Source organism: Wolffia australiana, chromosome 11 (assembly GCF_029677425.1).
Source record: "Wolffia australiana isolate 7733 chromosome 11, ASM2967742v1".
Lineage (NCBI taxonomy): Eukaryota > Viridiplantae > Streptophyta > Magnoliopsida > Alismatales > Araceae > Wolffia > Wolffia australiana.
The window spans coordinates 5,886,613-5,958,701 of record NC_135845.1 but is presented as its reverse complement, the minus strand read 5'-3'; the positions used below and the strand labels follow the sequence as shown (position 1 = coordinate 5,958,701).

At 38.5% G+C, this 72,089-nt stretch overlaps 4 protein-coding genes across 5 annotated transcripts; 2 read left to right on the top strand and 2 right to left on the bottom strand.

Annotated features, from left to right (window-relative positions):
* The first annotated feature begins 37 nt into the window (after positions 1–37).
* Positions 38–6,407, top strand: DCP1 (decapping 1). Its single transcript, XM_078583413.1, has 8 exons — positions 38–288; positions 367–407; positions 1,013–1,062; positions 1,451–1,595; positions 3,057–3,113; positions 3,650–3,773; positions 3,871–4,338; positions 6,050–6,407. The coding sequence occupies exons 1-8, from the start codon at positions 106–108 to the stop codon at positions 6,104–6,106; spliced, it is 1,125 nt and encodes a 374-aa protein (XP_078439539.1). The 5' UTR covers positions 38–105; the 3' UTR covers positions 6,107–6,407.
* A 6,356-nt stretch (positions 6,408–12,763) lies between these two features.
* LOC144709717 (cytochrome P450 704C1-like) lies at positions 12,764–16,700 on the top strand. 2 transcript variants are annotated; one of them, XM_078583339.1, is made up of 7 exons: positions 12,764–13,497; positions 13,575–13,682; positions 14,330–14,545; positions 15,351–15,629; positions 15,696–16,031; positions 16,111–16,313; positions 16,406–16,700. In XM_078583339.1, exons 1-7 carry the CDS (start codon positions 13,201–13,203, stop codon positions 16,452–16,454), a joined length of 1,488 nt encoding a protein of 495 aa, XP_078439465.1. In that variant the 5' UTR covers positions 12,764–13,200; the 3' UTR covers positions 16,455–16,700. The 2 variants fall into 2 exon arrangements, with proteins under 2 accessions (XP_078439465.1, XP_078439466.1); XM_078583340.1 differs by lacking the exon at positions 13,575–13,682.
* Positions 16,701–39,138: 22,438 nt separating this feature from the next.
* LOC144709609 (uncharacterized) lies at positions 39,139–51,442 on the bottom strand. Its single transcript, XM_078583182.1, has 2 exons — positions 51,272–51,442; positions 39,139–40,923 (listed from the first exon to the last, which is right to left on the bottom strand). The coding sequence occupies exons 1-2, from the start codon at positions 51,440–51,442 to the stop codon at positions 39,328–39,330; spliced, it is 1,767 nt and encodes a 588-aa protein (XP_078439308.1). The 3' UTR covers positions 39,139–39,327.
* Positions 51,443–56,476: 5,034 nt separating this feature from the next.
* On the bottom strand, positions 56,477–61,103 carry LOC144709598 (ASC1-like protein). The gene is made up of 7 exons (XM_078583172.1): positions 61,017–61,103; positions 60,711–60,895; positions 60,115–60,332; positions 58,913–59,068; positions 57,644–57,829; positions 56,741–56,922; positions 56,477–56,658 (listed from the first exon to the last, which is right to left on the bottom strand). Exons 1-7 carry the CDS (start codon positions 61,021–61,023, stop codon positions 56,630–56,632), a joined length of 963 nt encoding a protein of 320 aa, XP_078439298.1. The 5' UTR covers positions 61,024–61,103; the 3' UTR covers positions 56,477–56,629.
* Between the last annotated feature and the right edge of the window lie 10,986 nt (positions 61,104–72,089).

Here is a 72,089-nt window from a genome sequence, read left to right as displayed (position 1 = left end):
TAAGCTTTGTAAAGCAAGGAGAAGACATATCTTTGCTCTCTTTCTCTCTCCTCTTCGCTCTCTTTCTCTCTCTTCTGGAACTCTACTTGCGTGAAGAGAGAGGCCATGTCCCGGCAGGGCAACGGGGTGGGCAACGGGGGAGGCAAGCTGACGCCGAATCTGGACAAGAACAGCACCAAAGCGCTCAATCTCACTGTTCTTCAGCGGATCGATCCGTTCGTGGAAGAGATCCTCATCACTGCCGCCCATGTCACCTTGTACGAGTTCAACATCGAACTCAACCAGTGGGTATGTGATTTTGATGAATTCTTGCGATTTTTTTTCATTTTCGGAGTCGCTGAGATTAGGTCTTTTTGATTTCTGCAGAGCCGGAAGGATGTCGAGGGATCCCTTTTTGTCGTCAAGAGGTAGGCTTTTCCTTTTTTTTGCTGTTTATCATTTTTGTTAATGATGGAAATCATCAGATGTATTGCTCGTTGCTATTTGACGCACGTCTCACTCTTTTTTTTTTTTTTTAATTTCCGCCGATTTTTCCTGTTATTTATTTTAAAGAATGAACATATTTTTGTGGTCAATTGGTGAGTTCTTTCTTGGGCTTGACTGACTGTGTGATTTATGCCATTATTTTGTTGCTTTTCTTAGGGATGCTCGGTGATGAAATGATGATAAATCATTGCTCTTTTTCTTAGTGAGGCAAACCCACATGTTATCATTTGGGTTCTAACCATGCTTTTTGCGTTCCGCTTCGTTCGTTTCTTATACGGTAAAAGCATCAATTCTATTGTTTACTGCTATTTGACTTGCATCTCATTTGTTTGTAGTGTAATTATCATGATAAATATAACCAATCTGGACCCTCTCTATGGTTTTGTTACACTGCTATTTGGCACGCATTTTTTGGAGTAGCGCCTTTTCCAATGATCGGAAGCTATTCTGTTTCCTAGATTTTTCTCGTTCTTCTTTTGTAAGAATAATCAAGACTAAAAACCTAATCCAGTGATTATCTTTGCAGGAATTCTCAGCCTAGATTTCAGTTCATTGTTATGAACCGGCGAAATACAGGTCCGTTTAATGCTGTTACTATGTTGTGTTTCCAATTCTATAGTTTTTTTTTTGTAGAAAAAATTTCCCAATCTATAGTATATCAAGAGACTCGTACAATGATAACATGCACGAAGTTTCGTGTTGACTCTAGTGTTTCTGTGCCAGTATATGTTAGATTAGATAGGAATCTATCCTTTCAGATGTTCTCTACTTTTTTTTTTCTTTATAAAATCATGAAGTCTATTATAAAAATTTCAGTGTGTGATTATTCTTGTACTACTCTTAATTGGAAAAATGGGCATTTATATTCAAAACACGTAAGATGTTAATCTTTTAGCATTTACCATTGACTGCCACTGAGGCAATATCATGTTACTGCTAGTAATATTACTGTTTTGTCGACCAGAAAATCTCATTGAAGACATCCTTGGAGACTTCGAGTTTGAAGTCCAGGTTCCATACTTATTGTACAGAAATGCAGCGCAAGAGGTCAACGGCATTTGGTTTTATAATTCCCAAGAATGTGAAGCAGTTGCTAATCTATTCAACAGGTAAGTTTTTTTTATGTTTTTTTTTCACCTCAGATAAACTTGTTCGATAGGTTAGTTTTTTTTTTCATCTATTATTGTACCATATCAAATGTTTTATAGATTTCGCCTCCTTCCGTGACACCTGAAGACATCAGTGGGTATTTATTCCCCCATGATTAAATAAAATGAAATATAGGTTCCCTGCAGTTTTCAAGAATGTCTTAATGGGCCTCTCTGATGCCTTTTTGGGCCTCGTTTTTTTTTAAATATGATTTACAGCTGTCATCTCACAAAATGGTAACCATCCAAAGGTAATGTGGAGAGCCCTAAAGCTCTACTCATATGAGATGAACCCCTCCCTTATCTGTTTACATCTCAAGGAAACCATGATGGCTCTGTGGCCGAGCCCGTCCTTGGACACCTTGTCCCCCCTAAATATTGCCTCATTATGGTGTAGTCATGCTGCCCAAAGCACTGTCATCACTGGGCCCCACTCTTCCCTCATCCTTGGGCATGTCTCTGTATGAACTCCCAGAAGATCACCTTCGACGGCTCGTTCAATTCCAGCTACATTGGGGCGGCCCAAATCGAGCTGGCAAAGGGGCACTCGAAGAATAAATGATTGTAGTCTCGTTGCCAATCTTGTGCATAAAATGCATGCCAGTCTCTTGGGCAGTAAGAGCCCATCAAAAATCTTAAAATCTTTTGTGAAACCTTTAGGCGCAAAATGGGCCGACATGCCTGGGTGGTTGATTGGGCCTCATTTCCCGCATAGGCCTCCTGAACTGAAAAGGAAGCACTGGTCCAAACCCGTTCGTCTTGTTCTCCATTGTTTGGCTGACGCTGAATCAAGGCTTGTTGCATGCCCAAGAAATCTGCTACCCTCTGGTCTGACAGGGCATCATCTACCCTTGGATTCCTGGTGTTGTCCCAGCACTCTCCCACGGTGGCATCAGGCAGCAGGCAAGCATGAAGAGCCAAGGGAAATGCCTCCTTCGGAGGGCCACCAGATGTGATCCTTCTCAAAGTGAAAGAGGGAGCCATCTCTTAGTCAGGCAGAGAAGAAGTCTCTAACTTGGGGGAAAATCTGTCTAAGGCCCTGCCAGAATGGCAACGTCTGTTTCTGTGGGGGCCGCTTCTTGGTACTCACTTGATAGGTCCATTGTGCGAGTCTTTCAGATTCTTCCTGTATGTTGATAAACTTAACATGGCTGCTCCTGAACTTGATATATTGAATGATGTACTCCAAACTATGAAGATCACTGGCGGCAAACCATAGTTGGGTGTTGCCTGAAATCCTAATGCCGTCAAAAAGAAAAACAAGATGGACTCCGCTTACACGTGGAAGACATCAATACAAGTTACAAAAAAGTTGTATACCCATGTTTTATTTATTCTTTTCCACCGCAGTCAGTGTTATTCGAATTAATGTGCATTTGTGTTTTTGGTCAGAACTTGAATTTTCTTCATCCGTAACTGTAGGATCCTGGGTGCGTTTTCAAAAGTTCCACCAAAGCCTAATGTAGCTGGATCAAAGAGGTGAATTCTATGGAGACCTTTGTTAGTTTTCTCATTTTTTTATTTATCTCTACCATGACGACTATAATGCCTATCTCCTTTTATTTAGTCTGCGAAGTCGTGCCTAAATTAGCGGTGTTGTACAATTCCAGAATGATAATAATTTCGTGTTCTTGTGATAATTGCAAAAATTACGCATTGTCTGTAATTCTTACTTATATAACTTGCGTGCAAAAGATTATGTTTGCTATAAATTATTTGGTGCCTGAAAAAAATTCTTTTTAACTTCGCTGGGTGTGGCCTTGTCCGTTTTATGATTTTAGTGTTAACGGATATGGTCAGCACTTTTGAAACTTCGATCATTACTTTTCTTTATCGATCACCTTACCTCTTTTTTTCATTCTTTTGTTGTATTTAATTATCAAGTTGTTTTTGTCCGGTTTATTAGTAATGCGTCTCTTGACGTTCTTTATATTGTTTGAAAGTTTCTCTGTTTCCATGACTTTCTTTCGTAAACCTGTGATTTGAAGCTGTGGGCTCATTCCTTGTCTTCTCAGCGAATTTGAAGAACTTGAAGCGGTGCCAAGTTTATCAGTCATAGAAGGGCCTTTGGAGCCAATGGTGTCATCATCTACCTCCGCTCCTGATGTTCCAGATGATTCCTTCCTCAATTTCTTCACTGTGCGCTCAATTTTTCTCACCTCCTCTCTTTCTCTCCATCTGTTTTTCTTCAATTCACTACTTTTTAACCTTCAGTTGCATCCTCTTCTTTCTGTAGGCTGCTGCTGCTGTTGGAAACAACGTGCCCGTCTCGGCTCAACCTCTTCAAACCTCTCCTCCTCCCGCATCAATCTCCCCTCTCACTCCAGCAGTGATCTCATCCTCCGCACAACCTGCCAACCCGTCTCTTCCTCTCTCTGCCCCATCTCTCTTTGATGCTCCCGAGCCAGCTGGTGGCTCTGCTGCCCCCATCGGCCACCTGTCAAATTTGGTAAAGCCCTCTTATTTCACGCCTCAGCCTTCGTCATCCGGGATTGTTGTGTTACCGGTAGCGGCGGGCCCTTTGGCACCAGCAGTAGCAGCACCGCCACTCCATGTGCCTTTGACGTTGCAACGCCCTTATGGGGCTCCACTTCTGCAACCCTTTCCTCCGCCAAACCCATCGGTGTCTCTCACACCGCCTGCGACCTATGGTGCGGTCATCACCAGGGACAAAGTGCGTGACGCTTTGACAAGGCTGGTGCAGGTATTCCCTCTTCGAATCTTCATGTTCTCACGAGCTTTTTAGAATAATCCTTTTCATTTCCTTATTTATTTATTTTTGGGATAATAAGCATCCACAGTATTGTGTATTTCCAAGCAGTGGCATTTGGGATCAATGTATATAAAGAGTGGACGATCAAGATGACAACACCGTCATCATCGTCACCATCCATCGGTTGACTATCAGTTGACATCATTTGTCCTTGCCCAAACATGGAAGATGATGAAGAGATTTGCAGATGATGTTGGCAAGTGGCATCAAGAAGATGATGACAAGGGTAAGATGAAGATTCATCATCCGATTTCCTAGGATCGACATCTCTATCCATCTTTATGGTCATTGACATGGATGACGATGACAAGATCCAGTATTGATGAATTCATCAGTCTTCCAGTCCTGCTGCTTGTCAAACATGAATATGGTGTTTATATGATGACAATTGACCATCAATATCGCCATCCAGCTTCTACGATGTTGTGGCTTAGTCATCCATCCTTGAATTATAAATCATCTTCATCATTCATCCAAGCCCTAACATGGATGATGATGTTGACGACACTTGTGGAATGAGCTGGTGGCTTCCTCTAATTCTGTAGTTCTAATTTTATTTTCTTTGCGGCCTTTTTCTAGAACAATTATGCAAGTTATAAATATTTCTACTCGTGCACATGACTTGTTGACTTGTTTGATTGTGTTTAACTTACCTTTAACTACGAGTGCAATATTTTTTCTAAAAAAAGTTATGCAAGTTATAAATATTTCTACTCGTCCCCATGAGTTGTTGACTTGTTTGATTGTGTTTGTGGTACCTATGATTATGAGTGCAATCTTTTTTCTAAAAAAATTATGCAAGTTATGAATATTTCTACTCGTGCCCATGAGTTGTTGACTTGCTTGTTTGGGTGTGTTAATTTTGTTTACGATTTTTTACTTAAGTTTTTGAACGTGCATATCATTCATCGACTTGTAAACGTGATGATTTGTGCGGTCTCCGAGTATTTTTTGCTTGTGGAACAGCCTTTTCATTATTTTTCTAAATATACTCGACATTCACTAAGCTGAATATGTTTATTAGATGTTGAAGGGCTGAATATATGACTTGCACTGCATGTTATTTGCTTTTAAAGACATGCACATTCATGCGGATCTTCATATTTATTAGCGCACGGTTATGACAGGCTATTGATCTTTTTGTCAGTGTAATCAACATTCTGTTTGTCCTTATTTGTTTTCAACGACTAGCAATTTCTTTTCGAATTTTATGAAACTGCCCATTAAATAAGTTGATTTTAATTCTACTATCCGCAGGATACGTGATGACTAACTCTGATTCTGCGGTCTTTATTGGTTTTTAGGAATTATTAATTTCCTTTTCTTTTTATTTCTTTCGAGGGCATCCAACATTCATAAAAATGGTTATATTTTTAAGTGCCCGTGAGCTATGTCTGCTCACGCTGATCCCGCATCTCTTTTTTTGCTTTTAGGAATGGTCAATGTCTTTTTATCCTTCAAGATATTCAACATTCACTAAGTTTTCTAATATATCTAAGACTGCGAATGAGCTGTGATGACTCCGGCCGATTTTGCATGCCTTTATTTGCTTTCAAGACGTCTGGATTTCAATTTTACTTATGTTTTTCAAGATACTCAACACTTAATGATATTGCTGATTTTGCCTGTTGCACTTGCACAGAATGATCAGTTTATTGACATGGTGTACAGAGAGATGCTGAACTCTCATAGTTTGTGAACTTCAGTGAAGATAAAGCTCACTTTCTGTCTATTTAGCACTTTTAACTACTGGGAGTAATGATTGACAAGGGGGGTTGTGGAGGTTCAGCCTTGTATAGGTTTCTTCTGAAGTCTTTGGCATGTTCTATCCTTGATTGTGCAATTCTCTATCTCTCTCTCTCTCTATGTCTCTGTACTGTGTGCCAATATTGTGAATTTGGATATTCAGAGGTGGTGTCATGAGTTGCATGTTATTAGAGTAAGTGAATCAACATTTTTTGTAAGTTTAATCAAAATGATGTTTGTGGGTTTAGTCAGTTTATCTGGAATTTGGGGCTGACTAATTGATTTAGTTTTCGAGAGATAGAAGGATTATTTATTTATTTATTTATCATTCCCTCATTTTTATACTTTTACAAGGTCAGTCTTCATTAAAATGGTGATCTCCATCTGTGGGATGATAGAGCATTAATTCAATTCCCATAACCAAAGTAAAAATGGAACTGCCATTTAGACACCTCAATGCATCCACTTTGCAAGGGTTTTTGGCACCCTGCATTTTATATTTATAGAAGAATAAAAATGTGATATGATCCTGTACATGGAAAATGACCTAACACATGCTGCATCATCTGTAGAAGTGAACCATTGAATAAACTTTTGAGAAGTGAACCACTGCCCTTTTCTTAATTGTTTGACAGCATACAGGTGTGATCACTTAATCTCTTCTTAATAACTCCTGTCACATATCTATATTTCTTGGTCCTTTATATTTTTTTCAAATTCTGATCCCATATGATTAAAAAAGAGGCATTTTCCCTGCCAACGTAGTAGATAAGTGGTACACCCAAGTTCCCTAGATTACTCTGCGGAGCTATTTACTGTCACAATTCGTACCGGTGGACTAAATATGTTAAGATGACCTTTTGATCTAGAGGTGAACATCATTTGGCTTAGGAACCACCTAGACCTGCTGATCCGAAATATTCACTGTGGTGTTGTGACAAGGATATGTTCTTCTCATGGGTCTTAGACTCTATGATTCCATAAATTAATGAATCTTAGACTGATTATGTCTATGTCAAAGATGTGTTTGATATATCCCACATCGTCAGTCCATGGAAGAGGATGAGTCCGATATAGCAGTGCTTGTTGACTATTCTATGATCCTTCTTCAAGAAAATAATAGTACTCTAATGAACTCCAAGCCATATGGAAGGAAATTGACTTATATCGTCGTTCTACAGCTGACTCTATGGATAGACAACATGTTTTCGGTGACATACTTTATAGGTTCTAAAGGAGCTTTTGCCTGAATTTGAAACCATTAAACCACAGCTGTCCAATGAGGAACATATGCTCAATTTTGAAGATACAATTCAACAGTTTAGAATGGACGAAAGTCGCCTTTGGCTTGGCACTAACCACACTATTACACCAACGATTCAGTATTCTGCATGCATGATTAAAATTCTGCAGAATGTCATTAGAGATCCATGTCCTTGTCCACCGGTAACCCACATTCGACTTCTTTCTGAACTAGGAAAGAGGAAGACTCAACCTAAAGGCACTCAAAGTGATACAAGGACAAATTATGGTGTAGCCACTACCGCAAGCATCGCCATACAAGACAATTGCTGGACGACCTGCAAGGGCAAAAAAAGAGAGCATTGGTAAGAGTAATCATGTGATGTGCCATGAAGCAGAAAGAGAGCAGCCTGAGTAGCCTACTGGGGACATAAAGGACGTTGCACGATTGGGGTAGCTACAAAAGTTTCAGAGTCAACTTCAGGCCACAAACAAAGTGGGTTCCACCTCTTTCATTCAACCAGGTAATTCACTATCTTATTCAAATATTGTTCTAAGGCCATTTATGCACTGTCCTAAAGTTTCTCATCTACATGTAGCTTATCAGATCCTTTGCTACCTGAAACAGACTATTGGCCTTAGTCTCATACTTCTGTACGGTAAGGCATTACACCCTAAGATTTATACTGATTCTGACTTTTCTAGTTCCCAAATGCTACGGACTACTGCTTCATTCTATATGGTAATCTCCTTACTTGGCGCGGTAAGCAACAATCTATTGTCTCACTCTCTCTCAAGCAATGAAGCTGAATTTTATGCCCTCACGAAGGGGTTGTATGAAGCACTCTAGATACAAGGGATCCTCAGCAAAATGGGTCTGCCTCAATCTAAACCTTTCACCTTGTTTTGTGACAAACAAATATGAGGTTAGTTTGGCCCAAGCTCCAGTACATCATGAATGGACCAAACATATGGAGATCAAACAACATTTTATCAAAGACAAGCTGGATCTCCTTGAGATCACCTACATCCCCAGGGAAGAGAAACTTGGATATTTCCTAACTAGGGGCCTCTCCCCTGAACAACAAGAATATCTAGTCTCCAAGATGGGAATAAGAGACATTTATTGATATATATATATATATGTTTACCATGGTCCTATCTGTTGTTGGTGTATCTATTTAGCCTATAAGTGTATGCCCAATAATTGTTTATATATTTAACTTTCCTAGTAATTTTCTAATGAAAACTGATGGTGTTTTATCTCTTACCATATTCTTTTTTCTTTCTCTGATTCTTCTCCTTGACAGATACACATGATGCACTACTTTATTTTTATTTCTGTGATATAATGTGAAAGAATAATGATAAATTAAAGACTTTGTGTGCCTCAGCTGATAACTCATTCAAATTGAGCAGTAAAGTGATTTTTCTCAAATTAATCAAAATTATATAATGGGGAAGGATTGTAATCTTACTAAGATTGGGAACATGGTTTAAGAAGTATATTGTGTAAGAGGGCAGATCGATGGAGAAGGCAGTTCTCCATGGAGAATTTAACGTTCACAAAAGTAAAGAAGTACTATAGAGGAAACTACGATAATATGCACTAACCTGAGATAAGTGTACTTACTTAATTAGTGCAAAAGAAGGCTCCTTGCTTGAAGTGCACCATTCTAGACTTCCATGCTTCAAGCTGATTGATACATTCCTCACACGAAAATATCAGAGAGAGCCCAAAGATAGTGAAAGTTAATTACAGACACGTGTGGGCCGACATGTGAAGACCTTTTAAAGGAGTAAGCTGAGCAAGAAATAAAAAAGGAGGTTTTTACAAGACCATGATGGTCACAGAGACTGGAGGCCGGAGCAGTCGGCGTCTCTAGCCAGAGGGGAGAAGATCGACCTGGAGGGAGATCCTTCTCCATCTATCTTCTCATCATTTTTCTTCATTTTCTCTTTGAGTGACATTGATACTATTCACTGTCATTTTGGATTCTACTATTGGTCACACCCTATAGGATTTGCAATTTAAGATTTAAAATTTCAAGGTTGTTGTACTTTGATACACTTTAACATATCACTGATATAGTTTGATTCATACTCTATTATCACTTGATTACATAAATATGTAAGATGCCTAGACTAAGACATTGAATCAGTAGATATACAAAGGACTTTAACTTTTTTTATCATTTAGGCAAGGTCAATTTTTTGGTCTCTCACAAAATGAGGGAGATGCAAAATTTATGTCACATGGGTTTTTGATACCATGATATCCCTTTGAAGGGCACTAAGTAATTATCCCAAATTATCTTTCTTTTAATGCTGGTTTTAAGATCTCAAACTCTTGCTACTTGATCCGTCTTTGAGTGCACATCTATGTTGTACCATAGATGGCTAATATTGCCCATTGATGGATCTAGATGAGGCAGTCCCATGCTATCAGGTTTTTTCCTCCGTCCACCCAATTATCAGCAAAGAAAAATGATATTTGTGTCGTGGGAAAAAATTATGGGTATGAAAAATCCCATGCATAGAACCATTTTTATGCTGAATTAGTCTCTGAATGAGCAAATGATATTAAAAAGAAGATGAGAGCATAATCTCTCACGAAGGACGCAGGTTGCATTCACAGAAAACAAGTACAATTACATAATTGCCTCCACTAATTTTAATGTGTTCATTTTGGCACTCTCCTTAAACATGGAAAATATATGTTAAGCATTTGTAACATAGCCAAAAGTTACAAATAATATGCTAATATGATTTATTTAACCCCTAAATGAGTACTTCATTTAGCCACTCCATGGATGATAGGGACTAAATATCAAATTCTATATTAAAATATATTTCGTGTAGTCACAATCCACTTAAATAAGCTTTAGGATTATATAGATAAAATATTTGTTATTTATTTTACAACAAGATCATGTGACTATGAAGCTTGAACCGAGTTAAAGCACAATACTTCACAAACATAATTTCTTATCCAGGAGTCGTGGATTCAGCGGGATGTATGAAAGAACACACAGCAAAATTATCCAGATTTGAGACCCTTCACCATTAACAAGTCTAAAAATAATTGATTTATATCTGAATAAATGTGTGCTTACTTACTGTTCAGACTTATCCAGTAATATTTGTAACTATCCCATCATTAATTTATTACCAGCTCAACAAACGTATTTATAATAAAAAGGTCAATGATATCCAACTCCACGATTCAGGAGAAATACTAACAAAAACCCAGAAAAGAAGGGGAATCAAAAGCCAGGTTATAAATGAATAATCTGCCGACAGATGAACAAGACAAAGAGCAACACTTAAAAATAAAATAAAACAGGGCACTGTAGATAGATATATCTTGCTACCGAGAAAGCCACGGTCTTGCCCCAAAGCTTCGGACAGAACCATTGACCTTGGAACGAACTACAGTTGGCTCATACCCCAAAAATGTAGTAAATATTAGACCATAGCCAACTGACAGGGAGAGAGAGAGAAGAACTAAAATAGAGAGATAGAAAGAGAAAGGGACACAAAATGAGAGACAGATGACAGAGAGAAACACAAAAAAGAGAGAGAGAAAGAAGAGAGCGAGATAAAGAAAAAGAGAAAGAAAAAAGAGAGAGACAGAAGAGAGCGATATGTATAGAGAGAAAGAGAGAGAAAAGAGAGCGAGATAGAGAGAAAGCGAGATAAAAGAGAGAGAGAGACAGAAGAGAGCGATATGTATAGAGAGAAAGAGAGAGAAAAGAGAGCGAGATAGAGAGAAAGCGAGATAAAAGAGAGAGAGAGACAGAAGAGAGCGATATGTATAGAGAGAAAGAGAGAGCAGAGAGAGAGAGAGAGAGAGAAAGCGAGATAAAAGAGAGAGAGAGACAGAAGAGAGCGATATGTATAGAGAGAAAGAGAGAGCAAAGAGAGAGAGACAGAAGAGAGCGATATGTATAGAGAGAAAGAGACAGAAAAGAGAGAGATAGAGAGAGAGACAGAAGAGAGCGATATGTATAGAGAGAAAGAGAGAGAAAAGAGAGCGAGATAGAGAGAAAGAGAGATAAGAGAGAGAGAGAGACAGAAGAGAGCGATATATGTAGAGAGAAAGAGAGAGCAAAGAGAGAGAGACAGAAGAGAGCGATATGTATAGAGAGAAAGAGACAGAAAAGAGAGAGATAGAGAGAGAGACAGAAGAGAGCGATATGAATAGAGAGAAAGAGATAGAAAAGAGAGAGATAGAGAGAGAGATAGAAGAGAGCAATATAAACATGGAGAGAAAGAGATAGAAAAGAGAGAGAGATAGAGAGAGACAAAAGAGAGCGAGATAGAGAGAGAGAGAGGCAGAAAAGAGGGACATAGAGAGAGAGAGAGAGAGAGAGAGAGAGAGAGAGAGAGAGAGAGAAGAGAGTGAGGTAGAGAGAAAGAGGCAGGAAAGAGCGAGATAGAGAAAGAGAGAGACAGAAGAGAGCGATATGTATAGAGAGAAAGAGGCAGGAAAGAGCGAGATAGAGAGAGGCATAAGAGAGCGAGATAGAGAAAGAAAGAGGCAGAAAAGGGCGAGATAGAGAGCGAGACATAAGAGAGCGAGATAGAGAGAGAAAGAGGCAAAAAGAGCGAGATAGAGAGAGAGAGGCAAAAAGAGCGAGATATAGAGAGAGAGAAAGAGACTGAAAAAAGAGAGAGATAGAGAGAGAGACAGAAGAGAGTGATATGTATTAGAGAGAAAGAGACAGAAAAGAGAGACATAGAGACAGAAGAGAACGCTATATATAGAGAGAGAAAGGGACAGAAGAGAGAGAGATAGATAGAGACAGAAGAGAGCGAGATAGAATGTGAAAGAGGCAGAAAAGAGCGAGATACAGAGAAGAGACATTAGAGAGGGAGAAGAGAGACAGAGAAAGAGACTTGAAAAGAGAGAGAGATAGAGACTGAAAATGGAGAGAAATATAGAGAGAATGAGACTGAAAAGAGAGAGAAATAGATAGAGAAAGAGACGGAAGAGAGAGAAAGAGAGAAAAGAGAGGGAGAGAGAGAGATAGAGAGAGATATAGAGAGAGAGAAAGAGACAGAAAAGAGAGAGGGAGATAGACAGATAGAGAAAGAAAGAGACAGAAAAGAGAGAGGGAGATAGATAGAGAGAGAAAGAGACAGAAAAGAGAGGGAGATAGATAGATAGAGAGAGAGAAAGAGACAGAAAAGAGAGGTGGATAGAAAGATCGTTTTCGGGACCAACACGTCACTGTCTAAATTTTGCGATCAGTCACCATCTGCTAGTTTATTTACTCTACCTGAGGGGCAGTGACGTCCAGATGCCAGTAAAGTAAAGTCAACCATCTCTTCCTCGATTGAGATATCTCCGTAGAATCTTACAACTCTTTCAACGTTTGTCTTCCCCGTTCAAGCCCAACTGGGTATCCATTCAGTGAAATTCATTCCTACCCATCTTCTCTTCTCTTCTTGTTCTTCTTGTCCTTCTTCTTGTTTTCTTGTTCTTCTTCTTGTTCTTGTTCTTCTTCTTCTTGTTCTTTTTATTTTCTTGTTCTTTTTCTTCTTGTTTTTGTTCTTGTTCTTCTTCTTCTTTTTATTTTCTTGTTCTTTTTCTTCTTGTTTTTGTTCTTGTTCTTCTTGTTCTTTTTATTTTCTTGTTCTTTTTCTTCTTGTTCTTCTTCTTCTTGTTCTTTTTATTTTCTTGTTCTTTTTCTTCTTGTTCTTCTTCTTCTTCTTTTTCTTTTTTTCTTGTTGTTGTTGTTGTTTTTGTTGTTGTTGTTGTTGTTCTTCTTCTTCTTCTTCGTCTTCTTCTCACCAGGAATGGACATGGCCCTTTTCGTTCCTGTGCTTTTCATTATTCTCCTTGGGGTGCCTCTCTTCTACGTACTGTTGCAAGGACATTGGAGAATAAGAAGAAGACGACAATACCATCCCATGGTTGGTACCTTCTTTGACCAGAGGAAGAACTTCAGCCGTCTCTATGACTATCACACCGAGATCTCTCGCCGCCATCTTTCCTTCCGCATCCTCAGTTCATCCTTCACCAGTGAAATCTACACCAACGATCCCGCCGTCATCGAGCACATTCTCTCCACTAATTTATACAATTATGGAAAGGTTAGATTGTACAAAATCTGGCTGAATTTATTGAGATTCAAGCGCTTATCAACTGTGCTAAAATCTGTTGCTGATAGCAACGTCGCCACTTTTCCCTCACAGCCCCTGCCACTGGCCTATTTATTGATTTATCGTACTGGGTGTTGCTTCTGGGATTGAATCACGATCCTGGTTTTGATACCGTGGTAAGATTCCAGCATTTATCAATTGTGCTAAAAGCTATACGTCGACATCCCCATTACCCCTGCTGCAGCACAGTTTGTTACTTAATCATATCATGTGTTGCTCCAGGGATTTAATCCTGTATCCTTGCTTTGATACCGTATTAAGACTCTAGTGTTTATCAACTGCGCTAAAAGATATAACTGAGAGCAAGAACACCACTTTTACTCTTCGACAATATGTTTTTTCTTTGACACCCCCATAACCCCTCTCGTGGGCCTATTTATTGCCAAATCACACTGTTTATTTTGAGATTTTTACCAGCATCATCCTGGCTTTCGTACCATATAAAAAATAGGCACTCATCATCCATGTAAAAGCTACAGCTGATAGCCAGGGATCCACTTTTATTTGTAGTCAGGATATTATTCTTCAACCTCCCCAACAACCCATTTGATCACCTATTTATTGCCCTTACCTACCATTATGTTGTTCTTCAACACTCCCTCACACCCCTGTCATTGGACCATTTATTGCTGCCTGAACCTGTAACAAGCTCTGATACCATATTAACATTTATGGAAGCTATGGCTGATAGCACGGGTGCCACTTTTCCTCTTAGGCAGGATGTTGTTCTTCAACTGAATCCACAGTAATACTTCGCTTGTAGGGGAGTTATACTTATGACATAATGAAGGATCTTTTCGGTGATGGCATCTTCATTGTGGACGGGGCAAAGTGGCGCCACCAAAGGAAGCTGGCAGGTTCCATGTTATCCACAAGATCCTTGAAAGAAGCCAGCACCACTGCCTTCAAGAAGAAAGCAATCATGCTAGCAAGTATATTAGGCGAGGCCGCCGACACAGACAAGGAGATAGATCTCCAGGTTAAAAAAATGTTCTTGATGACTCTATTAAGACTTGTTTAAAGGTAACATTTTTAGAACATTACAGATAGTTGGTTGTGGCCTGCATTTATAGTTATGGATTGTCCGGGACGTGGACGATGGACGGGCCTACATTTATAGTTTTGGATTGTCCGGGACGTGGACGATGGACGGGACGGGACGAAGATCGACCCGTCCGACGATCGGAATCACTGCAGGGATGCGGACGGGACGGTTTTTTCGTCTGAGACCCCGGATGGGACAGTTTTTTCGTCCGAGTGGATGAAAACTGTCCCATCCGGAGGTTTGGGGATGAATTTCCATCCTAATTTTCGTCCAACCATCCTGTCCGCGTCTCTGCTCTAGTATAGTTCCGGATCATTCGGGACATGGACGACGGATGGGATGGGACGAAGATCGTTTGGTCCAACGTCCGGAATCAGTGCAGGGACGTGGATGGGACGGTTTTTTTATCAGAGAACTCCGGATGGGACGGGTTTTTTGTCCGAGTGGACAAAAACCGTCCTGTCCTTAGATCTCAGGACGAATTTCCGTCTCCATTTTCGTCCAACCTCGTGGATGAGATGATTTTTTCTTCCTGGGATGAAAAAACCGTCTCGTTTGCGTCCCTGCACTATACCTGCATTTAAGAAGAAAGTTACAAGTCTAGCGCAATAAATGTATTCATTTCCATGATGAGTATTCATTTCCATGATGAATAATATGCATTTCGGACTTGTGGGAGTGATTCGCAATAGAAGATCCAAACTAGAATAAACAAAAATATTTCCTGAATGGACTGCAGGACATTTTTACCAAGGTCACAATGGATTCCCTATTTCAAGTATTTTTTGGGATGGATCCCAACCATCTGCAAAACACTAACGGAGAGACAAAACAATTTGTGCAAGCCTTGGACAAATCTAACGAACTCATTAACGCCCGCTTCGTCGATCCTCTGTGGAAGTTGAAGAAATTCCTAAACATTGGTTCAGCCGCCGTGCTCAAGGAGAAAATAAAAACTGTCGACGATTACTTGTTCAAACTGATTCGATCAGAGATCAATCGAATTGAAAATACAAAGGTGATAATTTCCCCCAGCTCGTTCTTGATGTATTCCAGTACTTGATGATTCTCTTACGCCAAACAGGAAGTCAGGCAAGACCTGCTAGCGAGATTTCTGGATGAGAGAAGTAGCGACCCGGAAACCCTAACCGACAAATATCTAAGGGACATAATTCTAAACTTTGTAGTCTCGGGAAAGGACACTACAGCGAGCTGTCTGGCCTGGTTTTTCTATCTTATGTGCGTCAACCCTAACATAGAACGGACGATCATTGATGAAATTACAGACTCTGTGGGTGCGCCAGGCACCGAAACTTACGAAGAATTCACCGGGAAACTAAACGAGGAATCGTTGGGAAAGATGAAGTTCTTCCATGCGGCTCTGATAGAAACACTGCGTCTTTATCCCTCGCTTCCTATGGTAAATTCTTCTTCTATAGAACGGTTTTGGCATGTATAATTATGACATATGATCTTGCTGATCTTTGAGAATTTCGCAGAATGGCAGGGTTTGCATCTCCGATGATACTTTGCCTGATGGGTGTGATATTAGAGCGGGGGAGTTTATCGTATTCCAGCCGTATTGCATGGGGAGAATGAAGAGTCTCTGGGGAGAAGATGCGGAGATTTTTCGCCCAGAAAGATGGATAGATGCAGCTGGAAACCTCATAACGGAGAACCCGTTCAAATTCACGCCTTTCAGGTTGAAGGAGAAGATTAAAAAAACCTAAAATTGTATGATTTTGCCTGTTGGGTATCGTCAAAATCGTTATAATGTTCTTCCCTTGGACGCAGGGGGGGCCCCGGATTTGCATTGGAAAGGAGTTCGCTTACCGTCAGATGAAGGTTTTTGCAGCCGTTTTTCTCCGGTTTTTTACATTCAAGCTCACAGATGAGGTTGCAGAGGTGAAGTACAAGATGACCTTCAATTTGTTAATGGATCCCGGGCTCAGTGTACGCATTCAACGCCGATGAATTGTGTGTCATGATTTGGACTACGGTATGAGAATCAACTCATGTCCACGTTGGATTTTTCCTTCATTGGATGATGTGCTAGTGTATAATGGAGTTATATTCATGGTTGACCATATGTAGAAAGAGTATAGGATCATTTGAACTAGATTTTGATAAGCCTAAAAGTGGTGTGTAATATATGTCGTCCTTTGGGCTTTTAGCCTTATGCAATAAAGTTTATAATATCCCTTAATCACTAAATACTACGTATAGAGCAATCAAGGGGTCAAACCATAGGGAGGCACTTTGAAAGAATTTTTATCCTAGTTCAAATGAATTAATTCAAGAATGAATTAATTTTTGCATTTAATGGGCATTAATTGTGTTTAATGTTGTTTAGTAATTAATCAAAATTAAGCAAAAGCTTAATAGTGATTTTAATATCTTCGGTCCAGACACTCTAGATAGGATAATTTTGATTCTTGAATCAGATTAATTCGGATTATGAAGATTTAAATCAATCTGATTTATAAACACAATTTTTTTATATATAAAATTGGGAATTTATAAGCAAGAAAGGGAATTTTGAAATTGGATGGACGAATTTTTCAATGAAATTTTGGATTTAGGTTTTTTATATGTTGAATTGAATTTTCAAACAATCAATTACTAGATCTAGAGAGAAAAAGTGGACGAATCAATCTAGAAAGAGAAAGTAAAAAATTAGGCCAAAATGAATTAAAGATGAAATCCGACCTTAATCTAAAGATCTAAGATGCGAATTGAGATGCAAATGAATGTAGAACTAAGAATTAAATGTCAGATCTTGAATCAAATTCAAATTGCAATGCTAATCACCATTAAAATCATCTCTAAGAGCATGTCCATTTCGCCCATGCCTTGGCGTTTTAGAATCGTTTAAGAAGTTCAAACATTGAAGAAGAAACTTAGAACTTTGATTCTTGGACCAAGATCTGTCGACTTCAGAAGCAACACCTGTGTCCTTCCTCGGCAATTTCTTGGGCGAGAGCTTCCTCGGGGCTTTTCCCATTCTTCCTGACCTCTTTTTCAAGATCCAACTGTTGGATCGTAGAGGGTGAAAAGACAGAGCTACCCTCAGAATTGGGGAGCAATCGAACGGCCAGATCTCAAGATATCGCTGTTTTACTGGTGATTACTCTCAACGGTTAGATCATTTTTATCTCTCCTCCACGCGAGCGCAAGTCAGGCAACAATTTCGCGTTTTGATTTTCCAGGTTGATCTCCCCATTTTCTTTGCATTCGAATCGCGTGCTGCCACGTGCTTGTGCAGAAAACAACGCATTAATTTTTGTACAACGAAAATAATAAAAAAGTACCTTTTGAACAGTTGGTAGCGTGCCACGCCGCCTGCGTTGCATCAAGGCGCATTATTTTCAGGTAAACCATTATTACAATGCAGGGATATTCTCATATCATAAATGCATGTGGAGATCGATTCTCTGCATTCGTTTATTGCACAAAAAAAGCCATGTAAAATAAAAAACAGTGTACCTTTTTCTTCGCCGCCCGCGCCATGTTGTCTTTCGAAGTAATAATTTGCTCATTATGGCATCGCGCATTGTGATGCCTTAATTAGCCAATAAGTGCTCCTTTTATGCATCCAATCATTCGCCCAAATTCATTAATAAAACCATTTATAAAATATTAAATAAATCGTAAAATATATTTTTTTAATTTTAAAATTATTTCTTGGGTATATAATGGTCAAAAAATTATAAAAAATATGGGAAAATTCCAGAAATATTTTTAAAACCATTAACAACCTATAGCCAAGTATTTTATGCCGTGCAAAAAATAATTCTTCAATGCACTAAGGTTAAATATCCTGTTAAAATTACTAAAAAATTCAAAATAATCATAACATCATAGTGCAAGCCATTTATGTCCATTCAATTATGATAACATGCAAATATATCTAGTGACACTCATATATGTAATGTAATATTCATCAAGTTAGCATTATAGTTTGCAAGTTATCATCCCCCCCCCACTTAAATCATTGCTAGTCCCTTTGCAATGTACCATTGTTACTTTGAATTATCTCTTCATCCATCAATCCTCATTCATCTGCACGAAGTGTTAGAGATATCAATAACATGCTCAAAAAGAACTCCTTTGAAAATTTGATTCCACCTTGGAAGGAATGTGGGCGCCATCCCTCTTGGTTTGGATAGAGCTAATGAAATGAGATAGAAAGATGTGCTTCTCTCTAGATTTGACACTATGATCTAAAGGTTCATCACTGCACTCTTTTAGTGGTGGGCCTCTCGCCTCTCATATCAAGGTCACTCTCTTCCAATTAGCGGCTACCTGATGTCAAAATTCTCCCACTAACTTGCCTCCTACTTTTATGATAAAAGCTATACACTTTCTACCTCCCACTTAGCACAGAATGTTGTACTGGGAGATGTGTGTGATGAGGTTTACTTCAGACAGGATGGCATGGGTAAGAGCATAAGAAAGAAAAGGAATGCTCAAAGGAAAGGAGATGGATTTGGACGGTATGGTTTTATAATGGTTATATCATTTCAAGTTCCCTTCTCCCAAGACTTAGACAAATGATATGACATAGAATAAAGAGAATGTGTGATGCCCTCACCAAATTCGATGAGAAATATCTTGTATGCAGATCGATGCACTAAAATGCCTACCACAAGGCAGTCCCCATTTTAATATGTTTTTTTTTACTCAGGATTTGCTTGAAATTGAGGACCCTTTTTATTCCTCTTTTTTTATGGGGTAAAGAACACACTAAAGAATTGTATATGAGAAGAGGGTGATAATCAACTGTAGTGAGGGCATTATGCAAAATCATGGAAGAGAAGAGGGGGTATTAAGAAGTTGAAGAGCAAAATTAGACAGAAGTGGTGATAAAGGTGAGATATAAATGATCTCGTAGAAAGGGAGATAGAATGGCTTGGGAGATGGCTATTATCCATGAAAGACTATGGGTTAGAGAAAGGTTCATGAGAATGGAATAATAGGTGTATGGCATGGTGTTAGGCCCCTAACTAGGTGGCATTCCCTGCCTAGAGGCCTGCGTGCTTATTGGGAGGGCGTATCCGTTGTATTTCGGCTCACGACATTTTAAGGACTGAGTCATAATGGGTAGAGATGCCCAATACCTGATCTTTCACGCCATTGCCACTGTCGATGGTGATTCACAATAGACTGTGTACGTGCTCGTCCGCGCCCAAGGCGGGACGGATCAGGTATGGTCCGCGCGTGCTGGGCGCGCGGGCTGAACGGTGTGTGGGCACGCGAGCCAAGCACCGCGCGCCAACACCAAGTGCCACGCGCGGGCGCCGAGCGCTGCCCGCTAGCGCCGAGCACTGCACATGGGAGCAGGAGCGGGAAGCGCTGCGTGCGGGTGCGGGACGCACAGGCCTAGCGGCGTGCCACGGTTGCAGCGCGCGGAATTGTGCGGGGTGCCACGCAGCGACCGCGCAAGCAGCGCGCGCATTGCGTGTGCAGGGCCCGGGGCTAGGAGACATCCCGCCAGGAGACTAAGGCATGTGGCGCACTGAGAGCGCCGAGACGGCATAGCGGGTGTGTAGCGCTCCTACGGGTAGTGCTGGGCGTGCAGCACCCAGCTCTGGGGCGTCGAATACGGCGGCGTCGCGCAGACTGCGTGCTAGAGTGTTGACACGGGTGCTGGTGGCGTGTGTGATCGTCAAGGCAGGGGTGGCGTGTGTGATCGCCAGGCCTGCGGGCGTGAGGCACGCGGCCCGGTGCACTTTTGTAGTGACAGAGCGGGCGCGCGTGCGCGGAGCAGAGGCCCTTAGGCGGTGTGGCGACATTACCCCGGCGCATGGCGCCTCGTCTCGTTCGTTGTACCACCCCTTGTCTTCCCCCATGTAATTATCCCCAATGATGATGTACTCTTTATGATATAAATGCAATGACCCTATTCACTAACGGTGCGTGGCACCAACATCTCCTCTAACCCCTATATGCGATCTTAAGCAATTGCAAAAGCTTCCACTACAAGAGATCAAGGCTGCTCAGTGTTCTGCTCCAAGCACTGAGGCCGGCTGATAACATGTATTTCTAGTGCCTTAGTATCATATTTATGTGTCTTTATGCATTAAATTACTCATATTTGCATGTTATCAAGCTTAAAATGATTAAATCTATTTTTAGAACAAATTTCTGAAATTTCTGCATTTTTTAGAATTTTGCTAACAATATATTCTAAAAGAATATAACTTTTGAAACAGAATATGATTTTTCTGGAATTGTTTGATGATAATTTTGGAAAGATATGATTTTTTTGAGTCAGCACATATATTTATACATATTTTTTTGGGCTTTTATTTTATTTAATATGAAATTTTAAATATTCTGGTTTTTTTATGGCATAGGGTGACGTGGCGCGCCGATGCGCCGCCACGTCAGCTTGGAGAAAGATATTTTTTTTTGTTTGTTTTTTGTCTTTTTGTCATGTACATGTGGCATGCAATGCGAAAAGCCATGGAATACGAAAAGCCACGGAATGCAAAAAGCCACGGAATACGAAAAGCCATGGAATGTGAAAAGCCACGGAATACAAAAAGCCATGGAATACAAAAAACCGCATAATACAAAAAGCCACGGAATATGAAAAGCCACAGAACACCAAGTGCTTTGACTTCTTAACTTCCAACAGCCATAACTTTTGATCTTCCCCTCCTCTTTCTATCCATACCCTCTAATCTATAAATAGAGGCCTGGATCATTGTAAAAACCATCTTGAACTTGCTTCCCACTTTTGTGGGCTGATTGAAAAAGAGTGAGTTTTGAGATCCATCAAGAGTGTTCTTGGTGTCTTGGGTGTGTGGGAAGAGACAAAAGAGAAGAGGGGGGAGCTTACCGGCAGTCACAAATCGCCGTGATCCTGGCGGAATGTAAGGTCTAAGGTAAGTGTCTTCGCCGTAATGCGGCTCGTCTGTTCATGTCCTATGTGGCTAAGTACTGGGGTCTTCCACTAGACATCATCAGCGACAGAGACACAAGGTTCACTGGTCATTTTTGGGAGTCATTGTTTAAGTACATGGGCTCCAAGCTTAAACTTTCTACGAGCTTCCAACCCCAGACAGATGGTCAGACGGAACGTGTCAAATCCATGCTCGAATAATACCTCCGGCACTACGTTTTGGTCAATCAAGAAAATTGGGTGGAGCTACTGGACGTAGCACAATTTGCACACAATATCAATTGGAGCTCAGTTACACGTCACTCGCTGTTTGAGATTGCAATGGGAAGACAGCCAATGACTCCTCCGGAAGTTGTGAAAAGGAAAGGGAATGGGCACTTCCCTGCGGCCTTCCGATTTGCTTGCGACTATAATGCTCGCATTCAGGAAGCCCGTGGAGCGTGCTGCTCAAAGAATGAAGAAGTACGCCGACCAACGCAGAAGGGACGTAGAGTTCCAAGTGGGAGACAAGGTTTTGTAGAAGACCAACGCGCAAATGTTGAAGACGAAGCAAGCAAAGTAGCGTCACAAGGGTTTGGTACCCCGCTATGATGGACCTTTCAAAGTGGTAGCAAAAATCGAACGGGTTGCCTACCGACTCAACCTTCCCCGTCTACTGGCGGTCCATCCGGTCTTCCATGTGTCGATTCTGAAGAGATATATACCAGATCCCGAAGACGTCGCGAGGAACCAGCCCTAGCGTGCGCCTTCGAATGTGTGGGCGCATTTTGATCAGGAAGCAGAAGCGGTCCTGGCCAAGCGGGAAATTGACTGGGGAGGACGTCACGGTTGCTATCACAAGATCGAATACCTAATCAAGTGGAAGAACAGACCAGAGGAATCAGCCACTTGGGAGCGCAACTCAGACTTATGGCAGTTCAAGGACCTACTGTGAGCATATGAAGTGGAGCAGGGGGCGTCGACGAAGACGTCAACAAATTCAGACGACGGGGGCGTGTTAGGCCCCTAACTAGGTGGCATTCCCTACCCAGAGGCCTGCGTGCTTATTGGGAGGGCGTGTCCGTTGTATTTTGGCTCACGACATTTTAAGGACTGAGTCATAATGGGTATTTCAGGCCATAATGGGTATTTCACCCAATACCTGATCTTTCAGGCCATTGCCATTGTCGATGGTGATTCACGGCACACTATGTACGTGCTCGTCCGCATCCAAGGCGGGACGAATTAGGTACGGTCCGTGCGTGCTGGGCGTGCGGGCTGAACGGTGTGTGCGCGCGCGGGAGTGGGAAGCGCTGCATACGGGTGCTGGACGCACAGGCCTGGCGGCGTGCCGCGGTTGCAACACGCGGAGTTATGCGGGGTGCCGCGCATCGACCGCGCGGGCAGCGCGCGCATTGCGTGTGCGGGGGCGCGGGGCTGGGAGACATCCTGCCAAGAGACTAAGACATGTGGCGCACTGAGAGCGCCGAGACGGCATAGCAAGCGCGTAGCACTCCTGCAGGTAGTGCTGGGCGTGCAGCGCCTAGCTTAGGGGCGTCGAATACGGCGGCGTCGCGCAGACTGCGCGCTAGAGTGTTGACACGGGTGCTGGTGGCGTGTGTGATCGTCAAGGCAGGGGTGGCGTGTGTGATCGCCAGGCCTGCGGGCGTGAGGCACCCGGCCCGGTGCACTTTTGTAGCGACAGAGCGGGCGCGCGTGCGCGGAGCAAAGGCCCTTAGGCGGTGTGGCGACATTACCCCAGCGCAAGGCGCCTCGTCTCATTCATTGTATCACCCCTCGTCTTCCCCCATGTAATTATCCCCAATGATGATGTACTCTTTATGATATAAATGCAATGACCCTATTCCTTGACAGGGCTGCGTCCCCACCATCTCCTCTAACCCCTTCTATGCGATCTTAAGCATTTGCAAAGCTTACACTGCAAGAGATCAAGACTTCTCAGTGTTTTGGCATGAACATTGAGGCCAGCACACGCCAAATTTGAGTAAGAGACCTAGCTAAAGATTTGAACGTGTGACACATGGTGATACCACCCTAAATTCGGTCTTTATTTTAAGCAATTTTGCACAATTTAATGCATTTAACGAGATTAAAAGGGGTTGTTATCATATATTTACATGAAATTAATGTTTTCAAAGGATTTATGATTTTTCACTAATTTTCTGTTAATTTTATGAATTTGTAGGGTTTTATTTGAGCTTGAAATAATTATTTTTAAATGAAAATGGCAGGTTTAATATTTATTTTTGAGGTTGATTAGTACGGGGATGAATTTCTATTTTTTCTAGAATTATTTGGAATTTTCTAGTTTTTTTTGGATTTTATTGGCTTTTGCTGAGATTTATTTGAGGAGGAAATGAATTTCTAATGAGGAAAAGGATATATTTGTAAGGACATAATGAGTGTTAAAGTAAATTTCAAACTTTGGGGGAGTTTTCTTAAATTGATGTTGCAATTATGCCCTTAAAAACAGGACACGGTCGTGCGTGCAGGCGTAAATATATTATTTTAATAGTTACAGGGTTTTATTGAAATAAATCAGCAATTTTTACTGGTTTTTATGAGGAGAGAGAGAGCAAATAGGATATATACGTAAATATTTTTTGGCGGTGTCCTTTTGCATGTACGCATTGAATGAGGGACTTAGATTGTAAAATTCCAGGCCACTCTCTCTCCAAGAGGTAAGCTCACCTCCCGTGCTGTGCATGCAAAGTGCATGCACAGGAGATGACACGGAATCTTATGAATGACTTAAGCTATAAAAGCATAGAGGTATGTGCAAATCGCTAAGTATTATATTGTTTCTTATTGTTTTTCTATTTTTGATTCAGGCCAAGGGGTACATGGCGCAACGAGAACGAACCCACTGTTTGAAGTTCAAAAGTCGTTAGCCAACGAGAAATCGACACGCCATTGCATGTTTTAAAAGAAAATAATTAAATAAATGGATTTAAATCCAATGGTTAAAATTCATTTATTGATAACTTTTGATCATGAGGTCCGATTGAGATATTTTTTATGGCTTTGCTCGTCTTGACCCCCATTTTCTATCTATATGGTTGGATTATTCAGATAAGGCCTACATTGATAAATAATAATTAATTCCTAAATGTGGGTAAAATAGTGATTTTCACCATGTAACCTAAGTATAAAATCTGGATTTTGAGAGGGGGAGCTCATTCTGGATGGTGCTCAATCACAGCTGCAAGACAGAGAGGAGCTCCAGCTTGCATCAACTTTTTTGGTATTCTTTCCTTCTTTGTATTTGAACTTTTGGTGTATTTTGGATGTTGTCAGTTGAATTTCTTGATCATTCTTATTTATCCTTGTCTGAACTTCTAAATCGCTTGGCTTGAGCAGCATGTACAATCCTTGACTAAGATTAAGAGGAGAACTGGAAAGATTTACCTAGCTATTCCAAGTGCATATAAAAAAAACTAAAAAAAAACATATAAAAAGGGTTAGCTTTCTAGGAGATTAGGTTTCCCATTTTATCATCCAACAGAGTAGTTATTCCTGCATTATCAAACTTATAGAACCAACCAAAACAAATCAAAATTTTCTCCTTAATCTCTCTAATTGAATTTTTTGATCGTTTCAGTTGGATATTTAGTTCAACTTAGAGCCCCTTATTTCTTCTACTCCTCTCATCTCTTCTACCTCCCTCTCTAACATCTTTGTCTAATTAGGTTGATTTGATCTTTATTGAAGGTCAAATTAACTCTAATTAGGATTGAAATATCAAGAAAATCATCAAATTAAATTCCTTACTAGCTTCCCTTGGACAATAGATTTACTTATCTCTATACATCTTAAGATAAGGTTTTATAAATTTTATTCTATAAGCTGAAATTGACAACCACAAGGCATAAAATTTAGTAAATTCACCCCTATTTTTGGCTTATCACATGGGGAATGGCGAATGGGATGACAAGTGGATGGAGAATCAAAAAAAGGTAAATTTTGTGCTTCGGGACTTGAGAAATGCCTATATTGCACCCTAAAGTAGGATTGAATCAATGAGAGACCAAAATATTCAAGTAGAAGCGGCTGAATGAAAGGGTGGCGCAGTGGGGGTCCTCGAATCACTCAACTCTCTACCTTTTTGAGTTCTAGTGTTTTAATCCTTCGATTTTCCTACCCTCTACACACCCACTAGATACCCAAGCCATTTAGAAATCACCTCTCGCATTATCCAAAATCACGGTTTGTTTCATCTTTGCAGGTCATGATGGGCTATAAAGCCAAAGTTCCCTACAAATACAATTCAGATTAATGAATGAAGATGATCTCCTATAGGTGGGTTTTGGTTTGCAAATGGGATTTATGAGACAAAGGCCCCCAATGTTTACACTATGATACGACGATTCCAAACAAATGTTTGCCCCCACTAATCTATGCAATGTCCTCAATGCATATATATATCAAGATAATAAATTTAGAGGTTCAGAATTACAAACCTGAGTAGGCGTGATCCTGGATTTTTGCAAAGCTTACTAATCTTGAGCCGAAAACTTGTTGTTAGTTATGTAAGAATTGTGCTTCTTCTTTTTTATTCCTAGAAATTAAAACTGAAAGCAAAACAAACAAAATGGCAAGCTAGGGAAATTGATTAGTTCCCATTATTTACGAAGGTAAAGTGCAATCAAAGAAAAGTACAATCATAGAAAAAAAGGGATCTAGACAAATGTGACTATTTAGGGTCATACAAATTTGAAAAAGGAAATTAGAAACTCTAAAGTGCTAACATAGGCATTGAAGTAAAGAGAGAGAGAGAGAGATATATACAATAGAGCTTGGGGAAATTAAATTTTAAGAAGGAATTTGAATTATCCCAAGAAGCCTAATGATGCAGGATGGCTAGGACTGATACAGTAGGGAAGACTAAAGGTTAACTATGGAATGATAAAACAGACCACAAATCAACATGGTAGATTTCAAACATTTAAATTTGGAGAAAATGATGATGGTGCAGCCTCTTTCCTTGGTCAAGGGAATTAGGACTGTCTTACAACCACTGTAGTGAAAAACAAAGCTGCAATCCAATATTCTACTTAGTCTGATGATGCTGAAAAAACACAAGAGAAAAAACTAGGTCAAATAGAGCGGATCACAGAAGAGGGAAGAGTAGACCTTTAGTGCAGACGTAGGGCAATAGGACAATGTGGGAAGTTGTGGAGGTATTCGATGGCGTGCGCTTTGACAAGGCCAGACACGGATCCAATAGAACCCTAAATGGTATACATAGTGGGTGATGACCACGCAGGCAGACAGTGACGCATAGTGGTCACGTGGGCAGGTGGTGGCATACTGTGGTTGCACGGGCAGACGATGGCACGCGGTGATCACACACACATATGGGGATGGGCAGTAATCGCGCGGCCAGACAACATGCAGCCGTGGAAGGTGCACGACGGTTAGAACAGGGTGCAAGATGGGCAGCCTCCTTTGAGTGGCTATGGCTGTAGAGAGGAAACCATGGTAATTCTTGAGAAAAAAACTCAATTCCAAAATTACCAATGATGCATTCCAACAGTTGCCTATCTATAGGCCTTGGAGGAGATTGAAGATGATCCTGGGTCCGAGATTTCAAACAAAGTTCAGCAATAAAATCTTACTAATAAATGAAATTCAGATCCTGGGTCCGAGATTGAAGATGATGACATGTAATGACATGAGCCATCTCCTCTTGCAGTGGTGGTGTCCCGTTGGATGATGGGGCATGATCTTGTGTGCCACCACCTACGAAAGAGTTTTAAGACAAGAATGAACTAAACTGTTTTATTCATTTTATTCCTATCATTGATTGACATGCAGTGCTATTAATAAAAAAACATATTTCAAATGGACGTACATGCCATGGAATTTAGAAACAATCAATCAATAATTAGATTGATTAAGAAACTTACAAAACCACTTCAATAATCCCTTGTGTATTTTTGAACTGTTTAAAAAAGTCTAACTGGAGGGATGGATTAAGGGTCTGATGAAACTGTCCCCTTTACCTTGCCAGACTACATCTTTCCTTTTTTTTTAGCTTGTCATGTCCTGATTTTATTTGAAAATATGTCGGACAATTGGTCTATAACATTTCTCCTTGATTTATCTGTGTTTAAATGATTTTCTACAACATGTATCTCCAATGGGAGTAAAAAACCAAATATTTTAGTTAATAATTTGATTCATGATGTGCTATCTGAATTTGTGAGACACCGTGTAGGGCCTTTTACCCTTTTAGTCAACTGCATTCAGTTAGATGTACACAAATGTGTCAGGCATTTGACAACATTTATTTCCCTAAAAATCATCCATATTTATATTAGTCCAAGTGTACACCTTGCTAAACACATTTACTGCAAAAAATATGAAATACTTTCAGTGTTTTTGTGTGTATCCCATTACATGTCAGACTATTGAGATGTCATTATAGGCCTTCCCACGATGTTTGGAAATGCATAAAATGAAGCTGAGGAGAGATGGAATTTAATTAAAACCAAAAAATAAAAAATCTATTGGTTCTTAAAAACTAAAAGAAAATTCATTTATCAATTCATCTTAAGTCACAAAACTCAATCTACACGCCCAAAAAATTGCAAAAACCATATTAACATACAAAAGGCTAATTAACTTAATTTAAACCATCATAACATGAATATATTGTCATTTGGATGCACATATTCATCTAATATTCATGATATTTATAAGGTAATTTACATGTTATTAACCAGCTCTTCCAAAAACAATGTATGGCTAGAAGTCCCAGTTTTCCCATTTGAAGGGATCTTCTTCCATCCATAAACTTAAATGTAATTTTTTTTTTAAAAAACTACTTTAGTCTATCCCTATTCATTTTATTCAAGATAAAAACATTTATCTTTACACGTGAAAGAAATTTAGCCATTAAAAATGCTTGATTCAAGTTCTTGAAATATTTTTATTTTAACTATTATATATTTTATGTAATCAATATAATAGGAAACAAAAAATTATGCTCATATTGTGCAAAGAAGTCACATCCCAAACCCTAGTACCATACATGCCTAGTTTCATATTAAACAAAAATAATGTATCTAAATTTCAGTTTTTATCCCTTGTTTTTTATGCTTGACAGCTGAATAGGAAGCCCTTTGGAATCATTATTATTGTTAATAATTAAATGGCATTTTAAAATTCATAAAAAAACTATTTTGATATTGGATCAGGACAATGCAATTGACCTAGAACACCTCTCGAGTAACCTGAATCCTAAAATTTTCTATCATTAAGGACATTTGGGTTTGTGATCTCCATCGTACATGAAAATTATGATAAACATTCATCTAAAAAATATGATTAGCTCTGGGATATTGACATTTCATTTACGGAGCAATAATAAGTTAATTAAAGGGGTTATGTGATTATGCAAAACTTTATTCATGCACATTTCTTAAGTTCATGTTAAATATTTAATATTAATTATATAGTGAGTAAGCTACATAATCACGGAGAGGAAGGGCCATCAAATTCGAGTTTTAATTTATGATAGAAGAAAATGATATGGTTTGTGCATGAGAGAAAAACATCAGGAAAATATTTATGAAATAAGCACTTTGTAGAGGTACTTGTGGATCTTGTATGAGCACACGCACATAATAGAGAAAGGTTTTTGGCTCTGGCATGACTAGAAAGTGTACATGTACACATAGTATTCGTACATGCGACACTTTGTATGAGAAACTTGAAATACTACCCAGGTAGGTTATTACAATGGTATATATGCTCCGGGCATTGAATTTCATCTTATTGATCAGAAAGTATAAACATTGTCCACAGGGAGGAAATTATCCAAAAAATATTAACCACATTTTAATTAAAAGACACCAAGGAAACTAAGAAGAAAGGAATATATTTGTCTTAGGAAATTTATTGTCTTAAAAATCACTTTTGTGATAATTAATAAGTGTATCAGTATTAACAATTTTTGTTAAAGAATAATAATTAAGTTTTCAGGTAAATTTTTACATCTTATCTATTCTTATGCACAATTGTTTGCTTCACAAATGATGTTGCTCAATGTTACGTGTTATGTGTGAGCCATAAGGAAACTGAGAAGTGTGAAATATATTTGTCTTAGGGAATTTATAGTTTTGAAAACCACTTTTATTATATTTAATAGGTGTATCAGTATCTTTAATTTTTGTTAGAGAATAATAATTAAGTTTTCAGGTAAATTTTTATAATTTATTTATTCTTCTGCACAATTGTTTGGGTTCACAAATGATGTTGCTCAGTGTTATGAGTTGCGTGAGCCATAAGGAAACTAAGACATGTGAAATATATTTGTCTTAACAAATTTCTTTTCAAAAAAATACTTTTATGAAATTTATTAGGTGTATCAGTATTATTGATTTTGTTAAAGTAGAATAACTAAGCTTTCAGGTAAAGTTTTATATTTTATATATTCATCTGCACAATTGTTTGGCTTCACAAATGATGTTGCCCAATATTACGTGTTATTTGTGAGCCTTAAGGAAACTGAGACGTGTGAAATATATTTGTCTCAGGGAATTAATTGTTTGAAAAACCACTTTTATTATATTTAATAGGTGTATCAGTATTATTAATTTTTGTTAAAGAATGATAATTAAGCTTTCAGGTAAATTTTTATAATTTATGTATTCTTCTGCACAATTGTTTGGCTTCACAAATGAAGTTGCTCAATGTTACGTGTTATGTGTGAGCCATGAGCATAGTACTGCAGCAGGTGTAAACACTAGGGCACCTGGTCAAATTTCATAGAGAGGAATCTTGGACTTGGTCAAAATTTGCTCATGTCTGGAGATAGTTCTTGTAATGGAACAGAAGACTGAAGGAAATATAAAATGTTTGAATGTATATAGAACAAAATTTGAATGATCAGAAACAGAATTCAAAATTTCACTCTGTTTTTTGGAGATATGGTCGGATTGCCAAATATAAAACAAAGGAATTGATATATATCTAGAGAGAGAAAAAATAGTGCTCAAATTAAGAAATATTAATTTCGAAGAAGATTTTTGAAATATTTGAAGTAATCTTAGTTTGGTTTCTATGGGAAGAATGTTCCATGCTGTTTTGTATTCAGTTTTCTCCTATTATCCAACATAAATATCTTCAAAGGCATGTAGAATGTTGATTAAGTCACGTACAATTTAGTTATACCACTAAATTTCACTTCAAAGTGACAAAAACCACTATAATTTACCATGACATCAACAAATATGGACATACATAATCAAAGTATGATCTATTTGCTTAATGGGGAACATAACTAAAATTTTAGTTCTTTAAATAAATGTATCAAATATTATATCTCGATGCTTATTAAAAACATATGAGGTATAACCATTATTATCCTAGTAATATCTATGATTATAAGTGAATGATCCCACATATTATGGGGCAGTTAATTAGATAAATATTAGAGTATTCAAATGGTAATACTTCTTTGTTGAACAACTAACTAATGGACCTAGCAGACCTGATGTATATTAATGGTTTTGTTGAAATTAGGAGAAAATGAAGTGTATAGTTCTTTTCACAGCAGCGTTCAAAGTGGAAGGTGTAAATGAAGTGAAGACCCAATAAACTTCTCTTGTGAACAACCAATACTTTCACCTCTCTATAGCAATTAAAGGTTGGTAATGTGAAAAGAATAACAATAACAGGGCCTAACCTTTTCACAGAGCGCACAACCTCTCTTACAAGGGAGATAAAAAAAAGGAAAGTATGGTTCAAAATGATGCGCAAGTGGAGAAGATAAATCCAATAAGAAATGGGCTCAAGAGTGCTAGAGAGGAGAGGAGATAGGGCCTCCCTTCTACAGTGCTGGCAACACAAGGAAATGATAGAAAAATATTTTCTTCTATTTTGCCCGCCACTCTCCCAAGTGCTCTTGAATATTCCGTTAAACAGAGAGATGCCACAAAAAGGCCTAAAAGGCAAATAGAAGAAGAGGGAGTGACATGAGAGCGTGAGGGCTAAATAGTTAAAGAGGTAATATGTAAGGCTGTGATATGGTGTAATATGTAGTTATTTTACGAGATGTTTCATATTATCATTCCTTTTTAACATATAAAATTTCTTCTTTGTATCTAAATTTTACTGTGTCATAAGAAACATACCTTAAAGTATTTTCTTTGACAAAAGAACATGTGATATTATCATTCTTACGTTTAATCAATTTTATCTCATATAAACATTTGACATTGTTATTTAGATTCCTTGAGTTTATGATGGAGCATGCCAGCCCCCTCCATCATAGATGTCTTTGGAGCCACCATCATCACCATTGATGGGCCCTCCGGCCTGCATCAAGCCCGACTGGCATGCCAAGGCGAAGGTGAAAACATCCGGGTTCAAATACCCTGGGTAAAGCATGTCCACACATTCAAATGTTTTGATTTTGTTGGCACGTGCTTGTTATTTTCGTCATTTTATCGTGTTCATCGTGTGCGTGTTCGTCATTTTTGTGTTCATCATGTGTCATGTTATTTCGTCTTGTCATGTTGTGCATCATGTTTGTTTTTATTTTGTTTTAAGAAAGGGGGTCCCTCTGTATAAGACCCCCCCTTATTGGTTAGGGCACTTGGACCCTTACCAAGGGATGGTGTACCCTTGGTAAGGGCCATCGTGTACCTATTTAAGGGCACGATGAATGCCCCAACTGTCTTAGACCTTGTTATTTTCGTGTTGAGAGTTTTGTTCAAATCTCTTGATCTCACGAAGGAGGAGGAGAAGAAAATGTGGAAGAAAATAAGTGGGAAGGAAGAACGGAGCACTACGTCCTACCTCGCCATGCGCCGCCCAGGGTACATGCTCTACTTGGGCTTGCCGCTCGCGTAGACACGTCGCTCGGACAACCCGCTCGTCGGGCACCGCCCTCCGCCACTGAGCCGCCAGCTTCACCGCATTCAACCCTGCACCGATTGTACACCACTGATAACACCCCAATTTTGGTCTTTATTTCAAGTAATTTAGCACACTTTCATGCATTTAACAAGATTATCATATGTTTCATGAAAATACTGTTTTCAAGTGATTTCTGATTTTTCCCTAATTTGTAATAATTTAATGAATTTTATGGGATTTATTTGATCTTGAAATAATTAGTTTTGAATGAAAATGGCAGCTTTAAAAGTTAATTTCGATCTTAATTACTATGGGGATGAAACACAGAATTTTATAAAATTTTCTGGAATTTTATGGAAATTTCTACAATTTATTTAGGATTTAGTTGGATTTTTCGAGATTTATTTAAGTGAGAAATGAATTTTGAAAGAGGAAAAGGATATATTTATAATGAGAAAACGAGTTTTAAAGCAATTTTTACTCTTCCAAGAGCTTTTCGTAATTACGAATTACAATTATATCCTTAAAACAGCTCTCGGTAGTGGCATAGACACAAATATGTAAAATTTGCAGGGATTTAACAAGACAATGTCATCTTATTTTTGTGATTTCAGGAAAAAAATCAGAGGGGAGAGAATGCGCTAGGGGCATATTCGCAATTACTTTTGGGTAGTGTTCAGCAGCAATTCCACGCTTCCTAAAAGACTTTTGTACAAAAAAAGAATTCAAAAAGCGCCCACCAATGAGAGGACGAACATCATGGCATGTTAAAAAAGAAATTAATAAATAAATGAATATAAATCCAATGGCTTAAATTGGTTTAAAATTCATTTATTAGTAACTTTTGATCTTGAAGTCCGATTGAGATGCTTTTTTATGGATTTTCTCGGCTTGATCCCCTCTTTCTATCCGTATGGTTGGATAATTCAGATCAAGCCTACATTGATACATAAAAATTAATCACTAAATGGAGGTAAAATGGTAATGTTTACCATGTAACCGAAGTATAAAAGCTAGATTTTGGGAGGGGGAGCTTATCCTTGATGGTGCTCTATCACAGATGCAAGACAGAGAGGAGCTCCAGCTTGGATCAACCTATCTGGTACCTTATACTTTTTGGTATTTGAACTTTTAGTGTATTTTGGATGATGTTTTAGTGAAATTTCCTCTTCGTTCTTCTTAATCTTGGTCTGAACTTCTAAATCGCTAGGCTTGAGCAAAATGTACAAGCCCTTACTGAGATTGAGAGGAGAGGTTGAGAGATTTACCTAACTATTCCAAGTGCACATTCAAAAACTATATAAAAAACTTCAATTTCTAGGCGATTAAATTTTCCCTTTTTATTATGTAATAGTGTAGTTATTTCTGAATTATCACACCTACAAAACCAACCAAACCAATTCAAAATTTCCCTCTCAACCTCTCTACTTGACCCCTTTGACCCTTCTCTTTGGATAAAAGAAGCCAATTTAGAACTCCCTATTTCTTCTATTCATCCCATCTCTTCTACCCCCCTTTTTAAATTTCTCACCTAATTAGGGTGATTTGATCTTCATTGAAGATCAAGTTAACTCTAATTAATGTCAAATTATTCAAGTGTATCATCAATTGAATTAACTTACTAGCTTCCTTTGGACAATACCCTTTACTTATTGCTACACCTCTTAAGTAGGGTTTTTATAAATTTTATTCTATGAGCTGAAATTGACAACGACAAGGGATTAAAATTTAGTAAAATTTACCCCTATTTTGGCTTATCAACCACGGAGCAGTGTGATCCACTTGTTCGCTTTGACTGCGTGGGTTGCACCACATGGACAGTGTCCTGCCACCTTGTCTATTGCGCGGCCGAGCTGCACGCTCCGCCTATGTGTACTATCTGCGCTGGTTACGCCACTTGGATAGCGTTCCGGCTGCGGTGCTCAAACGCAAAGCCTTGCAATAGTCATGCGCTGCTGAACCGCGTGTACTGCCCTCGCTTAACATGGGTCGCCCACGCCGCCTTCGACGCGACCCGTCACCTGTGGTATCCCAAAACGCATCGCACTACGCCTCCCACGCGTCATCAAGTCGTGGGTGCCGCCCACGCGTGACGCCTCCATCGCCTGCGCCGCTCAAGTCATGCCTGCGCTCGCCACTCGCATTGCCCACACAGTTTTCCCCGTCAGGCAACACCCTGCCACTGCCGCCACTTGCCGCTCTCCCGCGCCATTCCGGCCGAACCCCGAGCCGCCGTCTTCGTGACTACTGTGCTGCTGCTGCTGCACGCAATGACCGCTCCCTAGTCGTGCCATCACTATCGCACGCTCTGTCCGTGCCTCTACAGTGCTGCCCAGTAAGCGCACCTCTCTCTTCCTCGCCTTCGCTCCCCAGCGTCGACTCCTGCACCGCACACTGCCGCCAGTCGAGCGACATCTTGCCGCCTCCGGCACGCCTCCACCTCATTTGCTCGCACTGATCGTTGCACCGACGAATATATCGACGGACGACATCACCGACGAGGTATGTCATTCTCCTTGGTCATCAGTTATATCATCATCTACAGTATATTTTTGGTCGTACTCCACTGCGCTATGGGTTAGATTAGGTGAGAATTCATATTCCGAGAACTACGATTGAGTGAATTCTTAGGTACGGGTCGATCCCGCCTGTTACATGTGAGCGCCTATGGAATTATTCCGTTCAGTGCCATAGTCACCGTCAACACTCCGTCGAGGGTCTGAAGTTCACCATCACCCGTTGTCCGCCCCAGAGTTTGGAACTCGGCGAGACCCCATGAGGCGGGGCCGGCACGTACCTCCGCCTAGGATCACCGCATCACATAGTTTCATATCTGACCTATCGGACGACGTCACCAACGATGTCCGACATCATTTTATCCTCAGTAAAAAATTTTCCTCAAATATGAAGTCTCTCCAACAACATTATTTCATTCTTTCCATTATGTTTCATTGACTCATTGATTATACTTTGATATGTAGTTGAGCATAAAAGGCTAGTCTCTAAAGGTTATTTGATGAAACTATCATTTTATTGTCTCATTCGTTGATCTAATTTCCCTTTTAATAATAACATTTATTTATAATCCATATAAAATAAATTAAATATAGCATGTATATTATTTTTTTGTAAACTCATCCTAAATTTTAGGATATCATTTCATAATTTTAGTTTTTTTGATATGTTTATTAGTGTATTTACTTCATCCTAAGTTCTTATTATCTATGAGATGAAAAATTGATTGGAAGATGTCCAAGAACATGCATAACAAATTTTTTTAGACTTGAGGCATAAGTTCACCTTCTACACGTAATTTCTTATTTATGTCAAATTCAAATCCCTTAATATAAGCATATTGTCTATTGTTTCAGAGGTCAAAAAATAATATTGACATTTGATGAAGCTGAAGCAAACTTTAGTATACTTTTTTATCCCAATGATCATACATTTAATGGGAACGTAATGCAATGAGCTTCACTAAAGTTCGGTGCCACTTAATGCTACTGGTTACCTTGACCTCTCATTCCAATGATTATGTCATAAAGTATTGCTAAATGCATCATTTTATATTTATTTATGCTACTGTATATTTTCTACACACTTATCATAATTTCAAATTTATAGAGAATTTATCGTGATTCTCTATTTCACATATTTTGGACAATACATTAAATTCAACAACTAATTTTTTAGTAACTCTGACCCTGTCATTTTCTGGACTTTAATAACTTCAGACATCTTCGTGTTTGTCATTCAATGAAAAATGGAATTATCACCTCGATCAACTGGATTCAAACCCAATGATGCAGTGGTATAAATAATCAAATACAAATATTTTAAAAAGACAAACATAAAGGATGGCATTCCCGTTGTAAAATCCAATTCATGACTTCATGGTTCCTTGGAAAAATCTCTTTGGGCATCTAGATGTGTCCATATGATCTTCGGAGCATGCGGTCTCCTCATTGTTCTCTCAAACTGCGCTACAATAAATCTTGCTTACATTTCATCTAATCTCAATAAAAGTAACAGATCCAAAAAATAGGATAATGGAGGGAGGGCACTCAAGAATGACTTGCATGGTTATCAAATGAGGGTATCCCTATTCCTAGTAAACTTTCCTAAAAGTTCCGAAACTTGATTACATGCATCAATGTCTAAAGTTCTTATGTATATGACCCTCAAGGCCCATATATTTTTTTGACAAAAATAATGTTTCAATAAATTTCATTAGCCAACCTTATTAACTGAGTATATTAACATATAGATTAATCAATCAAGTATCATTCTAACTTGATTGATAGTTTCAGTCTCGAATGTGCCAGCTCCCAAGCTATACTTCATGGCTTATGGTATGGTTTATTGTAAAACCCCAATCATACATTATAGTTGATACGAATGTGTGGAAAAAATCATCAGAAAACACCTCCTTTAATATTTCAACTACATTGTTGACATATTTAACTACATTTCTTCCTTATGACAATGGCCTCTTATAGTGAAGGTGGATGATCCCATCTTGATCGCACTCACCTTCGTGAACTTATTTACTACACTCTAGCTAAGATAGGCTAGAATCATGCAGTTAAAATCATTTGGGTCATATAATCAAAACATGACCACGGATCTACAATGTGTCTCTAGTGTTTCAGGTCTAAGGAATAATTACACAACAATGAAATAAATCATCTTGATTAGAGTGATGTACATTATCTCTCATGGATTCATAAAAGTCAATTCCATAAGATCTTTCTCCAAAGAACACCCACAAGTTGTGAGTATCTCCACTCTTGTTGCTACAAGATCCGTTGTACCTATTTTATGAATGGAATATACAATGGTACTCTTCCTGGATACTTAGAGGTCCTCTTTCTAGTATTTCTCAACTATCTTGAATGTGTAGTAAGATCTCATTATGATTCGCCTAGCCATTGTATGTATTCATAGACCACCTAGAAACATATCACGTGCATTATAATAAATTATTCAAAGTATATTATCCAAGATGAGAGATATTTGATCAACTTTCAAGGCACATATATTTTCAGTATCATTTCCTGAAAAGATCCATGCCCACATTAAAAAGGATTTTGCACAAGACTGGACATTGCATGTGTTATAAATTGTTAGAGTTAGTCTCATTCAAACAAATTTCACTTTCATCTCCCTTCTTTCGATTTAATCAGGAATTGATCAAAGTCCTGAAGTCGTTACACATCCAGGTTTGTCCATCTATCAATGAGGGTTTGATTGGGATATTAGGATATTATATAACTTTATGACATTTTTCTTATGCATGAGTAATGTAAATATATTATGTAAAAGATACTATAATATATTAAATGAAGTTATATTTTATGCAACTTTGTGTATGTATCACTAGTAACAAATAGAAGATTCCTCAATATGCAGTTTTTTCTTAGAAAGAGGGATATAATTAATGGATGGATGCATAGAGAGTGGGAGAAATTATTGGATGCAGAGAGCTAGGGAGAGGGAGAGACTGATGGATGTGGGTAAAAAGTTGGAGAAAGGGACATTGATAGATGCATAGAGTTAGAGAGAGGGAGAGTGATGGATACGTAAAAGAGTTGGAGAGAAGGACAGGGAGAAGAAGAGAGAGAATGAGAGAGAGAGATCTGTGACACATGAAGTGGGAAAATTAGTGATGGATAATGTAGAGAAAAACTAACGGGTGTGTAGAGTTTTGAGAGAGTTATGGATGTATAGAATTAGAGAGACCCATGGATGAAAAGAGATGTAGAGAGAGAAAAGAGTGATGGATGTATAAAATTAGAGAGAGTCATGGATGAAAAGAGATTCAGGGAGAGAAAAGAGTGATGGATGTATAGAGTTAGAGAGAGAGTGCTAGATGTATAGAGTTAGGAAGAAAAAGGAGTGATGGATATGTAGAGTTAGAGAGACAGTGATGGATGTATAGAGTTAGGGAGAGCACGGAATGGTGGATATATAGACTTAGAGAGAGAGATATAGAGCGATGGATGTAGAAAATTAGAGAAAGAGTAATGGGTGAATTGGGTTAGTGAGAGAAATAGATGGACAGAGTGATGGATGTGTAGAGTTTGAGAGAGATAGAGAGAAAGTGATGGATGTGTAGAGTTTGAGAGAAATAGAGAGAGAGAGTGATGGATGTAAAGAATTAGGGCGAGAGACAGAGACAAAATGATGGATGTATAGAATTAGAGAAAGAGATAGACAGAGCAATGGATGTATAGAATTAGAGAGATAGATAGACATAGCAATGGATGTATAGAATTAGAGAGAGAGACAGACAGCAATGAAAGTGTAGAATTAGATAAAGAGAGACAGAGCAATGGATGTATAGAATTAGAGAGAGAGAGAGAGACAGAAAGACAGAGCAATGGAAGCGTAGAATTAGAGAGAGATGGACAGAACAATGGATGTATAGAATTAGAGAGATAGATGGACAGAGCAATGGATGTATAGAATTAGAGAGAGAGAGACAGACAGCAATGAAAGTTTGTAGAATTAGAGAGAGAGAGACAGAGCAATGGATGTATAGAATTAGAGAAAGAGATAGACAGAGCAATGGATGTATAGAATTAGAGAGAGAGACAGACAGCAATGAAAGTGTAGAATTAGAGAGAGAGACAGACAGCAATGAAAGTGTAGAATTAGAGAGAGAGACAGACAGCAATGAAAGTGTAGAATTAGAGAGAGAGAGACAGAGCAATGGATGTGTAGAATTAGAGAGAGAGAGACAAACTGAGTAATGAAAATATAGAATTAGAGAGAGAGAGAGAGACAAACAGAGCAATGGAAGTGTAGAATTAGAGAGAGAGATGGACAGAGCAATGGATGTATAGAATTAGAAATAGATAGATAGATAGAGAGAGAGAGAGAGTGATGGATGTATAGAGTTAGAGAGAGAGAGAGGGGAGGAAGTCATCCTCCATCAGAAACCTCTCTGAGAGGAGGTTATAGCCATTGGGCCAACGGAGAAGGAAGAAGACTCACAGTCAGCCGCAGGGAGCTTCCCCTTGTGCCCCCCCCACTGCCATATCTTGGACACAGACAAGCTCTCGTCTTTGCTCCCTGCCCATATCCTCTTCCCCTCTTCCTCCTTCCTCTTCCCCTCTTCCTCCTTCCTCTTCCTCCTCTCCACCGCCACGCCCATCTCCTTAACACCCACCACGTACTGACAAGAACCCATCGAATAGCACCGCCGGTCGAGCCCGCCGCCGCTCCCCTCCCCTTCAATTCCGCCATTGGAGACCTTCCTGAGCTTGCCCAGCCTCACAGGTAAGATCATCCTGGCCCGCTCGTCGTCGTCTTCGCCGCCTTCCCCGTCATTGCAGACCTTCCTGAGCTTGCGCAGCCTCACAGGGAAGACAATCCTGCCCGGCTCGTCGTCGCCGCTGCCTTCACCGCCATTGGAGACGTTCCTGAGCTTGCCCGGCCTCCCGGGGAAGACCAGCTTGCCCGGCTCGTCGTCGTGGTCGTCGTCGCCGCCATTGGAGACGCTCCTGAGCATCCCCAGCTTGCTCGGCTCGTCGTCGTCGTCGTCGCTGCAATTGGAGACGTTCCTGAGCATGCCCAGCTTGCCCGGCTCGTCGTCGTCGTCGTCGTCGCCGCCATTGAAGGCGTTCCTGGGCATGCCCAGCCTGACGGGGAAGACCGGCGAGCCCGGCTCGTCGTCGTCGCCGCCGTCGTCGAGCTCGAAGGCCGGGTTCTCGACGGGCTTCCCGGGGAAGAAGAGGGTGGAGCGGCAGAGCGGGCAGGTGGAGTTGCAGAGCAGCCAAGCGTCTATGCAAGCGATGTGGAAGGCGTGGCTGCAGGCCGGGAGAAGCCGGAGCTTGTCTCTGGAGGCGAATTCCGACAGGCAGACCGCGCAATCAAAGCGTTCTTCTCTTCCTTCTTCTTCTCCTTCTTCTTCTTCTTCTCCCCTGCCATGGACTAGTTCTTCGTAGAGGAAGACGGGGAGGGCGTCAATGGAGGCCTGATCAAGGCCCGAGTCATGGAGATGGAAGAGCTGCTGAAGCTGCCGCTGTAGAGCTTCCGGGCCGAGCGATTCTTCTCCGTGGCGTCTTCTGCGAGATGGGTTTGCGGGATTTGGGCGCCGCTTGGCGAGGAGCCTGGCCAGGAGGTGGATCAGCCCGGAGATGAAGAAGATCGCTGCGAAAACCACGATCAAGATCAGGATCGTGGGGCTGATCCGAAATCCGGGTTGATTTCTCTCGTCGAGATCATGATCGAGGAGGATCCGTCGATGGGGGATCATGGATGGAGATCCGGGTCGATTCCACCCGCATTTGGGTTTGCCCAGATCGAGAACTTCTCTGAGAAGATCATCTGAAGCGAGATCACATCTTCTTCTCTGCTCCCAAACCCTAGCCAGGAGAACGAAGGAAGTAGTAGGAGAAGAAGGAAGATGCAGAGGAAGAAGAAGATGAAGAAAAGACTGTAAATTTAACAAGGAAGAAGATCTGGAGTTGTAGATTGGATATTTGCATGGATGTCCATCAAATCTACTGGATTTTTGGTTTTTGTCCTGCAAGAATTATTACAAGTTGCAACAACCCATTTGTTTCTGAGGCAAGTGGCAAAGTTGGGGCATTTATTGAAACAAACCTTAATGGCTGTGTGGCGATTTTTGATTGGTTGAAGAACACAATTTGGTTGGGAAATATGCCATCAAACTTATTGCAGGATTAGGTCCCACTACTTTGGAGGATGTTGGGTTTAATTAGAGAGGTAGAACAATATTTGTGCCCTTTGTTTCTCTTTTTCTCTGATTTATCAGCCAAATTTGGTGGCATGTTTACCAAATTGGTTGGGAAATATGCCACCAAATTTTTTGAAATTTTGTCCTGGATCAGGTAAAACTTGGACCTGATCTACTTCCGGGATTGTGCATGTCTATCGGGCTCAGTGGATTAATTGACATAATGATGGCGAGGACGCCAACGCATCACTGTCGAATGTGTCGCCTCGGTCAACCGGAGTCAACACATCTGCTATGGACCCAACGGCAAAGTCCACCGAAGTCAACCCGCCATGGTCAACCAAAGTCAACACGCCGCAGCCGTCGACAAGCATGTCTCCACCCGCGCACGTCCCTACGCGCGTCATGACATGACGGCAGAGGCAGATCCACAACTGCCCTTTGGCGTGACATGGCGCACGTCTTTACTTTCTCGTCTCTAATTTCGCGTCATTTTCTCTTTCCTCCAAGGCCTATATATAGGCCATTGTTTTCAAGAAACATTAGGCAATCATTATTCAAGAATTGAGTTTTTGTTTAACTCTTCTTGGAGGACTGCCCAGCCTCCCTATCCTCCCTCAACCCTAGCACCGCCGTCGTCGTCGTTGCCGACGCCACATTGCGTCGCTGGCCTTCCACCTCTTCCCCTCCCACTCTCTCTCTCTCTCTCTTCCCCCAGCGTCGCAGCCGCCCACACACGCGGCGCACCGCCCGCCTGCCCGCGCCGTGCACGCGGCCACCCGCACGCGCCGTGCGCCGACCGCCTGCCCGCGCCGCGCACGCGGCCGCCCGCACACACCGCGCGCCGACCGGCTGCCCACGCCGCTCACGCGGCCGCCCGCACACGCCGCACGCCAGCCACCAACGTCGTCAAGGCCGTCCACGGTTCGTCGTTGACGCCATCCAACGCTTCGAGCAGCGCGCGCTACGCGCGCTCCGGGTGCGCTCCGTGCACTCCGCGCGCTCCGCACACCCTACGCGCGCTTCGCGCGCGCGGGTATTAGCCTACGCCTGACTTTGCGACAACGACATCTACTCTCAACCAGGGCCGTTCAACGCCCGGAACGCCCAGAATCTTCCTCGTCCAATGGGCCGCTCAACGCCCGGATTCGCCCAGCCTCGTCACGATCGGAATTTCCCGCATCCTCTTCAAGCACTACGGTGCCGAGGTACGCCTGAACTCTTTGGTGTCGAAAGTGTTCTCCGTCCAGTGTTTTCTCGAGAAGTTTCCACCGCCGTCAGAATTAGATTTGGTTTGAATTTCCACTTCTTCTCTCTCTTTCTCGAGTGTTTCTTCGCGACGCGAATTCGGGTATTGATTTCGGTGCTTAGGCATCGTCGCGGTGGGGGAAGACAGTACTCCCACCCTCAATAAGGGTCGGAGCTGTACCACCAGATTTTCATCGGTTTTAAAATCCGAATCCGACCGTGTGATTTCTGTGGCTGTTTTATCCCTCGGCGTCCTTCTACCCGTAGCTTAGCCCGTCAACCCAATTGCCCATTCCTTCGTCGTCCAGTCCCTAGTCGATCACTCCGTAGTCGTCCTACGTCACATAATCCAAAATCAGATTATCTGATTGATCATCTCATTAGGTGGCATTAGGTGATACCCACTTAACTTCTTTTTGCACATGTCATACTTGTATTGGGGCCTCACTGACATTCTCTATTTCCTTCCAATTTTATTGTATGGCCCTCTTAAGTTAATGTACATATTAATTTATGAACAAGAACAGTTTCTTAATCGTGGCGCCTTCCTCCTAGCTGCCCCCTTCTTTTTTATGATGCCACTTCTTCTCTGCTACCCTTCATGCACCACTCCTTCTGCTCACAACATTGGCTTTGATTATTGTGTAAGTGGCATTAGTGGCAGGACTAGATGGATCCGATTGATATGCTCACTCTAATATGCTCAATTGGCTACTAGATCAATGAGATCAATCTGTTCACTCGAATAGATGATCCAAGGGCAAATACCACATGAATTGGATTAGACCTTGGACTCATTCAAGATCTGTCAAATGTTTTGATCATATTTTTTCGTGATCTTCATTCCATTTCAGTTGCACAATAAAATAACATCCAATACTATCAGCCCATAGTGCATCCCTCCTCCCCCTCTTTTCTTCAATTTTCTAATTTTTAGTCTTCATACTGCACTACTATTTCTACTTCTTTGTCCTCCTATTATTCAATCTCTTGATGCCTCCACTTCTCTCTCTTCAGCTAAGGCAAGCACAATCCACTAAAAACCTCACACAAAACATCTATTCAATATAAAAATAGTACTAAAACGTGTCATGAACATTATGATCGTTCAAAATCCAAAAAATCATTATTTTGATGGTGGAAGATATATGAACTTTTTTGCGTATAATTTTAATTATCAAATTAAACATTTTTTCATTGTTCGTTGGCTAACAAATTTCTAAAACTTATCACCTGGATTTATTATCTCACTCTTCAGATATAATGAGGTGAAGCTATTGATCAATTATCCAATTATATTCATTAATAATGTAGCATGAAATGGGTGAAAACGATGTGAAAATATGTAATCCTTTGAATAAACAAATCACCAAAGAAGGGAATTTTTAGCCAAATATTTCATAGTTTAGTTTAATTATTACCTTTTTTGGGGGTAAATATATGACTATCTATAGGGAAACATATTATATTATATCAAACATAATATTATTGCTCCTTTATAGTCAACTTAAATAACAAAATACTAAAGATAAATTTAAAAAATGAAGGAAATAATTCAAATTCTGGGAAAATTTTTTAAACAAGATATTATTTACAAATATTGTAAAAAACTATTAGTTTGGTTTGTCAGTTCATTCTTTGGATATGGAGAGGAGGGTTCTAGAGAAATTTTTAGGACCTAATGCTTGATGACGGGACAAAACTAGGATCCAAAGCAATTGAACATGCGACTATCCCAAACTGATTTTTGGAATTTAAGAGAATACAAGAGAACAATAAAATGAGACATAATAATGATGATATACCTCACACTATAGAGCTCTGAAATTCCAAGGCCTAAACTTGTGGAACAAGTAACCTAAAAATGAACTCAACTCTTCTAATAAAAAGAAATATTTTGAATGAAATCAAATCATCTAGATTATAGTTCTAAAAATATAGGGACATCTCAATAAGATGGAGCATATATTAATTTGAATCACATTATCCCAAACTACCAAGTACAATACCTAGATGTATAAGTCAATAGTGATCCATTCGTATGAGACATAATGATCACATTATCCCAAACATAGCGGTCCACATGACCATATATTCATGTTATCGTGGTTTAAATTAAGTGAAATAGCGTTTAGTATGATTCTATGATTTTTTTTGTACTTTGGGGATTTTTACTCATTTTTATGACAACTGTGACATGCAAATCCTAGGTTTTATCATGGATACCCTTATATGCACAATTAGGTCCTTAAAATATAACTTCCAACAATTGTAAAATTCTTCTGACATGACACAATTAGTTTATGTAATTGAAATATGAGAATAATGGAGGTCTAAAATTGCTATGTTCCCCAATCCTAATGACTTACTCCAAAGATCCATTGATATGAGACACCAAAGACATCTCTTCAATGGATAACTATGTTTTGACTATGGCTTACAAGTCTTTAACCATGGGATTCAAACCAATTGTAGCTTGGATAAAGTAAGAAACCCATGGAAATGATTGAGATCTCAAGAACAGATCATCCACCCATTATATAAAAGGAGATTATTTCAAGGAAGAGAAGTAGCTTCCTTGCCATAAAAGGGGCTAGCTAAGTCCCTGGCTAGGGTATTGAGGATTTCGGAGAAGAAGTTCTCCCATGATCCTCGTTCCGCGTTAGTACTAATCAAATGACCGATTTGACAGATATTAGGTGGCCGTCAAACTAATCACACTACCATGTTTATTTAAGTTTATTGAATAAAATATTTGTGTTCACTATTATTTTGTGTGATGTTTCTAATGAAGTCTATAAATATGTGCAATGACTTAGTGAATTATGATAAGATCATAATACAGTGATCACTAGTCTCTAAACATGTATTCTAAATATTCCTATTTGATGGATTGTTGAGATGGAGATTGAATTGTCGAGATAGAATAGCACTAGCTGATCTCACTTATACGAGAAGTATAGCTGATCATGTGGCTATCAGTGTGGCGACACTAAGGACAAATAGTGGGTGCTCTTTAGTGGAAAGAGTTCACTGAATTGATCCGTACAAATCCCTAAATGGTATTATACCCAAACGTCAATCAGGTTGGTTCAAGTCACGGTTGTATAAATGATCCACTGACCCGAGACACCATGGACATCTCGTGAGTGGACAACTATCTTTTGACTATGACTTACGAGCCTCTAATCATGGGATTCAAATAAATTATACATCGGATGTATTATGAAGTTTATGAAGATGATTGAGTGGTCAAGACGGGATCATCCGCCCTCGGTATAAGAGGAGATTGACTCAAGGAAGACAATGCGGAAAAATCCCTGGCCATAGTAGTGATGATATTAGAGACGGCGTTCTCCAATGATCCCTGTTACACATCACTACTAACCAAATGAGAGATTAGGTTTTGAGAATAAAACATACCCTAAGTCGTTTGAGAGTCTCGCACGGATGATGGATTATACATGTATGGTAACCAATGACGTTAAGGTTCCATGAGAGAGTTTGAGACTACTCAGTATCTTCTAGATCACGAGGTTATATTGGCACTCCACGGCCTGGAAACTAAACCTATCGATTGGGTTAAATTGATCCTTATTTAATTAATATATATTTTAATATAGTTAATTAATAAGGTTGGTCAATAAATATTATTGGGCCACTAAAGTTATTAACTAGAATGATACATGGGCCTAGAGGGTCACACACACAAGGTCATAAGGGCATTGGTAGATACATTTTACTTTTAGGGTTTTTGAGAAAAACTTTATGTGAAATATAAAGAGGGAAAGGGCTCTCATTTCAAGCACCCATGCAAGCCAGATTTGAGAGCCCCTCCCTTCCTTCATTCTCTACATCACTACACCACGGAGAGAATCTCCAAGGAGAGTTGAAGAAGAAGACGTGGAAACCCAAGCGCCAAGTGATCGCGTGGATGCTTCTAGAGGCCAGACGCTTGAACGGCTTTGGAACGATCTCATAGTGAGCATGTCAAGGGTGGAATAAGTTCCCCAAAAAGGTACATTCGATGTTCAATTTTAAAGATTGATTGTAAATTGATCGACACACTTACGCATCCATGGAAATGTGTTTTCCATGGATGAACCAAGGCACTAAACCCAACACATGGTATGCGACCAGTAACGATGCCAATGGAAAGTTATTTAGTCTTTTCCTATATCAAAACACAAAAAATAATTTGTATGAATTTCATGAATGGTTTTTAGTACAAAATATATATAATTAATCCAAATAGATTCCCAGATCATTACTCATGGTCAAAAATGAAGTAAATAAAAATTATATTTGAATATGCCTAGTTATGTGCAAAATATTCATGATACTACAGCTTGGAATGTGCATCACTTGGCAAAAAATATTCATGATTTGTGATTGAATATTTGCGAAATCCATAATATATTTTATATTAATTTGATAAATTATGGGCAGTAATAATTTTTAACTGAATTATTTTGTCGAATAGTTTCTATGTATTATTTCCTAGAGCCATTTTTACAGTACTTTTTATTAATAAGCATATAAAGAATATAGGGTATTATATGCAGTTAGGGAACATAGAGAGTCATGGGAAGATAAGAGTATGGAAGAGAGAAATGAGGGCGATAGTGTAGGAATGGCTGAGAGATGAGAAGTTAAATTAATAATCGTTGATAAAGGTATGTGTGTTAGAGTATATAAATGGATATTTAGATTAAGCCACAATATATACAAGATAGATAGTTTGATTTAATGTATCGGATATGGATAAAATAGAATAAATGAATTTGCATGGATTAGATTGATGGATATTATTAAAATGGTGGTGAGAAGAGAATGCAAATGCAAGATAACAAATATCAGGTTATGTTCTCCTGTAGGATCAGGTTCTCCACTTTTCTGTTGTGTCAGGGCTTCAATCAGTGAGTTACACCAAGAAATCTTTATCTATCATGAAATCACCTCCTCTAGTATGCCTACCCAGCAAGTAACGATTAGAAGATTATTTTTTCCAAAATTGGCAACATTTATATTATCTTAGATAGTGATAATTCACTTTATTCAAGATAATAGAGTGGGGTTAGTCTCATGAAATAATAAATTCAATTATTCATCAATGAATATGCAATCTATATTTTTCCTTCTTTATCATATCTAATATATAATATGTATTTATAACTAAAACGAAATAATTTATTAAGGCATAATAAATATTATTTTCTTGGAGTTTTATCAAAAAGCACGATCTGGGTGACTAAAATGAAAAATTCTGGATGAAAGATGCGACAAGGGAAAGTGGAAGCCATGACATGTATCAGAAGGAAGGCAAATATTCAAGGAGGATGATAAAAGACTAAATAACCCCTCCATAGAAACTTGAAATAAAAATTTTTAAGCCAATTAATCGATACATATGATGAGTTTTTGACATATTTTTTTAGTGATTTATTTTAATTATTTCAACTAAGCAAGTTGCTTAAATATGAGTAATTTTGAAGTATTGGCCGAAGAAGCCTCCACTTTTTGGTCTGATTTTTGTTATTATGGTTTATTTTATGTACCAGTTAATGGCTACTTATTATCACAATGTTCGTATAGGTCCTGAAATTAGAGCCTCTTTATTACTGCATTGAGCTCACTTCTAGTGACATAATCCTCATGATTTGTGATTCTGCAACACATTTTATATATTGTGGAATATCTTCATCAGTGAATAGGATTTGGGAGATGATGGCATGTTTATAATCCTAGTAAAACCATTGCAGGGCCAAAAAATTCTCATCGTATCAAATTTGATTAATCCTTTAGAAGATGACTTAATCATGGCATGACTTGTGGGCGAAGACCTGGGGAAATATTAACACCATGTAGAAGGCTATTTTTTTGACATCACAGCTGAAGGAGAAAGAATCAAAGACCATGATTATTGACTTATCAATGAGAGAACCGCAAGGTAGAAGATCATGATTAAAATTAAAAAGATAGAGTGACGGCCTAGATTGGCGGGTGTATCTGATGGAATAATGCAATGCATGCCAAAAAAGGCTTTCAGAAGATAAAATTGAATTTCAGAGGGAAAATTTGATGAGATTAAAATATTCTTATAAGGAAAACACTAGAAAATGTTTACTAGGACTGCAATGTATCGAATGAATGATTTTATAGATGAAAATATATCATAAAATATTGACCCTAGAAATTTGTGAAGACCTTGGCTGGAAGAAGACTGGTTGAGAAACCTCATTGGAGAGATGATAGGACGAGAACATGAGTTTCAGTGAAATGGCCTCTCTATCCCTCTCCGATGGTAGTACAACTACATTGACTCGGTATGGTCCTTTTGTGTCAAATTATGGGCCCGGTAATTCAAAGAAAGGAGGGATAAGGGATCGTCTCACATTGGTCCTTGATATTAGTGATCCAAGGCATAAGAAATTTAAACTTAGTGATAAAATACCTAATCTGGTACTCTTTTAATAACATTGAATCCATTAACAACAAAAATTAGAAGGTTTAAAAATTGGTGTCCCAGGTCACAAATTTAATGAAGGCCAGTGTTTGAGTATAAACTGGTTATAGAAAGGTAATACTGATGCTTTAATTCTTCTCTTCCATAAATTATAAATAACCTCTTAGTCTTTCTCAAATACTTAAAAATGCATTTCAGTGTTATCCAATGTTTTCTTCTGGGATCTTCCTGAAATATGCTCATAACACTTAGAGCAGGCAGTACTTTAGGGTTTGTACATGGCATTGTGTACATGTTGAATCCTATTTCCAAGGCATATGGGATTTTCTCCATCGTCAATCTATCTTCAAGTGTCTTATGTGAATTCAAAAACATATGATGAGATTAATGAGATGTATATTTCGGGTGATTCAAATATAGATTAATTAAATGAAAATTGGGCATATGTTCCAATGTATATTGTGAAATTTGGACATACCATTAAAAATATATATATTTAAAGAATAATGTATTAGTTTCCCCAAAAAGTATATAGGACTGTATTTATTATTTTTCGCTAAGTATATTAGAATAAGTTATATTTCATCTATGTTGTAATGCCCTGAAATTCTTGTACTTTGTGGATCACATGAAAATTGTTTGACATACCAATTACAATTTTTCAACTTTCATATAGATGTCCTTGTTATGTATGACTTTTTCACTTGTCCAGGTAAATCATTATGTATTTCTCACTATAAATTTAAGAGTATGTGATTATTTTCATGTCTTCCTGAGAGATAAATGGAAATGGAAATGAGATATTCAAAATTCCTCAAAAGAAGAATCTTGGTCCATGGAGTCCCAAGATTGAACTCTGACCTATCCGATGCTTGTTTGGTCAAATACGAGATACAAGCAGGACCCGCACTATGATCATGCTGCGTGAAAAACTGCTTCTTTTTTCAGGTTGTTGGTCAAAATGAACCAGGAAACCAAATGGATTGTTTAGTACTTCTTCATAGCTAATAAAATACACATCAGTATAGTTTATGTTTCATTTTCATGAATCTAAGCTACTATACTATATTAGAGGAATATTTTATTGTTTATTATACGGATTGTATATTTTTTTATTTACATATTTTGATGATAATATTTTGTTATATATACTAATATTTTTGATGATTTGAGTTTTCATTCAATTTTTGGAGCAGCCATTTCTTCAAGTTATTTTTTCCAAATATGCATTAATGAATACATACAATCATGATATGCAGTTATGAAAGAATTCATTATTTATCCCTTGATTGAATTAACACAATATTATTTATTTTATAAATATTTATAGTCCTGCATAAACGCATAAGTTAGAATTTTTATTACATAAGTATAGAAAAATGAAAAATATAGTAAACATAATAAAGCCAAAAATATTCTGGATTATTTCCTCAGTTATTATGGTGTTAATTATTCTTTTATGAATTATTTGAGTTATTTATGTCATTTAAATTTTAAATTAAATATTTATCAACGTTAAAATCTAGAATAGTTTCTATTTATTTCAGAATTTTCAGAGCTTCTCGGATATGGAAAATGGTTAAAAGGGTCAAGAAGTAGGCCAATGGGCCAGCCAATTCTGCAAGTATGCTGATTGATGGCAGGCTGAACCAACCTGAGCCCAATTGAGTAATTTCAATGCAAATTGACCTTGAATGGATCAAAATGGAAACCCAATATTGGCCCAGTTTTACTCGTTTCAGATTGAGTCACCTTAATTTCGCTTAGACATGGTTTAGACAATGTTTGGTTGAGTGTTTTACCGTTTAGACAATGATGGTTTGACTTTTAAACCACACTCGATTCAACACGGATAATTTCTCTGTATACCATACAGAGTGTAGGGGGCAGGGAACTTTTTGATCTGGACATATTTTAAGTATATTCATTTAGATTCAAAATTATAATGTGGATGGGTGGCTGATGTGCTTAGATTTTGGAAATGAGGTCATAGGTTTCATATCCTGAGCAGAAAAATAGGATTTATATTTAAATGGTGGACTCCCTGATATGATCGGTTGTTGGGTGTATGAATAGAGGAAGGTATGATAACACCCCAACCCGGACAAGCCAGCCCAGCCCACTTAAGGCCGGCCTGTATGGATGTTAAGCAGGAGACCACATTGTGAGTTCCCCCTTGAGTATTCTCACCTCTCATTGTAATAGTCATAATTCTCACCTCTCTGGTGCTCACAGGCCCAATATCATCTACCTATTGAGTAGTGGCTATTCAAGGAGAATTGTTAACCATCCTCTTGCCATTCTCATTCTTCCTTGAGTATATCTCTCAAGCAAGGGTACTAGAGTATCATGGACCCATTCTCGTCCAGGATTGTTACATTGGTATTAGAGCCAAACAACCTCACATTTTTCCGCCATTGTAATGGACACCAACTCTGAGCACTCTTAGTATGTGGAGACCATATGTTGGCAAAGGGTCTCACTGATGCCATGGAATGCCATCTTTCTCCACTTTATGAACAGGTAGAGGTACTGATGCTCATGCTCCAACAACTTGTAAAGCCATGGTGCCTCCTCTTCACCCCCTAGCATCCTGGAGGGACCATCCTGCCCAATACTCGGCCTTCCCATCGTTGACATCATTGTATTAAACTATCTCCAACGACAACAATGTGGGCATCCTAGCACCAATGTCCTAATTGCTATCGCTCCCCCATTAGACCTGGAGGTGAGTTGGAAACTCCCCATTCTAGTAAACCCTACTAGGGTACCCACACAAGAGAAGGGGGACTTCAACCCCTCCTCTCTCCCCAGGGAAATGAACCTCTCTCCCCCAACAAACAGTCAAGTGTGCGAGGCCAATCCTTTACTCAAGGTGGGCTCAATAAGTTTCCAAGTAGCTGAAAACTCAACTTGGGGTAAAAATTATGGCATTTTTATTTGATTTTAATCAATAAAATTTACAAAGTAATAATCACTTAATAATTCTAGCTAGTGGAGTAGAACAAGTCATTATCTCTAGTCTCAGATCTCATGAACTTATTTATCTCTAGATTGTGATTTGGTTAGGATGTGAAGGGATACATAGAAGGCAAGCAGTAGTGATGTGATCGGAATAATGAGATGATAGGGAAAGTATTAAGTATTAAAGTAAGGAGTGGCGGTATGTAAGAAGAAAACTAGGTAGGATGATGTGAATTAGATGAATGGAATGGAGGTAATGAGATAGATGAAGGTGTAAAGAGAAGAAGGTGGATGAAGCAGATGAGTAAGATGCGAAGGAGAAGAAGGTAGTGATTTAGGGTTTATGATTTAAATGGAGAATAGAACAAATAATAAGATTGTCACTCAGTAGATGATGTGTGATGATGATGATGGATGGTGATGTATGATGATGGATTGGAATGGAGGTGATATGGATCTCAGTAATCTATGTGATGGAGAAAGAAAATGTAAATCAATAGACTAACCTTATATCCCCACGTTCTGCTGGGATAAAGTTGATTTCCTGATGCAAGTCAGCTTGGCCTTTTGTCTCTTCCCTTCTCCAAGCCCTCAAAACACCAAGAAAACCTTGATGGACCTTCAAAAATCTCGCTCTTTCAATGTGAGTCTGTAGGAGGAACTGAGTTTAAATATTTTTTTTAGAAAGATAGGTGGATCGATTTATATATGCAACCATGTGGATCGATAGAGGAGAAAGGTGAATCTTCCTACAAACTTTCAGCTCAACTGGCCTTCGAGATTATTCAATATCAATCCTTGAAGTGAGATGATTCGTTGTCATTGGTTTAATCTGAAGATTTCTCTTCCCTCAGACTCATCCCTACAGCCACGTCATTTTTAGGGTTCTTGTCTTTCGCTCACATTAAAATCAATCATTGGCTTACAAGTCCCCACATCATACTCTATCGACAGGTCATGTCGCACTGTGTATCCCAAGAAGAAAAGACAAAAAGACATGAATAAAGGTATAATAATAAAACAAAATGTGTGTGACGAGGCAAATGAGTGACATGTGTATACATGATTTCACTTTCGTGTCGTGACGTGTCGACTCTATAATTCTTGACCTATGAAAAAACTAAAAAGTAGAATAAAGTATTACATATTGAATCCCCTTTTCTATCACATTTAATCAAAAGTATCCCTCCTTTTGTATTAGGAAACATCACAGAGTATGATTAAAAAGATATAACCAGTAGTAATCATTGGCCACTATGGCATCAAGATTTTTGATGACATAATGACACTCTTGACAATAATTATTTACCTAATCATTTTGGAAAGCCATGATGCATTGTTAACTGATGGTTCACATCATGTCACATGGTGTGATCGAAGACAAATCCAAGATTTGCCTTAAAAAGCATATAAAATTAAATACAATTCAAGAAATATATTTCTGAATTTGAAACAATATATCTTTGTGAATATTATGAAAAAAATAATAAAACATAATATTCCACTCAAAAAATATTTTTTCCCACAATGCAATGTCAGAAATTGTTTTCTTTAGAAGTATTTGAAAATTCATAAAATTGGAAAAAAGATTGTAAAAATAGATTTAATTATTTAGACTTGTTAACATGCACACATAATCAATTTATTATGGAAGAATATGTAAATGTTGTCACATTAAATTATGAGAATGTGTATTATCAGCGGCCTAGAGGGCCAACCTGCCTTGAGGACCTATTGGTTGAACCCTACACTTTAGCAACTAGAAATAGGTTCCACTAAAGAGGGAGGGATCATTGATGGGAGTAATGGAACCTCCCTACACTAGGATGGGGTGCGCTAACTTACCTTGTCACAATATGGGCCAAGCTGTTGCCACCATTGACACTGAATGAGCCTCACTCATGCCACCTTGGTGGCTGCCTCGTATACCTCTTAATGGTAGGAACTGTGATTCTATACCCATGATCTTCTCCTAAGTGGCTCGGATATCTGGAAGGGTGAGGAACATACATGAAAATCAAAGGGTTAAGTACTATTTTTGAGGATGAGTGCCGAGTGAACCACCCATCATACCACTTTTCACCAGCTGAATCTATAAAATGAAAGGAATCTTTGTTAACTGGAATATTTCTTGGGTTAGGGGTGATCACTTTTTCAAGTCTTAGAACACAGAATCACTTTTTCTTGAGCCATCTTAGGCTGTATTTGAAATATATATCAGCTTCACCCATTTGCCTAGCCTACCTTGAACCAGATCACCCATTATTGTTTATCCCTATAGGAACCTGTATATACCATCATCTCGTATTACTTATGATATGGTTTACTCCAATAATATTTCTCTTCTTCCCTTTTATTCTTTCTCGGCATCCTCTCACTATTGTCCTTCCCTTTGTTTTTATCTACATCATCTCATCTGATCATTCTTATTAGTAGGATGAGAGTAGTTTTCTATGTGACTACTTGATCAAATATCTCTTTGGTTATCATGCTTCCAGATTTTTCACCCCTTTACAAAAAGAAAAAAAAATAAAAAAAGGAAAAAATAAAAAAATAAAAAAATAAAAACAAAAAAAGAAAAAAAAGAAGAAAAGAAGAAAAGAAGAAAAAAAGGAAAAAAAAACAAAAAAGAAGAAAAAATAAAACAAAAGGAAAAAAGAAAAAAAGAAACAAAAAATGGAGTTTTGGAAGATTTTGGAAGATTTTTAGCTTTATTTCATCACCTCCCACGTGTCGCCGTTTGATTCGTCAAATGGCGACGAATCACAGCTTTTGCCGAGGATAGGCGACAACCAATCATTTAGTCGAGCAATCATGGCTTCGCGATTCTCAAAGCCATGATTGCATTTATGACTAACACATTGATATTTGGATTTCTCTGGCGCAGGGGCAACGTGGACCAATAAAAATAAGGAGACGTTTTTTGCAATACATATGTGCGTGGGCCGAAGCAGAAAATGGCAAAATCTAACTTTTCCCTTTTTTCATTTTCTTTGAAGTAGCAGCAGGCGACATGGCCACACGACACGGCGCTACATGTACATGTGGCGCGCACATGTACACGTGGTGCGCGCATGTCAGCCAGTGACTAGATTAAAAAAGAAAAACAGCTGATGTGGCGCACGCTAACGCGTCACCACATCAGCTGAGAGAATGAGTAAGAATATTTAAAGAATATAAATATAATAGGATTCTCTTGTGTCTTTTTCCGCCTACAATTACATGCGGCGCCTTCGAAAAGCACAAGCACAGAAGACAATGCAGCATGCACTCCTAATGACATGTCGATTTAACAAAAATGGAAAGAGGAATCATTAGCGATGCTGATGAGGAGAGAGAAGAAAATCAAGCGCTAGGATTGCCGCAACTTCAAACAGCAATATCTGACCATCTACAGCTCCGATTGAGCTGAAATTTTCAGCACTCCTTTGTCTCCCCTACTCTTGCCATCCATACCCTTTGATCTATAAATAGACGCCTGGATCGCTGTGAAAGTAATCTAGAACTTGCTTCTAACTCATGTGGGCTGGTTGAAAGATAGTGAGTTTTGAGATCCATCAAGTGTGTTCTTGGTGTCTTGGGTGTGTTAGAGGAAGCATTATAAAAGAGGGGGAGCTTACTGGCACTCGCAAATCACCGTGATCCTAGCAGAATGTAAGGATCTAAGGCAAGTGTCCTCGCCTTACGTTGTTTCTGTCCCGACATCATTGTTATCATAATTATAGTTTGTTATCATCTTTTCTTTTATTATTTCACTTATGTCCCCATTATATTGTCTCTATCTTTGCCATCATACCTTTCGTGCATTTAATCAATATTGTACTAGTCACAACCTCTATCTTATTCTCATAACACTTCGCATAATTCTACTTATATTTCCTCGATATCTCACTATCACGCTTATTCTATTCTTGCATTTATCCATCTCATACCGATAATTACAGTAGCAAGAAAATTAAATCCTTAATCATCATTCCTTGTGGAGAAAATCTGTACTTATCACTAACTAAATATTCTTAAGTAAGTACGGTTAAATTTATATTACTTTTAATAATCTCAATTATCAAGAACGAATTAAAACCCCTAAATTTGAGATTATCATTCCCCTACAACCAAGATTTCAGGTTTATATAGTTTTCAAAACTGCATCAATAAACATTAGTATTTCTTGTGTAATGATTAGTGATTAGGAATCTTCCTTCTATCCTTGAAGCTTATGTACAGTTCTTTAGTAGAATATTTGCAGAGAAGAATATAGCTTATCTTAGTAATGGACCGTCGAGAAGTTTCATGTAACTAAGTTAAATAATATTTTTTCAAACTTTGTCCATTTGAGGTATACCTATTTGTAATTTGAATAACGCTTGAAATTATAAATTTAGAATTTTTTTGCTGCGGACATTTGTTCATCAATTATTTGAACTTTGATTCCATTGTTATGCTTAGTCCTCCATTGAGGGCTATCTAAAATTTCCATTGTTAAGATCGTACAAAGCTTTATTCTGATCTTTGTGTCAGTTTTTCAGTAATTGTCACTTCTACAAATAAACAACTGAACAAATACTACCTGAAGTGAAAGTATTAATCAAGAGTCGCAATGTTCTTGCATCCATTTTTGAATTCTTGCATCCATTTTTTATCCACGATGGCCAACTATATCACATTAATTTTGGCATATTTGTTCATCATGGCCCCTTTCCCTTTGCAAAAAAAAATTCATCAAACTAGGTCACACCATTGTGTTTAATCGCACTTGGCTTGTTACATTAATATCGCATGAATTCATACAAATCTTGGGACCATATAAAATCAAGGGCAGCATTTAGACACAGCACAAGAAACCCATCCAGTATGTTAGTCTTCATGATCCTCACCCTCTGAATCTGTAATCAATAATTTTTCATCAGAGACTTGGATGATATAAGAAAGGCTAGAGTCAAGAAATTTGGACAAAGTTGGTTTTACCTGATCGAACATCATCACTGATGTTGCCTAATTGGAGTTGTTTGACAATCATGCGGAAAATCAAGACTGACCAGTATATATGAAGGAAGAGAAGACAAAGTAAAAGAGTGTTGAATATATAGTAGTAGATGGGACCCTCTTGTTTATGCTTCTCCTTGTCCAAGGTCAATGTGACCTCATAGCTAGGGAAAAATCATACAGAAGAAACAATTAAATATTTTTGCTATTGAAATCAATGAACAATATGTTGAGATAAAAATTGTAGAACGTCAATTCTACACAGTTCAATAGAGAAAAATGATGATTGAAAGAACTTCGTATCTTGTTGCCCATCCCTCCAGAAACTGTAGTTCTGCATTGCTTTTTAAAATAGAGGAATGGAGACAAAGATCATCTTGAAACTCTATTCTGAGATTCTTAAATAGTTTAAATGGTAATTTCAGTTGAGCGGAATGGTTCAAAATTGGGGTCGGTGGACAATGATGCATTCGTTCCATGTCATCTTCATTGCCATCCAAACTATGTCATCCATTTAGGCCCGAGACGAATGACGGGATGATGACAGGATTAATAGGAATTCCTCATCGTGATGATTCACATGTATGAAAATGACGAAATAAAAAAAATCATCATGATCACCCATAATCATATGCTTGAACAAATCCAACCCCGATTTCTAAATAATGAATCCGTTTAACCAGACAGGAAACTGTAAGCAGAGCTCGCCTTTTTCATGGGGTCAGAAGTCAACTTAGCCATCCAAATACTTCTAACAGTATCACAAACTTTCACACAACCGTTTTTGATGAAATGTAAGCTAAGAAACAAATAAAATGGACTTTTTTAAATATAAAAACTCTCACAGCCATCAAATTCAGTGTGAGTAAAAGTGATTTGAATCACCTGGTGCTTCGAATGATCCAGAATGGGAAGTACACTAGACGGAGAGCAGTCCATACAACAACAAATTTCGCAAAAAAGAGTTGAGCAAGATCATCTCGGCCACAATACTTCGACATCTTTGCAATTTCCAAGAAAATATCTGTTGCGTCATGAAGCGCCAACACCATGGAGCCAACACGTCCAAACCTACAAAGTAAATTCAACTACAGAATGAGAAGAAACGACCAAATGATACAATCACCAATCCCCTAGGTATCTTTCTCCTCCACAAGTAGGATAGTTCCCCTTTACATAGCTGTACCCCTCACCCAAGTAGGGCAGGCAAAAAGGATGCAGACAATTAAACCAATTCATCAGGGAGAAAAAATGAAGCAGGAGACAGTGTAAGGGATTGAATTGCCACAGAACTTGCTAACCGGTGAGGTATACCGGGAGTATCTTTGTCATTTCCAAGTAGAATAGTTTCCCTTTATATGGACATATCTCTCCCCCTCAGAGGGATTGTGATAAAGATGTCAACAGTTTGCCAGTGCGGCAAGGACAAGGAAGAAAGCAGGAGATGCAGTGGAAAGAGCCTGATTTGGCATGGGAGATACTTAATGAGGCATACCAGAGGTATCTACTGAAGAGTAGTTTAGGAAAAGAGTAGTTTCCCTATATATATAAGTACTACTTCCTTAGGGAGACCAGGCAAGAAAGATGTAAATAGTTAGCCAATGCGGCAAGTAGTGATGTAGCTCAGGAGAGGCTCAATACAGAAATACATCACGGGTACCTTCATCATTTATGAGTAATATAGTTTCCTTTTACATTGACGTACTCCTCACCCTACGGAGAGAAGGCAAGAAATACATAGATAGTTAGCCAGTGAGGAAAGGACAAAGAGAAAATCAGGAAGATCTGCGGAAAGGGCAATTCAGTATGTGAGATGCTCACTCAAGATGTAAAGGCTTCAATCCGAGTCTGAAGCTCCAATGCTCCTTTATAATTTTCCTATTTTCTCATTCTATTGTTCTATCAATAGGTAACTATTTTCTCATTCTCTCTCTTACATCAATAAAGACGTAAATCAAGGTCTGTATCAGTCACCAACCCGGTCAAAAAGATTTAAGCATGCCAGCAACTATGATAAATACGAGCAACGGACCAGTAAACTAAAAAAATCTCAGAAAAAAGTGTAGAACTTGAATCGGAAAAGATACATACTTAAGGATACGAGGCAAATGTGACATCTTAAAGGATATATTCAAGAATCATCGAGTTTTCTACCTCAATACGTAAGATAAGACAATGAGGATCACAGTTGCAATGTGGTGGGACATTGAGACTCCAAAGTCAGAACGCCTTGTCTCCCAAAAAAGCAAACCAAATATTGAGAAGGTGTAAAATCCAGCGGCATACATGTATGCTGCTTTAAGCTTGAACCTGAGTATATGATAAACATAAACCCAGTATTATTCAAAGTCAACAGAATGCGCAGCTACCAAAGCCATAGCTGCAATTTTCTGAAAATTAAAATTAGTTTAAAAGACGTTCTGTTAGACACAACAATGACAAGATCCCCATTAATAGAGAGAGATCCAGAAGAGAGAGAGCGAAGTTGAAAGGGATGAGTTTACAATCAGTCGAACATCCTACTTAAAAGAAACAATATAAAAGACAAATTTTCCCTAGATGGAAATAAATGACTAAAAGAAACCTGATGCAGAAGGGATCTATCAAATAATAACCTTGATAAAATCAAATTTAAAATGTTACTTTAGCTGTATTGCCAGAATATTTGAATATCTCTTTGTTTATAGTATACTTGAATATAAATCACCTACTCCCAATATTTGTATACATGCCCTTGTGAAGATGTAGATGTCTTTTCCACAACAGTCACTTTCCAGGAGTCGATTGCAAACAAAGTACTTGACGGGAAATCAATGTATGATATTCTACTTGTAACACTCCAAAGTACATTAAAAATTAAAATTCTGTAGGATACCAGATAAGAACCTTCCAAAGATATATCAGGAATGAAAAAAAGGAGGGATGTCTCCTGTGCACATCAATCAAGGATGTGTGAGATTTGATTAAAGAGTAAAATGCAGGAAGGGATGGCTACAAACAAAAGGGTTTGCCATTCAAGAACAGGCAGTTGACTCATTTGAAAAATTGAGATTCTGGGAACGATTGGCCAAAAACAGGAGATTGTGCGACAGAACGGGCTGAGCTGACACAATATAACCCTATCTTTTCTCTTTTCTTTCTCTCTGTTCTACTTCAACTCATCTTCTCCAGACTTTCTTTCTATATTCTCGTTCTTACAATTGAAAAAGATTCTTGAAGACTCTCTTATTGGAAATTACCATTGAACACATCAATTACTTCCACATCATCTCTTGGATATAATCTACTCGGTTAAAGGAAATTAGTGGTGGGAAAATATTTTAAAAGGAAAAATATAACAGAATAAAGTTTCTTACTTCATCTGCAGGAGAGGCCAGGCCTGGTCTCCGGGTCCCGCCCAAAACATCTTGGTATCAGTAAACCATGGTTCATTGTATGTAACAGAGAGGATGAATATCTCTGAAGACATAAAATAGACAAACTTCCACGCTGACTCCTTGAATTTGTTGACAAGCTTTCTTCTCCCATCTCCCTCAACATCCCCCTTCCCAGGAATGAAGGATTGAGCTATAAGCTGAAAATTGGTAATTTAAATGAAAGGCAGATTAATATGTGGAAAACAGTGAATATAAGGCATTTCTGCAATTTTTATAGCTCTTCTAGGTTCTGCTATTCGGACCTTGTAATAGAATTACGCTTCTGAACTCATTGTTCTAAACAAAATCAAGAAAACTAGAAGCACAACACAAAATTGTCTGCTGCTTCACGTCCAAGGAAATAACACTCCTTCAATGAGTCTTATCAGAAAAAATTCACCCTCTTGACGATAGATTTGCAAACAGGATTCACTATAAGAAACAATAAAAGCAAGACTCAAACAGTTATCAAAATAAGGATTCAGGGAAACAATTAAATCAGAACGCATGCATAGAAAAAATATAAGAAAATTTACCTCGAAAACAAATCTGTCAAGAAGAAACCTCACGGTGGGAAAGAACGCCACAAGGAAAGGAAGAAACGCAAAGTCCTTGTACGCTGGATAAGACTCCTGCAGATTCAGAGACATCATCTGCTCAAGTAACCCCATAATCTCGATCCGACCCACGTTCCAAGCAGTAAAATTTAGACCAGGGTCGACTTCAAAAGGAGATTAGAGTGGATGGATGAGAGAGATAACGAAGAGTTTTACGAAAATCCCAGCAGAAGAGAGAATATAAGGAGAGAGAGAGAGAAATAGGCAAATGGGTCTCTTGCTCACCTTCCATAGCGTCTTCTACGAAATCTCCGTCGTCTTCTCTACCGTCAAGATAGAACCAAATTTGCGGTTCCTCGAATTTGCGTCTCCTTGTATATATTCTTGCGCTTTTTGAACAAAGTTAGACCCCAAAAAGTACTCAATTTTGCAGAATAATGCCATAAATTTGGCACCTGGGTTGATTCTATTGTTTATTTGATATTAAAGTCTTCTGTGGTGGGTAAATAATTGGAAGAATTTGTACATTTAATGCCCAAAATCAGCAGAAACAGTCAATGGCATCTTAGAAGTATATGTCAGGGATCCATTATTTAGCTTAGTATGACTGTATAGGGCGCTCTATTTAAACATTTATTATAATGTACTGGTGAAAGAATTTCTTTAGCCAGAAAATATTAAATGATTATGGCCCAGGGTTGCTTTATTAATTTATTTTGTGTTGCAGTCATCGGTGGTGTGTATTTAATGCCAGTAATAACCATAAACAATCAATCTCAGCTGAAAATTATATATCAGGGATTCATTATTATCTTAATATGTCTGACTCAGGTGCTCTGATGAATCATTTATTATAATCTGCTGGTGAAGGAATGCCCCGGATTGCTTTATTTATTTAATGCCAGTAACAACCATAAATAATCAATCATACCTGAGAGATATATACCAGGGGTTCATTCTTATCTTAATATGACTGAATCAGGTTTTATTAATGAATCACTTATTCTAATGTGCTGCTGAAGGAATGCCCTGGGTGTATATATATATATATATATATATATATATATATATATATATATATATATATATATATATATATATATATATATATCTAAGTATGTACTTATTTAGTGGTACAGTCTTCTGGGGTGTGTATTTGATTGGAAGAATTTCTGCATTTTAATCCCAAGAATAAAGATGAATAACCAATGCCAACTGTAGGGATTTATTATTATTATTATAACATGACTCGATGGGGTTACTATATTCAAAATTTTATTACAGTGTGCTGGTGAACAAATGTTTTGTCCGGAAAATAATAAAAAATAAATCCTCAGGTTGGTTCATTGATTTATTTTGATGATCTGTTGCGTGTACTTCATTGGACAGATTTTGCATTTCAATGCCAAGAATTAAGAGGCAGCAATGAATGCCAAGTGAGCAGTACTATTCAGGGATTGATTCTTATCTCAGTGCGACTGAATGGGGTGCTGCCTTTAATCATTTATTAGATTGTATTGGTGAACAAATGCTACTTAATGGAAAATTTTAGAAATTAATCCCAAAAGTTGGCTAATTTATCTATTCCATCAAACTGACGTATGTGGAGTGTACTTAGAGGTAAGAACTTTTGTGTTACATGCCAATATTTTGTTAAATAAAAACAGTAATGAGAGGAAAATATCATTTCAAAAAATTACTGATACAAAGTGTATGATGTAAAGTATTCCTGCTTTCTCAATCTAGCACAATGGATTTCTATATTCAATCATCTGTCATAATATAATGGTGAAGTAATGGTATTTGTATATTAGTGTTTTAAAATAGGTCCCCCAGGTCACATAAGTTATTTATTTGACCATTAATTCACATGTGGTGTATCCTTGACATAAAAAAATCGAAATGTCAAAAAAAAAATTATAAATAATGAAATTATCAAAGTAAAGTATCCACAATGTGTTCCTGATTATCTTATACTGATGGAATCCTGTGCTTTGTTCAACCATCTAACAGAAATGGTTTTTTGAAAAATGATAAAATTGGTTTAAAACAATTGGTCGAGTATATATGTTTTCTCTTAATATAGCAGACATGAGTTGGTGCGGGGGCGGTGGGGGGGCAGTTGGGGGAGGGGGGGCTATACATGCTCTCACTGCAAGAATGATAAAAAATAGCTTCAATAGAAACGACAAATATTTTTGCATGGTTATTTTTTGATACCCCAAATATCAGCTAATGGGATACCTAATTGTTAGTATAATACATCACGTCCCCTCAACAGTCCTAATAGAATATTTAACGTCAAATTCAGACAATCACATCATCTTCATTAGGCAAAGATGGCATAATTTATGTATTTGTCAACATATTATAACTATTGAATATCTTAAACAAAATTTAAATCTAAATAATTCACTTATGTATGATGATACCGACAATTAATCTTTTTAGTCTATAATCCACAAATGAAAAAAATGGAGTTCAATATGCTTTTGATACTGCATAGAACAAAAATATTCACTTGAAAATGAAAATAAATGATAAACATCAAAATACATGGATATAATATGATAAAAATTGTTTATGAGGTATCTAATAATGATTGAAAATGAAAATATAAGCAAAAGATATGATTGAGGAACAGTTTACCCCTTTGAGTCGGTATATCCAAGTTGAAGAGTTTCTAACAATTAAACATGAACCAAAATACTGAAATCTAACATGGTAAATCTCGTGTCAAAATCAAACATATGAAATTAAAACATTATCTCAATACAGAATCAATATAATTCAGAATATCTTTTTGCTAAAGGGTTGAAGAGATTTACTTCCACAAGTATTATTAGCTGGGCTCAATAAACTTCATATACACGTTCATCAATTATCAAAATCAGAGGACATACAATAAAATATCGAGTTCGTTATATTTTATGGGTCTTTATACGCATATTGGCTGATTTTCAAAAGATAGTACAATATGCTCATGAAAACTAGAGGAAAATAGGAAGAAAACAGAGTTATAAAATAATTCATAAACGTTTTTTATTCGTTTAAAGTTTATACTCATCTGAAATTAAAATTATAACTGAGGCAATATAGGATCAGTGCTTTAAGATTAAGTCAATGATGACCAAGCAATCAAAAGGAATTAAACTTGATATATATTAAACATAAAATTAAAAATACCCAATCAACGGGAGATCGTATCAAACATGGGGATTACACACGGAATGAAAATATAAGCCAGAGAGAACAGAAAAAACAATTTGCACCACTTTTTGCATTTTCCCTCTCCATATTTCTCTAAGTCATTATGTATGATCCAAATTCATCATTTTTAAAAGTTTAAAGCCCAAATCAGGGAAACTAATTTCGAATTTGTTTTAAATTATCATGATTAACCTTCATATAATCAACTATCACATTTTTTGGTTCATGGATTGAGAATATCTTCTTTTAAAATATTTATTCCTAATTGTGATTCAATGAACTTCATCTAGACATAAAAATTTTGTTCATTTTACTATACTTGAAATAATATCAAAATTTTCTCCTGTGATCGGGGAGTTTTGATACTTATTGAAAATTTAAGTTTCATAATGATTCAAAATGACACATGAAAATTTGTGACCTTGATGTCCATCATTTTCAAGGCACATCATGAAGGAGAATTCAATGAATAAGATATCCCAAGAGAGCAATTAGACTAGGTTAAAACTGTATAAAAGCACTACAATCACTGCAACATCTTTTCAAACCATATATATAGTTTATATCTTTAATGCTAAATATCCCAAATGAAGCAAATATATTTCAAGTAAATGTCAGTGCTCTTAATTAAATATGAATATGATATTTATTTTGGAGTTTAATGTCTTTCATAATCGCTACCCACAATCAATCACACTGAAATATTATAATCCAATTCAGAAATGTCTTTCTCTCTCTAAGTCCATACTTCTATAGAAATGGCTATAATATTGCACCAATATAAATTTTATTGTAACCCTTCTGAAATTATTTAACTTTCATTGAATATTCAAATATCAACACATATAAAACTTATATATTAATTTTTACTCTCCAACCCTTCCTTTACAATTTCAACTGTTAATTTTTATTTCCTTATTTATTTTAGCCAATTTTTATGTTTGTCAATATGAAAGAATGTACCCTGTATTAAAGTAACTCAAAAAAACATTATTGTCAACTCAAATTGAAAAAAATACATTTATCACTTTAAGAACCAATTATATGACCTCCATACCTCCACCAAACTGTGATTGTTAAATCCATGGAGTTCACTGTGAATGACTTTTTTTTGGTATTTTTTAAATGGTGAGATAGATTACAGATTCTCATATAAGGGAAGATTATTTGTAAGTAGTGTTTCTAATGGACAATGAGTCGTATATAAAGGTTGATATAATCTAATATTTCATGTTTATGAGCATCGTTAAACACTCACACTAGATTAGTTGATGTCTCAGTTAGTACAAGGATTCGTAGGACTGTCTTCAATTGGAAAAGTTATTTAGTATGAATCTCATGGAAAGCAAATATCAGTTCAGAGAACTTTGAATTTTAGGAAGAAGCTGAACTCCTCCATATGACATCTCATGTTCATTTCTGCAGCGGTGAAAATTATATTCATATACTTTTAATTTTTGTAATGTTTTATCGAATTATAAAATCATCTACTCTTATCTAAATTGATATCTCTTTGCCCTATTTTTACGAAGAGACTGATAAAAACACAATCAATCTCTTATAGAAAATTGGAAATTATTTACTTTAATTTTATTTTAAGCTTTGAAGGAATAGTAAATGCCGTTTCGCCAATTATTGAATTTCAATTATTGAATTTATGGATATTATAATACAATAGGTTGTGCCACCCAATTTTCTTAGGTTTTTCTTTAGAAATATGTTATTCGCATTCATTGTAAGGATTTTATAATATGGATTCTGTAGGTTACAATAAAATAATGAAGAATTCTTCTTTAGATGATGGACCATATGTATCATCATAATAAATAACTTTAGTATATGTACATTGAGGCTTCTACATATACCTTATTCTGGATTATATCTTCATTTTTCTTCAATTCATTTCGGGATAACCAAACTCTGTGTAATGATATTAGGTTTCTGATTTTACTATATTTCTAGTATTTTATGAAATATTATAAAATCATACTTGTAATGAAGATAATTATGTAAGTTGGGAAATTCATATATTTGTGATTTGATGACCTTGAATTTGTAAGTAAAATAATTAATATCTCATAGTATTATTTTTTGTTACTAGATTCGAAGATATATGTGTATATTTCATTGGAATATATATGTAAAGTTTTATTAATTAAGTTATATATATTATTGAAGGGGCTGTAAAAGTTTTCTGGGTTTTCAAAAATTTTGTGACAGGTGTAATCAGGCACACAGATGAGTATGGAGAGAAAAAAGGCATTGGTTGAGAATGATCCAACTTCAAGTAATGATATGTAATGATCTACAGGGAGATTTCGGCTAAAATCTGGAGGGCATTTTGTCTCTATGTCTTTTTTTGTCATGTATCCATCCATAATATTTCATCAATAAATAGACTTGTCTATCCATGTAAAACACATCCTGAAGTCCCATCACTTTAGTTGATGAAGTGAAAGAAAATAATTTTGAGATCCATCAAGTTTTTTGGTTTCCATCATTTATTGAAGTTACAAGATAAAAGATAATTGGAGGATATCTCCTGATTTTTAAATTTTCCTTTATCCTAGTGGAATAAAGATACCAATGATTCATACCCTTTGGTTTATGTTCTCGTCCGCTTGTAAACATCTATCCATATATAGCATGATGCATATAGCTATCCCATCCATATGTGTCATACATCATTATCTACTTTAGTGATCATCAGTATTCACCTTTCCCAGTTACTCCATTTTAAAAATAATTATTGACATAACTGTTTCATATATCTATCCTCAAAGAGAACCTTTCTAATCTCACCATATTTATTACTTGATAAAAATATCTACACATCTCTTAACTGTGACTTCAAGTTGAAAATGTATGAAAATCCTAGTGTCCACTCCCTATGGAGGCAACCATTGCTCATCATCATCTAATCATAATCTTTATGAGTATAGGTCTCACACATTTCATAGATTAACCCAAATATCAACAATAATTCAACCCCTTTCACGGATTTGAGTTTATCAGTTAGGTACATATAAAATTGGGATAATCTCATTGAAAATGCATCTAAACTAGAGTCTTTGAAAAATTTGGACTCGATATCTCAGCACATAACTAACAATAATGATATAGGTTTAGAAATTATCAAACTCAAAAGCTTTCATATCATGTCATAAGGGCTATAAAATTATCCAATTTCTTCTGCAACACTTATGACTGAAAATCGTTCTTCAAATCCTTCTAAAAAGAACTTGTCATAGCTACGTATATTATACTACTAATGTCTTCATGCATGAGTTTTAGGATATTTTTTTTTTGAAATTTTCCACTTATGAACCCATTTTTAGTCATGAAAACATAAAAATCTTAGATCCATTTTATGTACATTTTTAATGGTATTACCTTCATTTTGGTATAATTCGAGTTTCACGCATTTACTTTTTCAATTGTTTAAAAACCACTTTTTAATAAAAATTCAACTTAATTCTTTTGCCCATGCATTCTTATTCTCATTGATACATAAAAATAGAAAAAGTAAGGGTTGTTTAAGCAAGCCAAGTGCCACCAGCTGAGCACTCAAGCCAGCAGTAGGCTGATGAGCACAAGACCACTGAAGTCTGCCCGCAGCCGATGAATGAGTAGTGCCTGGTGCGTAAGAATGAGAAACAAGGAGCCACCACACCCCTACCAAGCTCACATAAGCCCACAATAGTCAAGCCCAAAGATGCAAGTGCGGAGGGGAATGGTTTATTTTATTCAGAAGTTAATTCAATGCGGAATTTACATAGTAGCACATGATTTAATTCTCTTCATATGGGATTAGCATATATCTATCTTCCCAATTGCAGATGGGTAGGGCCACTGAGGATGAAACATGAATTGTGGCGCAACAGGATGCAATAGTTGAAAACATTATAAGCAAAGATAACTGGCCTTTGAGCTGAATCTACACAAAGATCATGTCTTAATGGGCCTAACTTTAAGATGAAATGATTTAATCTCATCCACCAATCTCCTTAGAGAGGATGGGATGGTGAGGCTTAATATTTACTCTTATTTTTCTTGTAGTATTGTGATTTGTGAGGCCCCACCAACAAGGGTGGCAGGGCTGTCGAACAAACCAGTTAGAAGGTGAGCCACTGATGAGATGGCTGATGGGGAAGGCATTTCGGCAAAGAAGGGTTGCACCATAAAAGTGATGGGTCAATCCAAAGGGAATTGGACAACAGGGATAAACTGTACAAGGATCCAGTTGGGGGATTGAAAGAACTTCTCTCTTGGCCCCTTCAATCCAAAATTTGATACCTAATGGGTTCATCTCTCATTATTAGAATTGCAGCAATGGTGGAGAGCATGAGGCAGACGTTTCAGCAATGTGACAGCTCCTCAATGGCTCACCATACTCAAAAAGGTGTAAGGGAGATACTGGATTACTAGGATTGATGTATTATTGAATTTTCCGTAATACGTTTCTATCTTTCATAGATATTACCTGCTTATCATAGTATCTGTATCAATCATACTTCACCTTATTTCTCCTTCTCCCTGATTAAAATTCAATAATACATCATCAACTACTTATATTACTATCTTGCTTCACTATAATATTTTCTTCCACTTAATCACTCCTCTAATATCTATAAAATATATTCAGCCTATTTAGTACAAACACCCTTTCTTATAAACATAATACCTCTCCCTTTTTATAGATCTCTCTATTACTAGCTATTATTATTTACTATTACACATCATCTTAAATTCTCACTTACTCTAATTACTTTTTCCAATTAGTACTTATCTTCCACCTTTAAGTATCTTCATTATTGTTATTATTATCGTTATTATTATTATTATCAATTGCTGTACAAAACTTGTAACAAATTTCTTTTATTACCTTGATTATCATATTACTCTCCCTAACTATAAATCAACTATTAGAGAAATCTCTATTGGCTAATCCCCAAGGAGATGACCTCACTCCAATTGTACAAATCTGAGTGGATTTTGTTTTTCACAAATTTATTTGATTAGGCACATTCGTGTAGAACGATACTAGAGTCAACACCCACAATTTGCCTCCAACATGAACCCCTTTTTATATCCTAAACATCATTATTAAGAACTATTTTATGGAGTGTGCAGTCCCACTCCATCAAAGACGTTGTCGTAGCCCGCACTGTCATCATCGACAGATGCCAGTTCGAGCCCATCCTGACCAGCACACCAAGGCAAAGGCATAGACACGCCCATGCTCATATGTTTCAACATGTTTCTGGCCATATCCATCCGCAAGGCCTTTCCATTCGACCCCCTCTTTCTATTTTTCTCTGTGTTGTTTTCCTTATGTTTTTGAGTTTTTAAGGGGGCCCCTATGTCTAATGGGCCCCCCTTTTGGGTTTCTTTCAAAAGCCCATTAACATCCCTATATAGGGGACCCACCACTCCACGTTTGTGACAAAGAGAGGGAGAAGAAGAGGAAGAAGAATGAGAAAGGGAAGGAGAGGAAGAAGTAACCACCGATCGGCTAGCATAGCACCGTCGGCCGTTATCCCGCGTCGTCAGCGGCCCAATGATCGCTACCGCAGGCCGCTCTCCCGCATCGCCCACGGCCGCCATGACCACCGCCGGACGTGCTCCCGTGCCACTCGTGGTCGTCGTGACCATCCCCTTGCTGCCTGCGGCCACTGTGACTGCCGCTGTTGGACCGCCACCGTTCCTAGCCCGTCGTCCCCGCCCAAGTGCCCACACATTCAAACTGCCGTCGCCCGTGGCCCGCCACGCTCTTACGCTGCCCGGAATCGCAACGACTGCAGCAATCACCACTTCTAGACAACCGTTGTGCATGCATCCACGCGTAGGGGCTGCCATAGTCGCCGCATGCCGTGCTTTCGTTAGCCGTCCGAACCACCGCAACTGTTGTTGTCAGCCTGTTGTTGTGCGTCGCCCGATGCTGCCGCCATCGTATGTTGTCGCGCCACTGTGGTCTGTCGTTGCCACATTCGAGCCGTGTCGCCATCGCGCCACCATCACCTGCCATCGTCCCCATCAAGCTGCATGTGTCGCGTTGCCGACGCTCGCGCCACGCCACTCCATGTTGCTGACCGCTACCACTGCCCCCGATGCTCCGACCTCGTGCACTGCTGCCACTGCACCCGCACACTGGAACACCGTCGCCTCACCGCAACATTGCTGATGCATTGCACACTGATGTGTGTCACGCCATTGCCGCCGCGCCCTGTGCCGTTGCCTGTGCTCTTGCATCCCCGCCTCATCTCTCTTCTCTAGCGTCTCATCTCTTGAGCCGCGACTCCGCTGTCAGTCAAGCGATGTTGTGCCTGTCTATGGCACATCTCCACTGAATCTGCCCGCCTGGCTCTTGTACGAACGAGTATTTTTAATTTCAGAGCGACGCCCCCAAAGAGGTACCTTGCTTCCCTATCTCCTTGATAAGTCGAAAATGAGTCATGTAATTAAACATATTTTAAGGACAGTTTGGGATCAATTCATGTGTATTTCACCCTATTTTATGAAATATTGCATGTCATGCATTAAATGAAACAGATGGTAAAAATGATACATTTTAATGTCATTTTATGCATGCTATACAATTTAAATATTTTTCAGTTGAAATAGACATCTAATACCTATTTAATTTTCTCATGCTCTATTTAGTATATTGTCTATGAAATTGCAGGGGTGAAATCTGTATTTAATTTGAAGAAAGAAAGAGGGAAATATAAATAAATAAGTAAATAAAAATAAAAAGGGGATTTAATTGGGCCGGCTAGGAGCAATCTAAGGAACATGCTTCAAGCCAGCATTCAGGGCCAGCGAGCACGTAGTACTCAAGCCAGCCCAGCCGCTGGCAAGACCAGTGCACAAAGAGTGCAAAGCGCACCGTGCCCACAGACATGGCCCATAGAAGGTCCAAGGAGAAGTCCAGTAGCGCACAAGGGAGGTAAGCATTTATATTCGAAATGTAACCTGTGCCCAATATTATATAGTAACTCGCTTCCTTAAAACTTTCAATATGGGCTTGAAATCTTATAACATGTTATAAGAATCGTCGTAGGCTGGGCCGTAGAGTAAAAACATGATCGCGACCCAACGGGCCACAATCATGTGAAAATAAGAAGGAAAAAAAAGAGACCCGGGCTTCGTGCCAACCCGGCCCAAAGACCGTGCCTTTTTGGGCTTATTTAAAGAGGCGGATATGATCTCAACCGTCCGATCTCCTTTGAGAAGATCGAACGGTAGTGATCTACTCCGCCTATTTGACATATTTTTACTTCTTTCTTTTAGGCTGATATGGATGCGGGACCCCACGGTGAACGAATCAAAGACGGGGAAGGCGACATGGACAGCGAACGGGGTGGTGATGACGCATGCTGACGGGGCAGGAGCATGGGTACACTATAAGAAGGGTCCACGACTGCAGTGATGACGCATGGAGACGATCCAACGGCCAGGGGTAATTGCATCCACTTGCGCCCCTGGCCATTGACGCTGCCGGTCGGAGGTGGTTCTCGGCCGGCAAGGGGGGACCAGCCGTGTTCTGACGGCTCGGGTGGGCTACCAGGGCAGCTCCCCACCATCGGACAGCCTCGGGGGTCCCTTCCAGGTCGTTAAAAAGGGGCCGAGAGCCCCCAATTTCTCATCTTCTAACCAACCTTTCGACCGAGATCTGAGAATGGCGGAGGACCCGTCCTGTGGCAGCGAGGACAGCAAGAGGGTCATGACAACCTCCTGATCGTCCGAGAAGCTCCGGGAGGCTTCATAGAAGTGCTAGGATCGCTAGATTTTGCGCTAGCAAGAAAGAGAGGCAAGGGGCAAACCGCATACCGAAGTTAGGTGGCGGCGATCGGCGCTGCCACCCCCTTGCCTCGATTCAGGGTGGAATATGGTAATCTGAACTCGTCTTTGTTGAATTTCAATAGTTTTGTAGTTAAAGTTTGCTTCAAGATTGTTTTATCCCTGATATAATCCACTTTGACCAAAACTAGTCACCGCGTTTTCTTTTGGACATTTCATCGAACACCTCACGTGTTCAATGAATATGTCTTGATTTACATAAGTTCTACACCACTCAACTTTATAAAATATGAAAAATATATTGTCCTCTCTGTTCTGTCTTATTTCGGGTATTCTGTCAAACAC

Bases quoted from the DNA above. Each gene is read 5' to 3' on its own strand.
- LOC144709717 (XM_078583339.1), top strand. From the start codon at position 13,201: ATGGACATGGCCCTTTTCGTTCCTGTGCTTTTCATTATTCTCCTTGGG. The intron at 13,683-14,329 runs GTAAGATTCCAG...CTTCGCTTGTAG, and splicing joins ATCCTGGTTTTGATACCGTG to GGGAGTTATACTTATGACAT. The intron at 15,630-15,695 runs GTGATAATTTCC...TACGCCAAACAG, and splicing joins ATCGAATTGAAAATACAAAG to GAAGTCAGGCAAGACCTGCT.
- DCP1 (XM_078583413.1), top strand. From the start codon at position 106: ATGTCCCGGCAGGGCAACGGGGTGGGCAACGGGGGAGGCAAGCTGACG. The intron at 408-1,012 runs GTAGGCTTTTCC...TTATCTTTGCAG, and splicing joins TCCCTTTTTGTCGTCAAGAG to GAATTCTCAGCCTAGATTTC. The intron at 3,114-3,649 runs GTGAATTCTATG...TTGTCTTCTCAG, and splicing joins AATGTAGCTGGATCAAAGAG to CGAATTTGAAGAACTTGAAG.
- LOC144709598 (XM_078583172.1), bottom strand. The intron at 59,069-60,114 runs GTAAGAAACTTT...TCATATACTCAG, and splicing joins TGGCCTCTCCTGCAGATGAA to GTTCAAGCTTAAAGCAGCAT. The intron at 56,659-56,740 runs GTAAAACCAACT...TATTGATTACAG, and splicing joins CAGTGATGATGTTCGATCAG to ATTCAGAGGGTGAGGATCAT.
- LOC144709609 (XM_078583182.1), bottom strand. From the start codon at position 51,442: ATGGGAAGGCCGAGTATTGGGCAGGATGGTCCCTCCAGGATGCTAGGG. The intron at 40,924-51,271 runs GTCTCCACATAC...TAATTCTTGCAG, and splicing joins AGACCCTTTGCCAACATATG to GACAAAAACCAAAAATCCAG.